At 42.7% G+C, this 70,785-nt stretch overlaps 1 protein-coding gene across 1 annotated transcript; it reads left to right on the forward strand.

The window, feature by feature from the left end:
- The first annotated feature begins 46,052 nt into the window (after window positions 1-46,052).
- LOC138801201 (uromodulin-like) lies at window positions 46,053-59,572 on the forward strand. The gene is made up of 10 exons (XM_069983764.1): window positions 46,053-46,158; window positions 46,266-46,362; window positions 48,663-48,707; window positions 50,483-50,679; window positions 51,592-51,740; window positions 52,458-52,700; window positions 54,286-54,439; window positions 56,474-57,007; window positions 58,792-58,806; window positions 59,398-59,572. Exons 2-8 carry the CDS (start codon window positions 46,290-46,292, stop codon window positions 56,699-56,701), a joined length of 1,089 nt encoding a protein of 362 aa, XP_069839865.1. The 5' UTR covers window positions 46,053-46,158; window positions 46,266-46,289; the 3' UTR covers window positions 56,702-57,007; window positions 58,792-58,806; window positions 59,398-59,572.
- Window positions 59,573-70,785: the final 11,213 nt, after the last annotated feature.

Below are 70,785 nucleotides of genomic sequence, written 5' to 3' on the forward strand. Positions count from 1 at the left end.
GTTCATTCTTTGGACGGACAACGGAATCCGCCCGTGCATAGGATGGAGTCTATGACACAGGCGGAGACGCACGCCTGCATCAGTCCGCCGGCGGGTGCCAGCTGCGGAATGCACAAAGTTATCCTTCGCCATTCCGCAGTGTGTACGTACCCGGGGGCTGGGTTCACACTATGTATATTTGAGGCTGTATTTGTGAGGCTGTATAGCAACCAAAACCAGGAGTGGATTGAAAACACAGAAAGGCTATGTTCACATAATGTTGTAATTGAGTGGATGGCCGTCATTTAATGGCAAATTTTTGCTGTTATTTTAAAACAACGGCTGTTATATTGAAATAATGGCAGTTATTTACCGTTATATGACGGCCATCCACTCAATTTCAACATTGTGTGAACAGAGCCTTTCTGTGTTTTCAATCCACTCCTGGTTTTGGTTGCTATGAGGACCTGACTTGAGGACCAAATACTGCCTGAAGTATACAGTGTGTGAACCCAGCTCAAATCTGTAAAAGTACCCTAAGGTACTGTCACAGAGTTTGTAGAATTTCACGCCATACCGTGATCTCTTATTGGGACGGTACTGCGGAAAAGACGTGTCATGGGGGCAGCGTACGCTAAACTACCCCCAGACATGTCACTGGATGATGATGAGGATGAATAATATCCCTACGCCAAGAAAGGAGCTGCTGATAAATGCCGCACTTATGTGCGGCACTTATCAGCAGACAGTGGCGGTAGGATATAGGGGGGAAAAACGCTCCTACACCAAAAAGGAGGAGTTGCTGATCAGCGGCGCACTTACGTGCGATGCTGATCAGTACTCAGCGGCGTTAGGGCGCAAAAAAAGTAAAAAAAAAAAAAATTGGGGAAAAAACAAACAAAAAATTTAACCCAAAGCAACTGATGAGTGAATGATATTCACTGATCAGCCGCTAGGGGGCAGTAGAGAGAAGATTGCCGGAGATTACGAGGCCCGCAGAACACGAAGACCCGAGTGTTTCTGAAGTTTTCCGACGCTGGACGAACGAACCCGGAAGCGATGCGAAGAAGACGCGAGGATGGCGCGGACCGAAGATCTTCGCTCCGGACGGCCAGATCAGGTGAGTATGGTACACCTGCACCACACACACCTGTTCTGCACCTCTCAGCTACCTAGCTGAGGGGTGCAAAACTCGGCAACACTGTTTTTTACAGTATGATCGCCGTGATGGGCCGACCGGTACTGGCCGGCCTATCACGGCGATCGTGGGGGTGGCATCGGCGCCATCTTTGTTGGGGACACTAATGGCGATTGGTGCTATCTCGGACAGCACCAATCGCCATTGCTTTCCGGGCCACCGGGTCACCGATGACCCGGAATGTTAACTTGATCATAATGACACATTTAACTCAACTTTCTAATTGACTTAACTGAGCTCCCTGACACAATTGTGTCAGGGATCATATTAACCCTGGCTACATCTGTGGTATCCCCTATGTAGGCATCATTCTGTAGGTAATACCCCCTGGTAGCTATTGCCCCCACTTCCCCAGTTAGGCATACCTGTGCAGTTAGGTAATCCCCCCAATTGAAATTACCATCTATGTGCCAGGGATCATATTAACCCTGGCTACATCTGTGATATCCCCTATGTAGGCGTCATTCTGTAGGTAATACCCCCTGGTAGTTATTGCCCCCCCCCCCCCACTTCCCCAGTTGGGCATCACTGTGCAGTAGGTAATCCCCCCCAATCGGAATTACCATCTGTGTAGTAGGCATCCCACTGTAGGTAATAGCCCTGCTAACCCCCTAATAAGTAGTAACCCCCTTGGTGTAGGCATGCCTCTGTAGGTAATCCCCTTGCATGCCCCAATAGGTGGTATCCCCTGAATGTAATGCCACTTGCTATTTTCAATATAACCAGAAAGAGAAGCTGTAATGCACTACCCAGTATGAGTTATAATAAATGCATCTTTTTTTTTTTTTTTTTTTTTTTTCAATTAAAACACAAAAATGAAACACTAATGGAAATGACGGTTCAAAAACAAATGTAAAATATTGCCATAACAATTTAAAAACACTTCAAAAACTGTACAAGGAAATCAATGGGAACCAACCTCACTCACTGGGTAAATGTTATAGTCTCTACAAGCACCAAGTTCAAACCATATCAATAAAGTAAACAGTGAACCTGCCGGGATAGTATCTCAAGTATAGTACCCAGCCAAGGAATGACCACTCCATGCATAGGGTTCTTCTTCTGGAGCTTTGTCCGGATGTCACATGTATCAGAGCTTGTGAGAGAGTGGTCTCTTGTGACTGCAGGCATAGTGCTACCTGCAGTCACAACACTGAGAGTGAAAAGCCAATAGTTTCTTTTTCTGTCAAGCTGACTGCCACATTTGAAGGAGTACTCTGGAGATTAAAAAAAATCATTACACTACTTTAATTTTTTTTTTGTTACATAGCTTTGTAATACATATTTTTAAAAATGTTATTTTTTTTATTTATACCCATATGTTTCCGTTTAGTGGCAGCAGTAAGGGGCGAACTGTGCAGAGACTGCCAGACACCATGATAGTGCAGGGCAGCCTATATATTATATATAGGAATATTCAGTACACAGGGAAACAGGACCTTGGCAGCGCTAGAACAGAGCAGTTCCTGAAACAAACGTATTGTCCCCTATTGCTGCTGTAAAAAAAAAAAAAAAAAGATATAAACAAGATATAAACACCTCCGAAACTTGGTTAAGCTTAGCTACGTCATCTCTGAGGCACATGAAGTGATAATTTTTTTTCTTTTAATAAAGTCTTTGGGGGACATTTATCAAGCCAAAAAGGAGATTTTTTTTTACCGTAAAATGGCTAGATGCAAATACATTTATTCGTAAATGGCCGTTTTGCAAATAATTATTCGCATCTGGCAATTTTCTGCCCAGAGAGGCGGGGAGGGGGTGGAACGGGGGGCGGGGACTTTCTTGACGAAAAATTATCAGGAAACATCTCTGAGCTGGCGTAGGTTTCCTCGGTGCACACACTGATGCGCACAGGATTTATGTAGCAGTAGGTACAATGTTATGTACACAAGGGAGAGCTTCCCCAATCTGTTGGAGTGGTAAGAAACGAGAGGCGTACACAGTCAAGGCTTTCTCAGGCTCTTTTCTTCTCTCCTATACATTGAACATGCTTACTTCTCTTTCTGTAATTTGTTCTGCTATGTCTGTTATTAAAGACAAAATTCTCTGACAACAAGCAGTGAACTTTTTTAAAAATGTTAAAGGAACTCTTCTGGTGAAAGGAATCATTTTTGGTAAAGAAAGTGATATGGTCGGAACAACAATGACTGTCAAATGGAGAAAAATTTTTTAAACAAATGCTGTGCCATCAGGTGGCAGTATATCATGTCATCTTCTCAGGTATGGAGAATCTCACCACACCATTCTTTATAAGGGCCAGTTCACATGGAGTAGAAGCGGCAAAATGCTACCTGCCTCAGTTTGTCTATGGGAGGGCTCGCGTGCCTCCGCTTCCGCTGCTTTCCGCTTAAAGAATTGACATGTGACAGAGTGACTAAGTGGAGGCGGGAAGGCCCTCCCATAGAGACACTATTCAAGTTCAATATCTGGGCTACTAGGAACCATGTCACCTCCCTGCTCTGTCCTTAAAGACTCAAGCACTGAAAAGTACAAGGCTAATCTTATTTTTCTTCTTTTTATAACAGACAGTGCTATCTAAGTAACATATTGAAGTTTCGGTTGTAAGAATAATTCAGACAGGATTTTTTTTTTTCAGCAATAAAATGTTATCTGTTGAAGATTAGTACAGAAGCTTGTAACTGGGCCATATATTAAATTTAGGTGGTGAATGAACCTTTTAACTGTGTGCCAAGTGAAATGAAGGTAATGACGTGAAAGTATACCTCCAGTGTTCTCTTCATAAATTACTTCTGATTTCTGTAATGCATATCTATTTTGAATATGTCACCAGAATGTCTCCATAGCTCCCTTCTCCAGTGAGAGATCCGGCAGAAAGCTGAATGGTGTGGGTTTGCTTCCACTTATACGAATATAACACATTTTTTTACATTTTTGGAACTGTTGAAATAAGCAATTGCTGTAGATATGCAGCATTAGGTACATTGCTATTTACACGAGCGATAGCTTCCCCCGCATCCGTGATGGAATTCCAGGTGAAAATAGGTTCTAGAATTTATTGACCTATTTTCTGGAACTGACACTTTTTAGGAAAAATCTTGAGGGGTGTCTGAGCCTAATACAACTGTATTGGTCAGGAAATCTGTTTGGATATCCTAATAAGAAATGTTTTTCCTGACTAGTCAGGTTTTTTTTTCTCCTAATACTTAGTTACTTTTTGTAACCATTAGACTGGGTTAACACACTTTTTCATAGACTTTAACCCCTTAGTGACCGCCGATACGGCTTTTTACGGCGGTCACTAAGGGTCCTTATTCTGCTGCCATCAGCTTTTTACAACGATGGCAGAGAATAAGGCTGCGGGGCCGGGACGGCCCCCACCCCATCCCCCCAGCTACCCGAGGTAGCTGAGGGGTTGGGGCAGTGTGTGGGGTCCGTCGCGCCCCCCCCCTTACCGAAGATCGCTGCTATTAACGTTATAGCGGTGGCCGTCGGTAAAGGGGATTACCGGTGCCACCGCTGCTTTTCATCTCCCCCCGCCGTGGATTCCCCCCCGCTGCTTTTCATCTCCCCCCGCCGTGGAGATGAAATAAGTGTCCCCTCAGACCCCAGATCAGCCCCCCCTAGTAGGGAATCACTAACCCCCCTCCCCCGGCGGCCATCATTTCCAAGATGGCCGCCGCCATCCCTGCGAACAAACGATGTTTGTTCGCAGGGATGGAAAAGTTTAAATGAATGAAAGCCCCATGCTCTCCGCCACCGGAGAGCATGGGGCAGTCATCAGGGACCCCCCTGTGGGGTCCCGGTACAAGCGATCAGCGGTATATACTATATACCGCTGATCGCTTGTACCATGTGCCGCAGGCACTTTTTATCCCCTGTCACATAAATGATTGGTGACAGGGGATAAAAAGTGATGTCCCCCCACCCCCCAAGTCGCCCCCCACCCCCCCCCTGTCACCCCCGTCCCCCAGTCACCCCCCCCCTTCCCCATATACTCACCTGATCCTGGAGCTCCGTCCTCCTCGACGTCCTGTCTGGTTATGAAGTGCGCATGCGCTTCACAACCAGCCAACTCTGGAAAATTTTAAGTGACAGAGACCAATTTGGTCTCTGTCACTAAACTATGATTACTGTGATAGAAAATATCACAGTAATCATAGTAATACAGTGAAAATGAATGTGTAAAGTACAAAAAGTGACAAACATACAAAAAAATAAAACACACACTTTTTATTATAGTAATAATTGCAGTTTACTCCCAGATTACCCGTAACCACCGCACGTTGCCCATAACCACCGCACGTTGCCCGTAACCACCGCACGTTGCCCGTAACCACCACATGTTGCCCATAACCACCGCACGTTGCCCGAAACCACTGCACATTGCCCGTAACCACCCCAAATTGCCAGTGACCCCCTCCAGATTGCCCGTAACCACCCCAAATTACATTTACCAACCCCAGATTACCTATAGGCACTTCAGTTTAGCAGTAACAATCCCAGATTGTCTGTAACCCTTCCAGGTTGCACATAACCCCCCCAGGTTTCCCGTAATCACGCCAGATTACATGTAACCCCCCAGATTGCACGTTACCACTGTACGTTGCCTCTGACCACGCCATGATGCCTCTGACCACCGCACGTTGCCTCTGACCACCGCACTTTGCCTCTGACCACCGCACGCTGCCTCTGACCACCGCACGTTGCCTCTGACCACGCCACGTTGCCTCTGACCACCCCAAATTGCCAATGACCCCCTCCAGATTGCGGTGCCCATGCCAGATTACAGGTATCCACCCCAGATTGCCTATAAGAACTTCAGTTTATCTGTAACCACCCCATGTTGCCCGTATCCACCCCAGATTGTCTGTAAACACTGCAGGTTGCCCGTAACCACCCCACGTTGCCCGTAACCACCCCAGATTGTCTGTAAGCACAGCAGGTTGCCCGTAACCAGCCCACGTTGCCTGTAACCACCCCACGTTGCCTCTGACCACCTCACGTCGCCTCTGACCACGCCACGTCGCCTCTGACCACGGCAGGTTGCCTCTGACCACGGCAGGTTGCCTCTGACCACCCCAAATTGCCAATGACCCTCTCCAGATTGCGGTAACCATGCCAGATTACAGGTACCCACCCGAGATTACCTATAAGCACTTCAGTTTATCCGTAACCACCCCACATTGCCCGTAACCACCCCACGTTGCCCGTAGCCACCCCAGATTGTCTGTAAGCACTGCAGGTTGCCCGTAACCACCCCAGGTTGCCGTAACCACAGCAGGTTGCCCATGACCACCCCATGTTGTCTGTAACCACTCCAGATTACCTGTAACTACCTCAGGTTGCCCATAACCACCCCAGGTTGCCCGTAACCACCCCACATTACCTGTAATCTCATTTTTTTTTTTTTTTATTTTAGTAACTGCGCTATTCTAATAACCATTACTAGCTGCGGTTTTGCTCCAGCAAATTGACGCTCCTTCCCTTCTGAGCCCTGCTGTGTGCCCATACAGTGGTTTATGCCCACATATGGGGTACCGTTTTACTCAGGAGAACCTTAGTTACAGATTTTGGTGTTCGTTTTCTCTCCTGTTCCTCGACAAATTGAGAAATTTCAAACTAAAGGAACATATTATTGGAAAAATTTGAGTTTTTCATTTTTACTGTCTACTTTTGAGTACTTTCCTCTAATACCTGTGGGGTAAAAATGGTCACCACACCCCAAAATGAATTCTCTGAGGGGTGTACTTTCCAAAATGGAGTGACTTATGGCGAGATTTTACTCCGCTGGCACTACAGGGGCACTGCAAACGGACCTGGCGCTCAGAAACTTCTTCAGCAAAATTGGCTTTGAAAAAGCTAATTGGCGCTCCTTCCCTTCTGAGCCCGGCTGTGTGCCCATGCAGTGGTTTATGCCCACATATGAGGTACCTTTTCACTCAGGAGAACCTGCGTTACAAATTTTGGGGTACTTTTTTTTCTCTTGTTCCTCATAAAATTGAGAAATTTCAAACTAAAAGAACATAATATTGGAAAAAATTGAGTTTTTCATTTTTACTGTCTAATTTTGAATACTTTCCTCTAATACCTATGGGGTCAAAATGCTTACCACACCCCAAAATGAATTCTTTGAGGGGTGCACTTTCCAAAATGGGGTGACTTATGGCGAGATTTTACTTTGATGGCACTACAGGGGCGCTGCAAACGCACCTGGCGCTCGGAAACTTCTGCAGCAAAATCTGCATTGAAAAAGCTAATTGGCGCTCCTTCCCTTCTGAGCCCTCCTGTGTGCCCATACAGTGGTTTACGCCCACATATGGGGTACCATTGTACTCAGGAGAACCTGTGTTACAAATTTTGGGGTACTTTTTTTCTCTAGTTCCTCGTGAAATTGAGAAATTTCAAACTAAACAAACATATTATTGGAAGAATTCGAGTTTTTCATTTTTACTGTCTTCTTTTAAATACTTTCCTGTAATACCTGTGGGGTAAAAATGCTCACCTCACACCAAAATGAATTCTATGAGGGGTGCACTTTCCAAAAGGGGGTGACTTATGGGGGGTTTTCTCTCTGCTGACACTACAGGGGCACTGCAGACGCACCTGGCGCTCAGAAACTTCTTCAGCAAAATCTGCATTGGAAAAGCTAATTGTCGCTCCCTTCCTTCTGAGCCCCGCTGTGTGCCCATACAGTGGTTTACGCCCACATATAGGGTACCGTTGTACTCAAGAGAACCTGCGTTACAAATTTTGGGGTACTTTTTTTCTCTAGTTCCCCGTGAAATTGAGAAATTTCAAACTAAACGAACATATTATTGGAAGAATTCGAGTTTTTCATTTTTATTGTCTTCTTTTGAATACTTTCCTGTAATACCTGTGGGATCAAAATGCTCACCTCACACCAAGATGAATTCTTTGAGGGGTGCACTTTCCAAAATGGGGTGACTTATGGGGGTTTTTCTCTCTGCTGACACTACAGGGGCACTGTAAACGCACCTGGCGCTCAGAAACTTCTTCAGCAAAATCTGCATTGGAAAAGCTAATTGGCGCACCCTTCCTTCTGAGCCCTGCTGTGTGCCCATACAGTGGTTTACGCCCACATATGGGGTACCATTGTACTGAAGAGAACCTGTGATACAAATTTTGCGGTGCTTTTTCTCTCATTTTCCTTTTGAAAATGAGAAACTTTAATCTAAACGTATATATTATTGGAAAATTTTAATTTTCCATTTTTTTACTACCTAATTGTGAATACTTTCCTCCAGCCCCTGTAGGGTTAAAATGCTCATTATACCCCTAGATTAATTCTTTAAGGTATGTAGTTTCCAAAATGGGGTCACTTATGGGGGTTTTCAGGATACCAGACTTCTAAATCCATTTAAAAAAAAAACTGGTCCCTAAAAAAATCAGTTTTGGAAACTTTCACGAAAATGTGATAATTTGCTGATGAATTTCTAAGCCCCGTAACACCCTAAAAATGTAAAATATGTTTACCAAATTATGCCAGAATAAAGAAGACATATTGCTAATGTGACTTTGTAACTAATTTATGTGCTACGACTTTCTTTTTTTAGAAGCAGAGAATTTCAAAGTTCATGAATTGCAAATTTTTTAAATTTTTCATGATATTTTGATGTTTTTCACAAAAAACACACAAAGTAGTGACCAAATTTTGCCACTAACATAAAGTGCCATATGTGACGAAAAAACAATCTCAGAATCGCTAGCCTACGTTAAAGCATCACTGAGCTATAAGAGCATAAAGTGAGACAGGTCAGATTTTGAAAAATTAGCCTGGTCATTAAGGCCCAAACTAGCTGCAGCACGAAGGGGTTAATATTACACATTAATTAAAGATATACAGCCAGTTTTCTACCTACTTTACATGTGTTTTTATGTTAACACTAGAGATGACTGAGTACTAAAATGCTCGCTTGCTCGATACGCGAGACAAATATTTCACGATGCTCGGGTGGTCGTTTCGAGTAACGAACCCCATAGAAGTCATTGGGAGACTCAAGCATTTTTGCAGGGGACCACAGCTCTGCACAGGGAAGGTTGCCTGAAAACCTGGAAACCTCAGAAAATGATGGAAACAACAAGGACATGAATAGGAAACAGCAGGGGCAGCATATATATAGATGCCTCTGGGGCTGGCTAATTGCAACATTACGCCAAATTATAGGCATCAGCTGAGAGGACTTTGGGCAATTTCTTTGGGTTCTATGTGGACCACGTGCTGTCCCCTTTCTGGCACCAGTCGCTCTGCACAGTGTGCAGCCAAGATGGCGGTAGCTGCACTACAGGTCCCAGCCAGCAGCCAAAAGAGTCCAAACAAAATGTAGTTTTAGACCTTAGAAGAACTGTTGGGTTCTTTGTGGATGATTCCTGCCTAACAGACACTATTTTCCCCTCCCTAACACTCTCCCTGACAGACAGCAGCTCTCTCCCTATGCTCATCCAGACTGCATCTGAAGCGAGCATTGTGAGACCTGATTCTTATATGCCGAGGTCATCTGATCTGGCCAGCCAATCGCTGCTATCGACATGTAGGGTTCCCACGTGATGGTACAAGATTCCAAAGACTCTCCTGCATGATGATTGGCTGAGAAAAAACCGCCAAACATGCAGGAAGAGGAAGATGCCCTTGTCCCGAGTATCGTGAGATGCTCGTCCAAGTAACGAGTACCATTGAGTACCCTAATACTCAAACGAGTACCAAGCTCGGACGAGCATGCTTTCTCATCTCTAGTTAACACATGTAGATTGAAACAACCCACTTGAATTGGTCTCTTTCTCTTGCTCACACTAGAGAACTCAATAAATAAAAATTAAAAGTTATTCTTTATGATTTATCTGAGGAACCTGTTTACCAATTTTCTTTTCTTACATGTCGAACGACATTCTTACGAACTGAACCTAAAATGAACCTTGCTATAACGGCTGAATATTGCAGCTACAATAGTGGAAGTCTGATAGGGTAGAGTTTTGTTTAGTTGCAAGTGCTATTACAATGAAAAAAGTGGAAAATTGTGAAAAAAAATTAGCCAAGGTGTAAGTGATTACATGGGACATAGGACACAAAGTTCCTTGGACCTAGTAGGGTGGAAAACTGACATTTTTTGTAATAATTGTGAGAAGGGCACCACCCAATATAAAGTATATAGGGTGCTATAATGCTAAGTAGTCAAGATATACAAAACGAAGAAAAAGAAAAGCACTATAATAGCACACCTGTATTGTGTCAGAAAAATAATTCATTTTATTGAAGCACAGAAAAACATAAAAACATACACTCGTAGTACAGATCAAAATAAACTGAACTATAACCTATCACCGGACAGATGGCATGAACACGCCCAACGCATATTTTTTGTCAGGGACAAAAATACTGTGCTCTATACAGTTTTTTATATGTAAATAATTACTTACAGCACATGCCACCTGTTGCCAGCATCCCGCGCCGCCGCGCCAACCGGAAGTGCCCTCTAACCCGGAAGTGACATATCGCACATGCGCATTGAGATATAGTCCCTCGATAATAGAAATAACTATAAATAACTAATCATAATAAGTTATGCGGCGGCAAATCATGATAACTGCATGCCCTCATTATGTAAAATAGATTTAGAGCTTTACAACAATTCTACGAATCGCGCGCATGCGGCGCCGGTCTCCATGTTTGGGGATGTATTCCATAACAACAGCCGTGCGTGCGCATAGGACATAGTAGCCCCATTTTGATGGAGTGAGTATGTAAAATGCATGATATAACTATCTAGCTCTCAACGCATGCGCAGAATGTAGATGACGGCCATATTAGTGTGGTCTAAATCTATATGTGATATATGATATATGATGTATGCAGATGCCCCTGGAGGACCACACACGCATCTGCATTTTGTATCTCCTTGGTTGATGTACCCCGGCAGGAGCTGCGGTGTCTCCCCTGCTTATAGTGCTGCATAGAGTTGTGCCTATACCTTTGCACAACTCTACTAGGTGAGTGCCACTCATCCCATATATTGCTTTAAGGAACTTGCCTGTATATACTACACCAGGAGGCGCCCCCTTTTCTCTTTTTTCTCTTTGTCTATATTTGATATATGTGATATGGTATTGCTAATACCAATATAGAGCTAGGATCCAATAGCCGAGTTTTACTGGTCTATTTGTTTTATTAATAGCTATAACTGACGAAGTTCCTGGTGGACGTAATGCGTAGGGCATCATGGGTCACACCAGTCTCTCCTCCCTTCCCGTGCACATGGTGAAATGAATTATTTATCTACATTTTTTTTGTATATATATATAAATTTTCAAAACATATCATATTGATTGACCAATCTTTGCACCTTGAGGAGCAGCACTTTATACTTTACATTATTGATTTCTTCCTTTTTTGTATATATAGTTGTTTATTTATTAGGGAAGGCCGGGTTTACATGTAAAATTGGGTTGTGATCCTGGGGGATTTCCTTGTATTGATTGGTTCTCCCATGTTGTTTTTGGTTTTAATTGTTTTTAACCCCTTAAGGACAGAGCCTGAAATGGCCTTAAGGACAGAGACAAATTTTATGAATATGACCAGTGTCACTTTATTCATTAATAACTTCGGGATGCTTTTACCTATCCGGACGATTCTGAGATTGTTTTCTCGTGACATATTGTACTTTACATTTCTGGTAAAATGGAGTCGATACTCATAATGAATCTTTATGAAAAACACCAAAATAACGTGAAAAATTGTGAAAAAATGCATTTTTCAAACTTTGAAACCTTTCTGCTTATACAGAAAATGGTTATGCCACATAAATTATATATTAAATAGCATTAGCAACATGTCTACTTTATGTTGGCGGCATATATTAAACTATATATCATTTTTTTAGACAATAGGAAGCTTAAAACATTAGCAGCAATTTTCCAAATTTTCTGTAAAATTTCAAAAACAGATATTTTTAGGGACCTGTTCAGGTTCACTGACAGTCAAAGTGTATTTGAGGGGACTGTATGTTAGAAAGCCCCACAAAGCACCCCATTTGAGAAACTGCACCCCCCAAACTCTGCAAAAGCACATCCAGAAGGTTTTTTAACCCTTTAGGGGAGTCACAGAAATAAAAGCGAAGTGTGTAAGAAATTTGAAAATTTTTATTTTCTGTGCAGAGATTTTATTGTAATCCAATATCTTTCATAATGATAAACCTATTAGGAGAGAAATGCACCCCAATATTGATTTCCCCGTTTCTGCAGTTTATAGAAATATTCCATATGTGGCCCTATTGCGCTATTTGACACAACCACAAGCCTCAGATACAAAGGAGCGCCTAGTGAATTTCAATGGCTCCGTTATATTTGATAATTTCTGACTGTACCACTTCAGGTTGGCAGAGGCTCTGGGGTGCCAAAACCTAAAAAACACCCCTAAAGGGACACCATTTAGAAAACTGCACCCCTCAAGGAATGTAACAAGGGGTGCAGTGAGCATTTGGACCCCACAGGTGCTTCACAGATTTTCAGAACAATGTGGTGTAAAAAAGGAAAAATTCTATTTTTTTTTTTTTTTTTGCATACCCTTTCACAAAAGGTAGTCTTTAAACATCAAGTTTGTACAACCCTCGAATTGGTCCTCGCCCAGCGGATCTATCCCAACCCAATTACGAATTACCTCTCTTTTCCTCCCCATAACAAAATAACAGACCCAACATAGACCTTAACACATCAAATGAAATAAACACCCCCCCCTCCCAACCCTACCCCAAATGATCCCTATTTCCACAATGTACACCTAGAGAAAGGCAGACCTGGCACAGCCTGGCGCGGCACTCCATATCCTCCTATTTATAAACACTACTGTTATTAATACCATTACCCTTACCCTTCCCCACCCAACCCCCCCTTATCCTCTCTCAACACCTTGGGACGCCAACCCCCCCCTCACCCTACACTCCTCTAAACACCATGGTTAAACTACCATATACACCTCCCCCTCCTTTCCTATTATTCCCCCAACCTCTACGGACCACGTCCAGGGCGCAGAGGACGACGACCGCCCACAGACCAGGCCGATCACAAAACACCAGCTTTCATTCACGGAGCTACCATCACTTTTAAACCCTCTTACTATCGCAAGGAACCCGTAAAGACCATCCCCAACTTGGCTCCCTCCTCTCAGAAGGACCCCCTCGGGAATGTTACCCTCCACAGGTCCCTTTACATGTGCTGGTGACACCTGGGTCGCCCCCGATGGTCAATGACCCCATATAAGGGCCATCCCCCCGTACGGCGACCCCCAGAAGTCATCCCCACACACTACCATATATATATTTATTATTATGCTATTAGCATTTTCCTTTATTTATATATCCCTACTATGCAAAATCAATTATTGCACATTATTCTCTCTATGGTGTCTCCTTTACTCTCAGTCACACCTTTTTTCCGCCAACTCTCGACCACCATCTGCCGCGGCCGTCGCCACCCCACGCCCCAAACCCGACCCATCCCACCTACATCTTCCTATTACTGAGAGGGAAGGCGTCCCCCCCCTTAACACACACCCTTCTCCTTATGCTGTCCTACTGCCCGCCCCGCCAGGTCTGCCCCTCCTTACACCATCTCCAAATTAAACACCTTCTAGATCCACCCCATCTACTAAACGTATCCTAAATTTTACCAAACTATTATCCCCCCCCCCCTACCCCGAAAGCAAAGAGAACAGAAACAGACAACCCTCCCCCCCCCCCCCCCCCCCCCTCTGCCTGGCTATATTACCTCCCTATTCCATTCTAAAATGTTGTTCTAGCCTTCATTTTTCATTTTTACAAGGGGATAAAAGAAAAAAAACAAACAAACATGTAGCGCAGTTTCTCCCGAGTACGGAAATACCCCACATGTGGACATAAAGTGCCAAGCGGGCGCAGGACGAGCCTCCAAAGGAAAGGAGCGCCAATTGGCCTTTGCAAGCTGGATTTTACTCGAATGGATTTCAAGGGCCACGTCGCATTCACAGAGCCCTCGTGCTGCCAAAACACTGGAAACCCCCCACAAGTGACCCCATTCTGGAAACTACACCCACTTCACTGATCAGCCGCTAGGGGGCAGTAGAGCGACGCTGCCGGAGATTGCCGAGTCTCGCCGAACCTGAGCGTTTCCGAAGATTTCCGACGCTGGACGACCGAACCCGGAAGTGAAGCAAAGAAGACGCGAGGACCGCGCGGACCGCAGATCGTCGCTCCGGACGCCCAGATCAGGTGAGTATGGTACACCTGCACCACACACACCTGTTCTGCACCCCTCAGCTACCTAGCTGAGGGGTGCAGAATGCGACAAAACTGTTTTTTTACAGTTAGATCGCCATGATGGGCCGGCTGGTACTGGCCGGCCTATCACGGCGATCGTGGGGGTGGCATCGGCGCCATCTTTGGTGGGGACACTAATGGCGATTGGTGCTGTCTCGGACAGCACCAATCGCTATTGCTTTCCGGGTCACCGGGTCACCGATGACCCGGAAAGCTGTTTTCAGCTGCTATATGCTGATCTGTATAGATCAGCATATAGCAGCGATCGTCGGCACGGGAGGGGTTAATCACCCCCCGTGCCGACGAGCAGAGATGGCCTGCTATACATTATAGCAGGCCATCTTCCCCGACCGCTGTGTGTGAACACACAGCGATCGGGGAAACATCGGGCGTAAGTATACGCCCGTTTGTGTTAAAGCCCACCCTGCGGGGGCGTATACTTACGCCCGATGTCGTTAAGGGGTAATCATATATAGGGACTCTAGTCCAACTGCTGTTTTGTAATACCAATCATGTTTGTTTAATAAAGATATACTTATTTTCTACTTATTTGGGTGTGTGCCTGTTCTGCTTTAGGCATACCCTTTCCCCCTTTTTTTGGTTGTGATTACTTATTTAGTATGCCTTAGGCGGCACCCCGGTTAGTAGTGCAGTCTCCTCCCAGCTAAGTATGTAGGCACTACAGACTACATTAAAAAATTAGTAAATTAATGGAAACAATGATAGAGGGGGGGGGTGCTGCCTTGGATCTAATTTTACATGGGTACTCTTACCTGAACTTTCTGCTGTTGTTTCATTCTCTTCCAAAAGATCCAATAAATCTTGTACAATCTGGCGATCCATAGCTGTAATTGCCTCTGGAGACATTGGTTTCAAATGCAGAAACTTCAGAACTAGCTTCCTACAAAAAAGATAAATATCTTTAGTAACAGTGAATTTATCTAAAGAATGCATGGGCGAGAAGGTTAGGCCTCTCTGCAGAAACGACCTTTCATTATCTGTTAATTGATGAGTGGTGAGATTTATGATTTGTAGCTGCATATTGTCCGAGTTCACTTGGGTTGTCGCTTGTTGTGGGGGTTCATCCAAGGTGGCCAATGTGTTGCCACTCTTTTTGGGGGGTTTACATCTCCCCCTTCGGGTCCTGCGTCTGTGTCGCTGGATAAAAAAACACTCCAGCTCTGTTCTCTATTTTCGGCTTTGCATGTATTCTTCTTGGGTGTCCCGCCCCTTCTGTTGCCTGTGTGTTTCCATTTGTAGACAGTTTGTTTTTCATAATCCTGTTTGTTTCGTGTATACTTCACCCTCTTGCCCTTGATAATTTCACGCTCATATTTGTCAATATAACATATAAAAGACTGTATAGAGCACAGTATTTTTGTCCCTGATGAAGTCGAACTGTGCGACGCAACGCATTGGGCGTGTTCATGCCATCTGTCCGGTGATAGTCCTTGGTGCAGGTTGTACATCCTAGCGCTTTGGCGTTTTTATATTTAATGCACTAAGGCACTTTGTGCAAATAGGAAAAGGGAACAGTCTATCATGCATATCTAATACCAATACATGTATTCTCCTATACCTATATGCACAAGTCTCTTATCTGTTTCCCCCATTTAGGGAAATAGGCACTACACCATTGGCGGTTTTGGACAGAGGTTATAGTTCAGTTTATTTTGATCTGTACTATGAGTGTATGTTTTTAAATGTTTTTATGTTTTTCTGTGCTTCAATAAAATGAATTATTTTTGTGACATAATACAGGTGTGCTATTATAGTGCTTTTCTTTTTCTTCGTTTTGGAAAACAGACATTTGACAGTGGAACCAGCAGCAGTAATAGTACTGTATTGGACCCAGTATGGTTGAGAACAGACAATTGACGAAAGAGGAGGAGGCAGTAGAACTTGATTGCACCCAGCCCAGTATGGTTGAAAAGAGACTATTGGAGGAGGCGGCACCACTTGATTGCACCCAGCCCAGTATGGTTGAGAACAGACTATTTGAGGAGGAGGAGGCAGTACCTGATTGTACTCAGGCCAGTATGGTTGAGAACAGACAATTGACGAAGGAGAATGTTCAGCCTTGGAGTGGTGGCCTGGGTATCCTTGCTGAAGATGTTGTTCATTGCACTTTGCAGAACACGGATGCGTCCTCAAAAGGGATCAACAATTGGCAGAAAATGTTCGCAGAAACCTGTGCACTATGAGGTTTATCACATGTGCCATTCAAGGTGTATGACTCAGCCCTCCCTGCTGCACTGCAGAGAAAAGGTTCCTCCCTTTGTGGGCTATAACACTTCCCACCGTTAGTTGACCTTGGGTCAGCCATTCATATATCTCCTACCTGATGGTCCGGAGGAGGTCCTGCCCACTGTGGCTTCGTTCACTCAGGCTCACCAAATGGAAGACAGCCTGAGAGAGCCGGGCCTGACATCGTTGGTAAGACACTGAGGCAGGTTGGACTGCAGTCAAAGCGGCGGATGGTTGCAAGGTTGTGGAGACAGAACTGGCTCCCTAAAGCACCGGGGAGGTGACAGTGGCAAGAATGGGCTAACTTTCTGATGGTCTTCTGGGGGAATGTTGACCAAATGAGCAGTAACAGACATGTAGTGCCCTTGCCCATAATTAAAGGACCAGACATCAGCACTGGGGTGAACGGTCTTGGACACCAAGAATCCCAATGAGTCGCCAACATTTTTCTACAAAACTGTGCAGTGATGAGACAGTCGATGGGACATTTATGAGAATTTTTTGGGACTTTTTTTTTTTTTTTTACTTTTTTGGTTGCAGCTAGTGATGAGAGAGTACTAAAATGCTCAGGTGCTCGTTACTCCAGACGAGTATTTCCCGATACTCGAGTGCTTGTTTTGAGTAACGAACCCCATTGTCAATGGGAGACTGGAGCTTTTTTGCAGGAGACTCGGTAGACTCGAGAGTTCGGTAGAGAGAAGGTCGTGTGAAAACCTGTCAACCTCAGAAATTGATGGAAACACAACGGAAATGGACAGGAAACAGCAGGGGCAGCATGTATGCATGCCTCTGGGGCTGCCTAATGGCACCATTATTAGTGATGAGTGAATACTGTTCGATCGAATAGATATCCGATCGAATAGTCAGATATTCGAATATTCGATGTTCATACGAATATCCCGCGAATATTCGATAAATTTTCGATAAGCGTTCAAATCCCCCAGCTTACGGTTTTACCCTCCAAATGGTCAAATAGATGTTTTTCACTAATCGAATACTTGTTCCCATAGACTTTAATGGGATCAAATATTCGATCGAATATTCAAATATTGCGGGATATTCGTACGAATATTGAATATTCGAATATCTCACTATTTGCTCATCACTAACCATTATGCCTAATTCTGTGCAACGGCCTGGTTAAAACAGGGGTAGGCATAGGGACCACCCAAAAACTAAGCCCGACACAGCATGGCAGTGAGAACACAGGGAACCATTAAAAATGAGGTAGCATATGATGAAACACCCCAAAATTTAGCCTGACACAGCATGGCAGTAAGGACAGAGTGAACAAGGTAGAAGCAGTAGCCAGTGAGCCTTTCAAAAATTGTACCAGACACAGCATGGCATTGAGCACACAGAGAACCATTAAAAGTGAGTGAGGAAGCAAGTGAGCCTCCCAAAAATTAGGCCAGACACAGCATGGCATTGAGCACACAGAGAACCATTACAAGTGAGTGAGGAAGCAAGTGAGCCTCCCCAAAATTAGGCTAGACACTGCATGGCATTGAGCACACAGAGAACTTCTGGGAGCAGCAGTAGCCAACATGGAGGCAAGGGCAGGCACAGTAGTAGTCAACATTGATGCCAGTAAAGGCCCAGCAGTAGTCAATATGGATGCTAGTTAAGGCCCAGCAGTAGCCAACATGGAGGCAAGGGCAGGCACAGCAGTAGTCAGCAGTAGTCAATATGGATGCCAGTTAAGGCCCAGCAGTACCCAACATGGAGGCAAGGTCAGGCACAGCAGTAGTCAACACGGATGCCAGTTAAGGCCCAGCAGTAGCCTACATTGAGGCAAGGGCAGGCATAGCAGTAGTCAACATGGATGGCAGTAAAGGCCCAGCAGTAGTTAACATGGATGCCAATAAAGGCCCAGCAGTAGTCAACATCCATGTCCATTACTGCGCTGGTCAATCCTGCCTTAAAACGCCTACAATATAAAAAAAAGGTAGAAAGTACTGGTGAAAGAATGGCAGAGGACACCCGTAAGATAAGATGACATCCACAGATAATATGGTTCGAAATGGAGAAGACAAGGAAGGTAAATTGAACGTGACTATGAATTTGACTGTAGCAGTTGGGGTAACATTCCCTGCATCATGTGACTCCCCACTTCTCCTTCCCACTGTTGTTTTGAGTTTGAATTTGACTTTGAATGTGACTGTAGCAGTTGGGGTTAGTTTAACTGGTTGACTTGCGGAAATGCGCACCGATGCGGTGCACCTTGGGGTAAGTTTTAAGGAAGCGCAGCAACACTAGGTTGAAGACGTGGGCCAGGCATGGTACATGTGTGAGGCTGCCGAGTTGAAGAGCCGCCACCAGGTTCCGCCCCTTGTCACACGCAACCAAGCACACTGCTAATTACACACGAACCCGGGTGCTGACAGCTAACTGGCTAGGCCAGCTGTCAGTCACTATCAAGGGTACACCTGATGCCTCTCGACTGGGAGTGGTGAGGCCCCAGCCACGGGTAGACAAAAAAAAAATAAAACAGCTGACTGGTTGGCGGGGGTGCGATCAGCGGGCCCCCGGCAACCAGTCCTGCTTCTCCGCAGACATAGTGTGAAGTCAGAGCATGGCAGTGAGAACACAGAGAACAATTAAAAGTGAGTGAGGAAGCAAGTGAGCCTTCAAAAAATTATACCAGACATAGCATGGCATTGAGCACACAGAGAACCATCAAAAGTGAGTGAGGAATCAAGTGAGCCTCCCAAAAATTAGGACAGACACTGCATGGCATTGAGCACACATAAAACCATTAACAGTGAGTGAGGAAGCTAGTGAGCCTCCCAAAAATTAGATCAGACACTGCATGGCATTGAGCACACAGAGAACCATTAAAAGTGAGGGAGGAAGCAAGTGAGCCTTCAAAAAATTATACCAGACATAGCATGGCATTGAGCACACAGAGAACCATTAAAAGTGAGTGAGAAAGCAATTGAGCCTCCTAAAAATTAGGCCAGACACTGCATGGCGGAAGAAGACTTGGCAGTTGGCTGAGAATTGAAGGAAGAGGAGGAACCGGAGGAGGAGAGGAGATACCAAGAATCTTCACGTTGAGCTGCTTTCCCAGGGTGGACAGTTGAATTTAGGTGAAATCCAGGCTTTGTTCATTTTTATAAACGTCAGCCTGTCAGCGCTGTCAATTAACAGGCGGGTGAGCTTATCAGTGATGATGGCACCAGCTGCACTGAAGACCCGCTCTGACAACACGCTAGCGGCAGGGCAGGCCAGCACCTCCAAGGCGTAAAGCGCCAGTTCGGGCCACGTATTCAGCTTTGAAACCCAGTAGTTGTAGGTAGCAGAGTGATCGGGAAGGGCGCTGGTATGGTCAGCAAGGTACTCCCTCACCATCTTCCTGAAGGCTTCCCCCCTACTCTGTCTAGACTGGGGACGATTGACATAGTCTTGCTGGGGTGCCATGAAACTGTCAAAGGCCTTGGAGAGTGTTCCCCTGCCCCTTGACAAGCTGCCTGCTCTACCGCTCATCTCCCACGCTCTTTGGCCCACAGAACTACGTCCTCTGTCGCTAGTGGTGTCAGATGGGAAGTACATTTTCAGCTTCTGCACCAGGGCCTGTTGATATTGATTCACTCTCATACTGCGTTCCTCGGCAGGAATGAGAGTGGACAAGTTCTGTTTGTACCGAGGGTCCAGGAGGGTGAACACCCAGTAATCTGTGTTGTCAAAAAATTTTAACCCGAGGGTCACAGGAAAAACAGCCTAACTGTCAGGACCAGTCACACCAAACACACAGAGACAGTGAGCCCTGAGCTCAGCCCCCCCCCCCCCACTGTCCCTACCTAATTGCCGCAATCTGCCCTAAAATGGCAGCGGACAACTTGACGGCGATCCCTGGCCTGGATACGTGATACAATAGACAAGACAAAACGAACAAACACAATAAAGAATGGTCAGCAATCCGGGTCACAACAGTCTGGCAGCAAAGGTACAAAATCAGGATCCAAAAGAGTAGTCAAATAACAGGCAATATGGTCGGGGGCAGGCAGCAAGCAAGCAAGGTCAAAAGATACAAGGCAGAAATCAGGAGAAGCAAAGAAACAGAACCACAAGCAGACAGAGACTAAGTTAATAACCGGCCAGGCACAGGCAGAAACAGCTAACTAAAATAGGAGACCAGCAACCAAGTACAGATGATTGGAGTTACCAGCTGTTAATCACTGAGGCAAGGCAGGTAACTGTTACATGACCAGAGGAAACTAGCAGCACAGACACGGGTGGGGTAGGGAAAACAATTAGCAGACCAGAAGAAATAAGACACAGTTCAGACAGGGCAAAAACAAGGCAAACAAAACACAGAATAAATGGAAGATTATGGCCAAAATCGCAGTCTTTGGCGCAGAGGTCGAATCTTCGCAGCAGAGGGTGGCACTGATGCCTTTTCAGGCGCGATCATGACATTACTCCCCCTTTTATGAGGGGCCTCCGGACCCTCACCAGACCTAGGAGGGAAAGGACCTCTTAAAATGCATGTCTCAATGTCACTGGAAATGTCATCGTCCGTCTCCCACTCATCAAAATCAGACTCCAAGAGATAGGTAACCGGTCTGACAGATCTCCCATAACTGCTCAAATCAATACCAGACACAGATCCAAATTCTGCCTTACATAAGGACACAGACCTAGTACCATCACCATGATATACAGAGCCAATTTCCACCTTACACAAATTAGCAGACATGGTATCCTCGGCGGGACACACAGAGCCAACTTCCACATTGCCCGAACTTACTGACATGTTATCAGCGGGACAATGCACAACAACTACACCCACCTGGGCGCCCAGATGACCCTCCTGGTAGTCATCTGGATGCTGATGATCTGGCCTTGAAGGACGCTTGGCACAAAAACTGATGAAGTGTCCACTTTCACTGCACTAAAAACATAGTCCATTCAGTCTTCTGTGTTCTTTACGGGCCAGGGATCTTTTAATTTTGCCCAGTTCTGAAGGTTCCTCTATGGTGACCAAAGGACGAGACATAGTATGCAGAGGTTTGGAGGGGACAGAAGAAGGAACATTATCGACACAGGAGTGGTCTGGGCGTGGTCTTAGCATGCGATCAATGGTAATCGCCAGGGAAATGGCTTCTTCAAGGGAGCTAGGGGTGGGGTGACTGACCCAAGCATCTCTGAACGTCACATATGTGTTCAGGTCCCCAGAACACTTGTCAGGCTCCTTAAATGTTACCACTGGGGTGGCAGGAGTGGTAGCTGGTAGCTAATGGGCCAATAGCTGGACCTGTTTGGCCAGCTCAAAAACGAGGTTAGCAAGACCCTCAAAATGGACAGATAACTCCTGTGCTGAGTCCATTACTGGCCACAGGTAAGGAGTTAAAAAAAATATTGTATGGCCGGTTATTATGTCAGGACCAGTCACACCAAACACACAGAGACAGTGAGCCCTGAGCTCAGCCCTTCTCCCCCACTGTCCCTACCTAATTGCCGCAATCTGCCCTAAAATGGCAGCGGACAACTTGACGGCGATCCCTGGCCTGGATACGTGATACAATAGACAAGACAAAACGAACAAACACAATAAAGAATGGTCAGCAATCCGGGTCACAACAGTCTGGCAGCAAAGGTACAAAATCAGGATCCAAAAGAGTAGTCAAATAACAGGCAATATGGTCGGGGGCAAGCAGCAAGCAAGCGAGGTCAAAAGATACAAGGCAGAAATCAGGAGAAGCAAAGAAACAGAACCACAAGCAGGCAGAGACTAAGTCAATAACCGGCCAGGCACAGGCAGAAACAGCTAACTAAAATAGGAGACCAGGAACCAAGTACAGAAGATGATTGGAGGGACCAGCTGTCAATCACTGAGGCAAGGCAGGTAACTGTTACATGACCAGAGAAAACTAGCAGCACAGACACGGGTGGGGCAGGGAAAACAATTAGCAGACCAGAAGAAATAAGACACAGTTCAGACATGGCAAAAACAAGGCAAACAAAACACAGAATAAATGGAAGATTATGGCCAAAATCGCAGTCTTTGGCGCAGAGGTCGAATCTTCGCAGCAGAGGGTGGCACTGATGCCTTTTCAGGCGCGATCATGACACTAACATAAAGTTAGCCATGTGCGCCAGGGTCCCAATACACAAGAACTCTCTCTCCCTACTAGCCTCAATTTCCTCCTCCTCCACCAATTCATCCTCTTCAGGCCATACACACTCAACAACTAAGGATTGAGCATGGGTACCCTCTTCAGTGGCGGCACCAGTCTGCTCCTCTTCCTATTCTTCTTCATCCTTCTCATTCTCTACTCCATGGTGAGAAACTGACATCAGGGTGGTCTGGCTATCTAGCGGCGGCTGTTCTACGCCCATCTCCTAAATCGAAGGCAAAGTGGCAGACTTCAGGCTGAGCAGGGAGGTTAGAAGCAGACACAGCAGCGCGATGGTGATGCTGATGATGGCGGCATCTCCGCTGACCATCTGTTTTGACTCCTCAAAGGGGCCTAGTACCTAACAGATAGCAGACATCCACGTTCACTCCTCATTGTAGATTTGAAGTAGCTGGCTGACCTGACTACCGGTTCGCACCGAGGTTGACATCTGGCATTCCACAGTGGCTCTGTGTTGCTGGTAAACCCTGGCTATCATTTGGAAGGGGGAATTCCACCTTGTGGGCACATCACACAGCAGTCTTTAAGCCGGCAGTTGCAAGCGCCTTTGCACTGCCCTAAGGGTGGCAGCATCTGTGGTTGACTTGCGGAAATGCGATCAGATGCGCCGAACCTTGGTGAGCAAGTCAGCCCAATTGGGGTAGGTCTTAAGAAACCGCTGCACCACTAAGTTGAACACGTGGGCCAGGCATGGTACATGTGTGAGGCGGCCGAGTTGCAGAGCCGCCACCAGGTTTCGCCCGTTTTCACACACAACCTTGCCTGGTTTGAGGCTCCGTGGCGCAAGCCAAAAATCCGACTGCGCAGTGATGCCCTGCAACAGCTTCTAGGCCGTGTGCCTCTTGTCGCCTAAGCTCAGCAGTTTCAACACCGCCTGTTGGCGCTTAGCCATCGCACTGCTGATGCTACGAGATGGAGGCGACGTGCTCGTGGAGGGTAATAGAGAGAAGGAGGAAGAAGAGGAGGAGGAAGAAGAGGAGGAGAAAGAGGTGTACAACTCATAGGAGACCGCAACCAAGGTAGGCCCCGCAATCCTCGGGGTGGGCAGCACATGAGCGGAACCAGGGTCAGACTTTGTCCCAGCCTCAACCAAGTTGACCCAATGTGCTGTCAGGGAGATATAGTGTCCCTGCCCACCAGCACTTGTCCACGTGTCCGTGGTTAAGTGGACTTTGTCTCTGACCGCGTTGTTCAGGGCACGGATGATGTTATCCGACATGAGACGGCACACCGAGAAAAGTAGTGGCGGCTGGGGACAGAGTACCGAGGGACAGCCACCGCCATGAGGTTCCTAAAAGCCTCTGTCTCTACCAGCTGATAGGGCAACATCTCCAATCTCCAAGGGCTTGGCTGTGTATTTGCGCTTCTGTTCAAAGGTTTGCTGCAGGGACAGTTGAACTGCTTGGACACCTTGCTGGAGGGTGTGGAGCAGAGTGGAGGTGAAGGGTTGCTTGTAGGGCGGGAGGCCCTCGTGCCTGGGGCCTGGGCAGGGGGACTGACAGAGCCAGCACGTGACACAGGGGAAGGAGCAGGTGTACGACTTGCACTCGCTGATTGGCCTTGGTTCCACTGAGTGGGGTGTTTAGCACTCATATGCCTGCGCATGCTGGTAGTGGTTAAGCTGGTAGTGGTGGCTCCCCTGCTAATCCTGGCATGGCACACGTTGCACACTACTGTCTGTCGGTCATCCGCACTTTCTTTAAAAAACCTCCAGACTTTGGAACATTTAGCCCTGGCCACGGGAGTTTGACTCCGTGAAACAGTTGCTGATCTACTCGCTCTGCCCCTGCTTCTCCCTCTGCCCACCCCTCTTCCTCTTCCAACCGGTCCTGCGGGTGAACTTGCCTCCCTCTCAGAAGCACGGTCTTCACTAGGCTTATCCACCCAGTTTGGGTCAGTCACCTCGTCCTCATCCACCAGCTCCTCACTCTCCTCCTCACTTTGAGTTACATCCATGACAACAACCTCACTGTCTGACAACCGGATCTCATCGTCATCATCAGACACCTCTTCCAACCCTGCTTGCAAGTCCCCAATCTCATCAGCCACTGACTGCGTGAGCTGAATAGTTTGGGCATTAGGACAGATCGACTGCTCCGGTTGCTCTGACTCAGGGTAGGATCCAGAAAAGAGTTCCTGGGAGCATGGTGGTGGATCTGAATCCCTTATTTCCCTGGAGGGGCCATGCTGTGTGGAAGGAGGCTGAGCTAATGGAGCAAGGGTTCCACTCCCTTGGGACTGCGTTGAAGACTGGGTGGTGGATAAGTTAATGGATGCATTATCTGCTATCTACGTGATCACCTGTTCACACTGCTGCGGTTTCAATAACGGTCTACCTTGAGACTCCGCAAGTTGGGCAAAGAAGCTAGGGAGTGGACGTCTGCGGTGTGCCACTGCTACCTCCTCAACAGGTGCTGCTGTGTCACCCTGCCCTGAACCATGGCCTCCGGCAACCACATGACTTGGAAACCCACGTCCACGCCCTCGATCCTTACCCCTGGGGTTCACCATTTTATGGACACTGCACAGTATGGAACTTAGATAGGCCTTGCATATGAAATACAGAAATCTGGAAAAATACTTGTAGTACCCACTGGTTTGGTGGGGCTGTATGGTACAATCTGGTACTGGATGGACCTAGATACACGCTGTGATACCCCCTTACAATGAGCAGTGAAGTTCTATGCAGGATGTACTACAAATCCCAGCAATACAGTATAGTCCCCACGAGTTTAGGGGGGCTGTACGGTACAATCTGGTACTGGCTGGAGCTAGATACATGCAGTGATACCCCCTTACAATGAGCAGTGAAGTTCTATGCAGGATGTACTACAAATCCCAGCAATACAGTGTAGTCCCTATGAGTTTAGGGGGGTGGTACGGTACAATCTGGTACTGGATGGACCTAGATACACGCTGTGATACCCCCTTACAATGAGCAGTGAAGTTCTATGCAGGATGTACTACAAATCCCAGCAATACAGTGTAGTACAGCAGGACCAACAGCCCCCAAATCAAAAAAGAGTACACTGAGCACTTCTTAGGAGTCTGTATGCAACACCTAATGTCCCCTTTCTGCTAGCAGCCGATCACCACAGTGTGCTGGTGAAATCACGGTAGCAGCACTGCAAGTCCCAGCCAGCAGTCTGTAGTAATACTATTAAAAAACGCTTTTAAGCCCTGAAAAGGGTTGTTTGTATTGGTAGTATTCCCTGCCTACTGGAACGCTAAATCCTACACTGACGCTCTCCTTGACCAGCAGCAGCTCTGTCCCTGATCTCTTCCAGCACACGTCTGAAGCGAGTACTGCCGGCACAGAGTTTTATATGGCAGGGTCATCTGATCTGGCCAACCAATCGCTGCTATCGACATGTATGGGTCCCACGTGATCTCAGGATGCACCAAAGAGTCTCCTGCATGTTTATTGGCTGAGAAATAGCACCCAAACTTACAGGAAACAGATAATGAGATTTACTCGTATCACGAGTATCACGAGATGCTCGTCCGAGTAACGAGTACCATCGAGTACCCTAATACTCGATCGAGTAACAAGCTCATCACTAGTTGCAGCTAAACAGGGTTCTCTTATTATTTTTTTCTAAACTTTCTTGTAAAAAGATAAACTGAGATTTTAACTTAATAAAGTAGTTCAGCTTGAACACTGAAGTTGCTTTCATGTGTCTTTGTTGATACTCACAGACAGCTGTCACATTACATTTTTGATTAGGCAGCACCCAGATATATCTGAGGAGACGTCACACATCTTGATATTCACAGAAAACCAGGATACAAGGGATTATAGGAGTAATAATCCCTTGTATCCTGGACTATTCTGTGATTATATTTGTAATTGTTATTTTAACCAGATTCGTTACGAACTTTCGTCAAAGTTCGGTTTGGTGGTGAACCGAACTTTTTGCAAAGTTTGTAATGAATCTGGTTCGTTACGGTTCAGTTTGTTCATCCCTAGAAACTATGCTGTCATAAGCAAACACACACAAAATAAGCTGGCGGCATAAAGAATTTTGAAAAACTTTCACATCTCTAATCCTGAGAATGAATTGATTATGACCCCTGTATCATCTGAATGAAATGCCCTGTATCTGTTCAGATGCACACACAGTTTTAGAAGCCCTTAAGACAACTGAATCATCACTTAACCATCTGATTTTCTGACACATTTGGTGTCCGCTTTTGTGGACCGCTGTCATTTTGAGGCCAGATAACATTTATCTTTTGATGACAGGCGTGATTATACAATTAAAAGGCATCATTATAAAGTAACAACTGTTATTTGGCCTCAAAATGACAGCCGTCCTAAACACAACCACCAAACGACCAGGAAAAGATGGTGTGTGAACATAGCCATATACTATATGATCCTCTTTTCCAATTATACTGCCCTATATTGAATAAAAATTAAATATAATATATTATATAAAATATTTAATATTTAAAAATATAACATCAGAACTTGCAATAAAAATATTCAATTATATAAAAGTATTTAGAAAATTGAAGAAAAACAAAGATGAACCAGGTGGACTTGTTTTTTTTTTTTTTTTATCAGTTGGACTATTTAACCTACAGTATGTAAAAAACAAAGCGGGAATGTGTACACACTGTGTATATTTTTGCTTTTATTGCGCAAAATTTACAATTAGGCATACATGTATTGATATTTCTTGCACCATTTTTGCCTAAAATAGCTTGGCTAAAAAACTACACTAGGATAGCAGTGGAGTACTGTCACATAGGGATGGTCCAAACCTGCTTCGGTTCGGGTTCGTATGAACCCAAACGCTAGGCATCAGATTACTGCTGTCTGCCCGCTCCGTGCAGCGGGTGCATACAGCGGGAGGACCGCCTGTAAAACTGGGATACAGCCTATGGCTATATCCCAGTTTTCCAGGCGGATCTCCCGCTGTATCCACCCTCTCCATGGAGCGGGCAGACAGCGGGAATCATTGCCGAGAGTTTGGGTTCGTACAAACCCGAACTGAAGCAGGTTTGAACCATCCCTACTGTCACACATTTTTGGGCAAAAATTCAAAAATCGTACATGACAAATCAGCAGAAAAAGGGAACTTATCGGAAGTCACATCGCCTCCTGCGACAAAAATTGAGTGTGTGGCATACACTGGAGAAATCTAACTAATTTGCCTTGATAACAGTTGCGCTAAAAATTACACTGTACGGAGTAAACTCAGTATTAGCGAAAAGAGTACCAACACATTATTACATACTTTATGCCCCATTAAAGGAGAAGTCCAGCCAAAAATAATTTTTTATATGTTATTACTTATGAAAAGTTATACAATTTTCTAATGTACATTAATTATGGGAAATGCTCATATACTGCTATTTCCCTTAATTTACTGTATCAGGAAGTGTTAGAATTCTCTCAAAAGCAGTGACGTCATGACGAATGGTGTAATTCCTATGGAGTGTCCAGCAGGGGGCGCTCTATATATAGAAGTCAATGAGTACCATTGACTTCTATATAAAGTGCGCCCCTGCTGGACACTCCATTGGAATTACAATGGATATGTGTATGTAATGTAATGTTATGCACTGTACTTTGCGATTGAATACATTTATGGAATACTTTTGGGAGCAAGTGTCCTTGCTTCCCAAAGTATCCCATAAATGTATTCAATAAATACATTTGTAGGTCACCGAGCAGGGAGGGAGAGAAGTGCCATCTACCTCCCCCCTTCCTGCTCGGTGCTGGGAACATATACAAAGTACTACTCCCCCATTATCTGCAGATAATACCTGTGCTATCTATCGCCGGCCGCGCCGCCGCTCATAGCAGTGCCACTCCGCCGCCGCTCACACAGGGGCCGCTCTTCATGCCCCCTCCTCCTCCGCTCCCCCTTCTCCTCCCGGCTTCAAACACTATGGCCCCGCTGACTCCCCACCGCCCTTGCCGCTCCTTACACTATCCGGCCTGCAGGAGCAGAGCGCGGCGGCGGCCGGCCAAATAGTGGGAGGAGCAGTGTGAGGAACAGGGCGTGCGGGAGTCAGCGGCCGGCCAGATAGTGAGGAGCGGCGCGGGCGGGTGGGAGTCAGCGGCAGTCAGAGGCATCCCCTGTGTGAGCGGCGGCGATGTGATAGGCATAGCACAGGTACTACTCCCCTATTATCTGCAGATAATGGGGGAGTAGTACTTTGTATATGTGTCCAGCACCGAGCAGGGAGGGAGGGGGGAGGTAGATGGCACCTCTCTCCCTCCCTGCTCAGTGCCCCTGCAAATGTTTTCATTGAATACATTTATGGGATACTTTGGGGAGCAAGGACACTTGCTCCCCAAAGTATTCCATAAATGTATTCATGAAGTCACAAAAGTACATTACATAGCATTACATTCACATACACTATTCTCTCAGATCCAGTGACGTCACAAGGAATGGTGTAATTTCTATGGAGTGTCCAGCAGGGACGCACTATATATAGAAGTCAATGGTACTCATTGACTTCTATATAGAGAGCGCCCCCTGCTGGACACTCCATAGGAATTACACCATTCCTTGTGACGTCACTGGATCTGAGAGAATTCTAACACTTCCTGATACACTAAATTAAGGGAAATAGCAGTATATGAGCATTTCCCATAATTAATGTACATTAGAAAATTGTATAACTTTCCATAAGTAATAACATATAAAAAAATTATTTTGGCCGAACTTCTCCTTTAACTATCAAGGCTGTGTTCACAAATAATATTCCCGTCCATCTTTTTTTTCAACCAAAACCAGGAGTGGGTTGAAAATATAGAAATGCCATGACCACACAACGTCTTTTTTTGTCAGTTTAACAGACTTTTTTTTTTTGGACGTCTGTGGGAAATTGGCCGACAATGCACACACTGTATAGAATAATAGCATTAATTGATAACAACCATCAGAATAATGAATATGCTCATTATTTACCACCTGATCAGGTCATTTTTTTTATCTGTTCACATATTTTATTTTCACTCAAAATTATAGTCAGATTTAGCCTAAATTTTACTATGTGAACATAGCCTAAAAAGATATAGCCTAAAAAGACCTACAGACTGCTGTCAATTCAGATAATAATAATAATAATTATTATTATTATTATTATTATTATTATTATTATTATTATTATTATTTTTATATATATATATATATATATATATATATATATATATATATATATATATCTTAAAATAGTCCATGTAATTGGCAGCTCTGAATTATAGCACTGGACATCTTGACTCATGGATGAAGCTTATGCATTACCAATGTTATTACGAGGGCGAAAAAAGAACTCTTACCAGGGGTATCCCATACTTTAAAGTTAAGTGGGTACAGGAATGTTTGAGGATATTTATATATAAAATAGGACATTTTGTATGAAGAATGAGTAAACAAGTCAAAGGGTGAAGGATTTGCTTTCCATGCAATAGAAAGTATAAAGCTAGAAGGTTATTGCATACAATAGGCGCCATAATAGAAATAAAATGTCATGGGATGCAGAAAAACAAACACAGAGGGCATGAAGGACATAAAATGTTCTAGGAGAAAAAGCATAAAACAATTTGGCACAAACCAGAAAAGAGATTATAAAGTACAGTAAGAACAATTAAGTTTTTAAGCCCTTAAATGGGTAATCTGGCCAAAGCTTATTATATATTGCTGCACTTCATAGAAAATAATAAAGATGCTATTCTTACCTCTCTACGCTCCTGGAGATTGGGGAACTTTATTTTGTGGACCAGGGTATTTATATTTTTTTTTAGTAGTATACGGGTTTATCTTTTGCAGGGTGAGCTGTTGATTGATTGGTAAAATTTGGATATATACATTAAAACATATATTAATTTACTAACATATTAATTTAATTTTGTTTTTGTTAAATTTTTCAGAGGAAAAAACAACAGTTTAGGCATTGCACATAAACTTAGTTTTAATAATTAGAGTTAATATCAAGTGTTAGGGTATAAACCCACAAACCGTATACACAGCGTATTTACTGCTGCGGTACGCAGCAAATACGCAGCAAATATGCAGCAAATATGCAGCAGATTAGATCTAAATAACTGAACACAGCATCAAATCTTCACCATCAAACTGCTGCGTATACTGTGTGTGGGTTTGTACCCTTAGGTAGGATTATACCAACATGGGGTCTGAATATTTTACATTGAGGGGCATGTATGCCTAATATATACCCCCTGGCTGTAAAATCACATCCTTAGGCTATGTTCACACAACGTCTTTTCATCTCCTTTTAAAATGACGTCCATCATTTTGAGTCTAAAATAACGGACCTCCCCTTGCTGCACTGACGGCTGTTTGTACATTATTCTAGTTTTAGTTACTAATAGGCCTTTGTGTGCGGCTTAATTAAAAAGTCCATTGAATTTAATAGTAAAAACGGAGACAGAATGGTGACAAAAGGAAAACTGTGTGTGAACTACAAATAAAAACCGTCCGCCATTTGCAAAAGACGCCGTTTGCAAAAAATGTCCGTTATTCAATACGCTGTGTGCTTTGGACGCAGGGGCGTAGCTAATGTCCCTTGGGCCCTGGTGCAAGAGTTCAACTTGGGCCCCCCCCCCTTCCTTGACCAAGCTATGCGATAGATAGATAGATAGATAGATAGATAGATAGATAGATAGATAGATAGATAAAGACTGATATTACCAATAATACCAGTATATAGGATGGAAATATAATCACCATACATATTACCGCCATGCTGTTACTGACCAAATCCTGTATACTGAGACCAATATTACCAAGGCGCAAATATTACCGCCACACCACAACCACTACCATCACCACCATATTGTTACTGACCAAATCCAGTATACTAAGACCAATACTGACTAATACCACCACATACTACCGCCACTGCTGCTACTGACTAACACCACCACATACTGACTAATACCACCGCTGGTACTGAATAACATCCACTGTACACAGATCACTATCACCTCATCCAGAAGAGGCAGACCCAGCTCTACACATGTTCTGTACACCATATACATTACAGTGCACTTACATCAGGTGACTCACAGGGGACGTCTTCTTTGATCAGAGTTCTTCCCTTTTCATCATCTTCTCCATCTGGGCCATTATGAGAACGTCTCCGAGCCACGAATCCACATAATCTGCCAGACAGAGATATTAGGCTCCTCACTCTGTCACCATCCTCATCTCTATACAAACTGCACATCTGTATTGGCCCCTTTACACCCTCAGTTAGTGGGTAGGCTGACTCTGTTACCCCCCCCTTATAGTATATGTCCCCCTCTGTGTAGAGATGGCCCCTTGTTCAGTCTTCCATATATATGGCCCCATGTGCATCTACTTGACAGCCCCTCTCAGTGTAGTCCCCCCTTTTAGATGGTCCCCTCTGTGTTGTCCCCCTTATCTTTTCCCCCATATAGATGCCTTCCTTATGTTTCCCCCCCTTGTAGATGCCCCCACTGTGTTGTCTTCCTATACTTTCCCCCTCATGTATTTGCCCCCACTGTGTTGTCTTCTTATACATACCCCCCTATGTTGTCTTCTTATACATCCCCCCATGTATATGCCCCCACTGTGTTGTCTTCTTATACATACCCCCCATGTATATGCCCCCACTGTGTTGTCTTCTTATACATACCCCCCATGTATATGCCCCCACTGTGTTGTCTTCTTATAAATACCCCCCCTGTATATGCCCCCACTGTGTTGTCTTCTTATAAATACCCCCCCATGTTACCCCCATGTATATGCCCCCACTGTGTTGTCTTCTTATACATCCCCCCCCCATGTATATGCCCCCACTATGTTGCCCCCCATGCATATGCCCACACTGTGTTGTCTTCTTATACATCCCCCCCCATGTAGATGCTCCCACCATGTTGCCCCCATGCATATGCCCCCACTGTGTTGTCTTCTTATACATCTCCCCCCATGTAGATGCTCCCACTATGTTGCCCCCATGCATATGCCCCCACTGTGTTGTCTTCTTATAAATACCCCCCCTATGTTACCCCCATGTATATGCCCCCACTGTGTTGTCTTCTTATACATCCCCCCCCATGTTACCCCCCCATGTATATGCCCCCACTATGTTGCCCCCCATGCATATGCCCCCACTGTGTTGTCTTCGTATACATCTCCCCCATGTAGATGCTCCCACCATGTTGCCCCCATGTATATGCCCCCACTGTGTTGCCCCCACTGTATATGCCCCCTTGTCAAGTAGATAAAAACAAAAGGGGGGGGGGAAACAACAACAACAACTCACCTTTAACCTTTTTCCCCTTTGCAGCTCTCTTATCATCTGCGGTGTTGGACGGCCCCCGGCTGACGCTGGCTCCCTCCTTTCATCCCCTGTGCCCGCCGCTCCGCACTCCCGAACTCCCGGCCGATGCTCCACTACCTGGCGGTGTCCCCGGGATTCCCCTGCAGCACACGCATCAGGGAGCTGTGTATGCCGGGGCTGTTACTTCCGGGTCAGGGAGCGCTCCCTGACCCGGAAGTAAAAGCCCCCGCGCACACTGACCTTCCTGGTGCATGTGCTGCAGGGGAATCCCGGGGACACCGCCAGGTAGTGGAGCATCGGCCGGGAGTTCGGGAGTGCGGAGCGGCGGGCACAGGGGATGAAAGGAGGGAGCCAGCATCAGCCGGGGGCCGTCCTGGAGAGCGGAGCGGCGGGCGCAGAGGATACAGGGAGAGGGGCCGCGGGCCCCTCTCCGTGGCGGGCCGGGTCGCAGCAGCGACCGCTGCGACCACGGTCGCTACGCCACTGTTTGGACGTCTGTCTTCCCATTGACTTCAATGCATTGCAGTCAGTTACATCTCGGTAAAAACGGACGTTATTTTAACCCCTTAGCGACCCATGACGTATATGATACGTCATGGTGCCACGGGGGGTGTTCAGAGCGGGGTCCCGCCGGGACCCCGCTCTGAACGGCGCTGATCCCGGCTGACATGTGCAGCCGGGCAGTGCCTCTATTAGCCGGCGCGGGTCCCGTTGCCGCGCCGGCTAATTAAGCCTCTAAGTGCAGCTGTCAAACCTGACATCTGCACTTAGAGGCTTTGTACACAGCATCCCTGGTGTCTAGTGGGACGGATCTCCTCCCCGCGATGCGATCGTGGGGGGGGGGGGAGATCCGTTCTTCTGCCCGTGCCGGGCCTCAGCGTCAGAATGACGCTGATCCCGGCTCGGCAATAGATTGCTATGGCCTGCAGCAGGCCAAAGCAATCTATGACCGATCTGATCGATCTTTGCTGTGTACATACACAGCATTGATCTCTATGAGAGATCAGTGCTGTTTATATACAAGTCCCCCAGGGGGACTTCTAGTTAAAGTAAAAATAAAAGTAAAAATGTTTTTTTATTAATAAAAAAACCCCTCCCCTATTAAAAGTCCAAATCACCCCCCTTTTCCAATTTTATAAATATAAATAAATAAACAAATAAATAAATAAACATATTTAGTATTGCCGGGCGCGTAATCATCTGAATTTTTAATTAATCACATTGCTGATCTCACACGGTAAATGGCGTCAGCGCCCAAAAATCCCAAAGTGCAAAATTGCGCATTTTTGGTTGCATCAAATCCAGAAAAAATGTAATAAAAAGTGATCAAAAGTTGTTTATGCGCAATCAAGGTACCGATAGAAAGTACACATCATGGCGCAAAACTGACACCTGACACAGCCCCATAGAACAAAGGATAAAAACACTATAAGCCTGGGAATAGAGCGATTTTAAGGAACGTATATTTGTTAACAATGGTTTGAATTTTTTACAAGCCATCAGATAATAAAAAAGTTATACATGTTACATATCGTTGTAATCATAACGACTTGAGGAACATGCATGATAAGTCAGTTTTACCAAAGGGCGAACACCGTAAATGCAAAACTCCCCGAAATCAAAACAAATTCCTTTTTTTTTTCAATTTGACAGCGCAAATGATTTTTTTACGGTTTCGCAGCATATATTATGGAAAAATAATGCCTGTTTTTGCAAAGTACAATTGGTTTTGCAAAAAATAAGTGCTCATATAAGTCTCTAGGTGAAAAATTGCAAGCGCTATGGCCTTTTAAACATAAAGTTGAAAAAGCAAAAGTGCAAAAGCGAAAATTGGCTTTGACCTTAAGGAGTTAAATATGAAAATCGGCCGCCTTTTTAGTATTTTTGACGTTTTGTGAACATAGCCACACCCTGATAATTACCACTGTTATAAAAATTAAGTCCATAACTAAATTGTCAGACAAAATTTAAACTCTTATATCTCTGGAACAGATCGGCGTATCATGACCCAGCTGTAATCAGGTCACCAAAAGCTATTACATGATAGTAACATCTTATTTTTAAGGGAGAACTGTTAACATAAGAACAATGCTTATATACAGATAATTCTTGTGTTTATTTACGTGTTTAATTTTGCCTCAAAGGTCACTTTTACTAAAGGCTGGTTAAAGGAGAGGTCTGGCAAAAAAGTATTGTATTGCCCCCCCAAAGTTATACAAATCCCCAATATACACTTATTACAGGAAATGCTTACAAAGTGCTTGTTTCCCTGCACTTACTACTGCATGAAGGCTCACTTCCTGGATAACATGGTGATGTCACTTCCTGGATAAAATGGTGATTTCACGCCCTGACTCCCAGAGCTGTGCGGGCTGTGGCTTATTGAGAGGATGATGGCAGAGGGATGCTCAGTGTCCCTCCAGTGCCCTGTGTCCCTCAGTGTCCCCCTGCCATCATCCTCTCCAGCAGCCACAGCCCGCACAGCTCTGGGAGTCGGGGCGTGACATCACCATTTTATCCAGGAAGTGAAGCCTTGATACAGGAATAAGTGCAGGGAAAAAAGCACTTTGTGTGCATTTCCCACATTATGCAAAATAAAAATATATAGGTATAGGTAATTTGTATAACTTTTGGGGGGGCAATACAATACTTTAATAAAAATGTTCGCCGGACTTCTCCTTTTACCCTAAGGAAATTTATACGACTTGCTGAATAGATTATATGCAATTCCTAGTTCTCTTGTTCTCTTACGATCTTTTAGCACAGTAAGGGAAATTTCAATATATATACATATTTTTTATTATTATTATTATTTTTTTTTGCCAAAACTTAGTCACTGTCATTATTATTATTATTATTTATTTATTTTTATTTTTTTGCAGAATTCAATAGTCCAGGTGATTTTAGGAAACTTTGTAATTGGGTTTATAAGGCAAATATGCCATTATCTGCATTTAAAAGGCCTTTTCCCAGGTCCCCCCTCCTCTCCTTTCTGTCATCCACTGCTCAGAATCAGGAAATCTTGACTGTTTTTCATCAGTCGGATCCTGTCTGAGCTATGGAGAGGGGAGGGGGGAGGAGGAAGGAGCCAGAGCAGCTGAGAGCCAACAAAGGATAACACAGCGGGGGAGCTATTCAGAGTGCTATCCAGAGGTCAGAGAGGTCAGTGGTGACTGTCAGAGGAGAGAGCCCTGATGTGAACATAAATTAACTCTTTGTTGTCCTGTTTTGGTGCCTCTACTTTCTCTCTCCATAGGAGAACAATGAAGACTGGGGGGGGGGGGGGGGGGGGCTTCAAACAGCTTTTTCATGATAAAAATTCATTTTTCGGCTAATAAACCCAATTACAAAGTTTCTTAAAATCACATGTACTATTAATTTCTGCAAAAAAATAAATAAATAAAGTAACGACAGTAACAGTTTAAGTTCCCCTGTAGAGGGATTTTTGCACAGTTATGAATTATTTCATCAGTAGTGTAGAAAAAAGGAGACGAGGGGAACTTCACAGAGTAATATGTCAAGTGTTCTGTGAGTATCTTTCGTATGAAAAAAACACACTTACATTCTATTGTAGTAAGAGATAGGCACGTACTAAGAGATAGGCACAACACTATGGCACACTTGGTAGCAGAATCACCGCAGCCCTTGGAGGATCACCACCAGAGACTTCCAACACGTAGAGGCAGGAGAGTGGGGTTAACTTAGACCAGATTAGAAGACACAGAGAAAATAGCTCCTTTTATCGAGCACAAGTAAACTTTACAACTGACTTAGTGGAGGAAAGCATCTACGTAGTTCACATTGGATGAACCACACTAGCAGTATTATGTAAAAAGCAATATGTTTTGTCTCAGGGATAATATTGAGCCTTCCTCAGGAATGTACTCAGTACAAACAATTGTTTTATATATAATAACTATGGTAGTTAGGGAAAACGCAATGCTTTTTAAAAAATAAAGTTTTTATTAGTGATACTGCTAATGTGGTTCATCCAATGTGTACTCCGTGGAAGCCAGTTGTAAAGTTCACCTGCGCTTGATATAAGAAGGAATCTTCTCTGTGTCTTCTAATTTGGTCTGGGTTAAATAGTAACCATCGTTTAAATTTATTTATTTATTTATTTATTTATTTTTGCAGATATCAATAGTACAGGTGATTATAAGAAACGTTGTTGTAATTGGATTTATTAGCTGAAAAATGCATTTTTATCATGAAAAAGCAGTTTGAAGCTCTCCCCTCTGTCTTCATGGTTGTCTATGGAGAGGGGAGGGGTGGAGGGAGATGAGGCACCAAAACAGGACAGCAAAGGGTTAATTTACAGCTATATCACTGGGCTATCTCCTCTGAAGTCAGCACTGACCTCTGATCTCTGAATACCTGCTTTCACACAACTCCCACTGTGTAAACCCTTGTTCTCTGCTCTCTGCTGGTGACTTATCTCCCTCCCTCTCTCCTCAGGTTACACAGGGCACTTCTGATGTAAAAGGGTTGTGATTTCCTGATAATGAGCAGTGAATGAGAGAGAGAAGGGAGGGGGCGACCTGGGGAAAGTCTTTTTGAATGCAGATAATGGCATATTTGCCTGATAAACCCAATTACAAAGTTTCTTACAATTGCCTGTACAATTGATTTCTGAAAAAAAAAAAAAAAAGACAGTGACTCTTTAACTCTGCTCTCCCGTCATATCAGTAGGAAATGCTACCACAGATGGACCAGGTGGTCTTCTTCTACTGTTTCTATATTTCAACAATGCTAACAGATTGGTGAAGGACTTACTATCAAAACTCCACTTCCTAGAATCAAAGATCCTCACTGCTATTTTGCATTTCCTTGAACACCAGGTTGATAGGAATGTTGCTGGCTAAGAAAAAATCTTTAAAGAGTTTTCAAGGCTAAGAAAACTTGGCCACTTTCTTCCAGAAACAGCACAGCTCTTGTCCTTATTTTGGGTGCGGCTTTGTAGCTCAATTCCATTGAACTGTTATACCACACACAACCTCAGAACAGATGGGGAGCTGTTTTTGCAAAAAAGTATCTGTGCCGTTCAAATTCTGTATAACCGCTTTAAATTAGTTCTATAGGATAAAAAGAAAACAGAAGTCTTTTTTCCAAAAACAGCACACCACCTGTTCTAAAGTTGTATGAGTAATAAAGCTCAACTCACGTTACCGAAACTGAGCTACAATACCACACCCAAACTGGGGACAAAGCAAGGACAATATTTTTTAAGAGACTTTATTTTACTAATCAGATGGGGGGACATTTATTTACTGAGCTGTATCTATCTGCCTGTGTACATCAACAACACAAATTGTACTAAATTGCCCTTGGGTTGTCAACAACTGTTGTTCTTCATAAACTATGACTTATTTAATATGTGTATATAGATGAAACAACAAAGGGTATTACAGATTTTGAAAATATTGGACAGCTTAACACAGGAGAGTACATTTTTATTTATTTTTTTAACACCAACACCGGGGCAGGGCAGATTCTAACTTATATGCTGCCTTAGACAAAAACGGTAGTGGTGCTTACCACATACAAATTGAAAATTATACTGTAAGTAAAAAAGGTTTGAGTGCAGAAAATCCGCAGTGTATATAAGTATAAACAAAGGGAGACAATTATGAATAACTTGGTCGGCCCTGCACCTGACACAGGCTCTGCAAGCAGGCATAAATCATAATAAGTCTGGTGTGGGTAAAGGCCACGCCTCCTCCCCACATTGCCATGTTCCTTCCCCACTAGGCAGTCGGGGGATGTGGCAGGCATATGCCAGAGAAAAGGGGCATATCTGCATACCCCAGGGGCTCAATCATAGTCCCCCAAAGTGAATGTATACTCTAATATTATATTCATACAGTTACCAAATAATTAGGGATAAGCAAACTTTTGAAAAGTTTGTTTCGGTTCGATACGGCGAATTTTGCTATAACGGCTGAATAATTGCAGCTACAATAGTGGGAGTCTCATAGGGTATAGTTTCGTTTAGTTGCAGTTGCTATCCAATGAAAAAAGTGGAAAAAAATCAAAGTGCAAAAATAGTAAAAAAAAAAAATTAGCCAAGGTGTAAGTGATTACACGGGACATAGGACACAAAGTTCCTTGGACCCATTAGGGTGGAAAACAGACATTTGACAGTGGAAGCAGCAGGAATAATAGTACTGTATTGGACCTACTGTATTGGACCCAGTATGGTTGAGAATAGACAATTGACGGAGGAGGAGGAGGCAGCAGCACTTGATTGCACCCAGCCCAGTATGGTTGAGAAGAGACTATTGGAGGAGGCGGCACCACATGACCACAGACATGTACTGCCCTTGCCCATAATTAAAGGACCAGACATCTGGGGTGCACGGTCTTGGACACCAAGAATCCCAATGAGTCGCCAACATTTTTCTGCAGTGATGGGAATTTCTTTTTTTTCTGGGACAGTGATGGGACTTTTTTTGGACTGTTTTTTTTTTTCTTTTTTCGGCTAATTGGGGGTTCTCCTATTTTTTTTAACCTTTATTGTAAAGATATGAACTTATATTTTCACTTAATAAAGTATATCAGCTTGAACACTAAAGATGCTTTCATGTGTCTTGGTTGATACTCACAGACAGCTGTCACATTACATTTTTGATTAGGCAGCACCCAGGTATATCTGAGGAGACTAATTTAAGGTATCACCCTAACAGGGGTGACGACACACATCTTTATATTTACAGAAAACCAGGATACAAGGGATTATAGAAGTAATAATCCCTTGTATCCTGGTCTATTCTGTGTCTATTTTATTTGTTATTGTTATTTTAACCAGATTCGTTATGAACTTTTTGCAAAGTTCGTAACGAATCTGGCTCATTACGGTTCGGTTCGCTCATCCCTACAAATAATTACTGCATTCCCAGTCCTGAGTGCTTTGTATTCCACATCTGTGTCTAGCTGTCATTTGTAAGTCATATGGTCTGTGGAGCCAGCAGTGTTTAGTGGATGATACTAGAAAGTATAATTTATAGACGTTAGAATATGGTATTACTCAAGACTCTGCAATCTATCACCTGAAGGGACATACTCATCTCTCATGGGAGATATAGTGCTGGATCATATATTTAATTCATTGTCCAATTTCATTGTCAATGGCTCAGGTTCACACAATTTCACATAGAACAGTGGGAAACTAACAGTAGGTTAGAAACATCTAACCTGCTTTTATATCCCCATAGTGCACAGGACACCGAGAATGAAGGGAACTTTGTACTTTATTTGATATGCACATTAGGCAGCTTTGTCCACTTGTGGGGGAATTACCACTATCAGTGCACCCATCCACCCCAGAAATCCCGCTCCTTTTAATGAATACTGGTGTTATAATGTGAGCTGCGCACTGGCTTCCAGTGCTTCCGAGGCGCGCAACTCTGCTGATGGAGAAACCGACGGTGTCCTTAGTGATAAGCAGGGACGGTGGCTAGGGGCACACCGAAGTAGTCTCTAGCAGCCGGCCTGCTGCAGTAGTGCTGCAGCGTTTTCTTTCTATATAGCCGCGGCTGGGGTTTCACCGCCCCCGGCCGATCGGCATAAGGTGTCCGTCATTAAAATTAAGCTGTCAATACTGATACTCCTTCCCCTTTAAGTTTCCTCCCCTGACATCATTCCCTCGCCTGTGATAGTTCCTAGTTCCTAGTGCCTTGACCTAGCTTTACCAGACCTTTTATATTCTGTGGATTCTGACCTTTGGCTTTTTTTTTACCTCTTCCGGATTCTGATTTTGTACCTTAGCTATTTATTGTGTTTGTATTGTCTTATTTTGTGTTCCCACCTACTGTAGCATAGGGAACGCCGTCCAGTTGCCCGCTGCCACCTAGGGCAGAGTGCGGCAAGTAAGTAGGGACAGCTAGGGTGGGCTCAGTTTCAGGGACTGCACTGTCTGTGTCTTATTATACCAGTTCTTTATAGTACTGCACTGACTGTGTCCCTCCATGCTGGTTCCTTACAACTGGGTTGTGCATTGGACAACAGTACCAAACTACCTGACTAACATATAATAATGCTTTTATAATAATGCTTTTATTTGTATAGCGCACACAGATTCCGCAGCACTTTACATATCAAATAAAGTACAAATTTCCTGAAAATGTCGAAGGCTCAAGATAGCAAAATTACCTTCATCTTCAGCGCCCTATGACCTGTGAGGACATAAAAGCAGGTTATTGCTTCTAACCTGATGTTAGTTTCCCTTTAGGAATTAGCTTATTTGGTTTCCAAAGTAAAGTAGATTCATATTTACCGACATGACCAATCCTTTGAAAAGGGCATGTGTCGTAATGAAAGTCAGCGTCCATATAACGCTATAGAGCATACAGATGTAGCCAGGGTTAACATGATCCCTGACACAACAATTGTGTCAGGGAGCTGTGTTAAGTCAATTAGAGTGTCGAGTTAAATTCGTCATTGTGATCATGTTAACCCTGGCTACATCTGTATGTATGTCATTGAGAAATATTCTATGCTAGATATGCTGAAGTAAAAATGGAAAGCTACTCTGTCAGAGCATCTCCAACTCAAATTTTAACTTTCCATATATTTTATAAACAGCCACTCATCTGAGTCGCCTCCAAGTATTGCTGCATGACCCAAGCAGCATTTAGCTAAAGCTTCTACTGAGCTGGGATGCCAGGAACTGACTAGGTTGGCATTCTTAAAAGGATACCCCCATCTAAACTTGATGTTCCTCAGTTCATTTAATAATAAATAATAACAAATAATAAAGAATGAATGGAATATTGGTAGCCCGAGACCCTCCGACCATAATGTTCCCACCAAAATATAAATTTGGATATAGTAAGAGGTCCTTGACATGTTCTGTGGACAGTCCGTAATTACGAATGATATGCTATGTGCCGGACTTTGGAACTACCGGCATCATCCTTCAATATAATGATGCCAAAATGTGTTTAAATCTACTATACTGACATGGAACACATCTACTGTACCGACAAGCTGACACAGAATGTGTCAATGACCCCTTAACCCCTTCAGGACAGAGCCCTTTGATGCAAAAAAGTCCGGGTCAAATTAATGCAATGTTCCTCCCTCCTTCTAAGAGCCATAGCGCTTTTATTTTTCTACCTACAGGGCTGGTCGGGGTGTCATTTTTTGCCATGATCTCTAGTTTTTATTTATATCAAATTGGTGTAACAGAAAAGTTTTGATTGCTTTTTATTAATTTTTTTTTGTGATATATAATTTAATAAAATCAGCAATCCTGGTGTGTTTTTTTTTTCTTTCCGTTTACTCTGCTCACCCTGCGGGATCAATAATAATAGATCGGACAATTCTGCACTCTACAATATGTAATATGTTTATTTATTTATATTTTTATTTTTATAATGGGCAAGGGGTTATTTTAAACTTTTAAGGGGGGGGGGGGTTATAAGGTTTTTTTAATTACACTTTTTTTACACTTTTATTTACTGTAAAAGGTGCAATCATTAGATTGCATATACTGATCTATGCTATGGCATAGCATAGCTTAGATCAGTGTTATCGATGATCTATGTATAGAGCCTTCCTGAGAGGAGACTCTATACATGGATCGCCAAACCGACAGGACGGAGGTAAAGAGCTTACCCCCCCCCTGTCGGCACAGTTCGCTCAGTGACAGATCACAGCATTTAAGGGGTTATGAGACGCAGCGGCGGGATCGCAGCTGCCTCTAATCAACTCTGGCCCCGGACACTGATGTGAGTGGGATTGCTCACAACAGCGCTCCCGCTCACATTAGTAACTCTGTCAGTACAGGAACGTATGTATACATTCCTACTGCACGGGGTATGTGCATTAGGAACGTACATATACATATTACTGAAGGGAAGGGGTTAATCAATAGTTTAATAATTATGTTTTAATCATTTGGATGTAATTTTTGTTGTTCTGCTGGTCATGTTCATAATATTATCAATAGTTTCTTTGAAACTGACAATAAACTTGTTACATCTTGATTGAATATTCCAACCAAATTAGATGCAAATTCAGTGATAACAGCCAATACAGCTGCACTTTGTACAGCAAACTTTTTTCTAGAACAAAATGGAAATTGTGCGCAAAGGAAGGCAGGGCAAAGTACTCATTTAAAAATACTTTCTTTTTACTTAGCTACATCCTGGGGAATCTCCCAGCTGTTCTAACCCCAAATGGTTAGTCATTCTAACATCACTTTTACTATGTTTATTTTATTTTACTAAATGCTATAGAATAACTGTTGTAAAGCAAAAATGGAAGTGTCTACGTGCAACACATCAGTGCAGGACTTTATTATCTGAGAACTGGTTATCTCAAGCTGTGATGGCTGACTTCTACTGGAAATTACACCCAGTTTATCACCCACTATTATAAGTGTCTATGAGTTGAGATATGGGAGTTTTGTCTATAAGGGTCTTCACTTTGGAAATAAAAGGCAAAGGCTTAAAGGGGTTATCCAGTGCTACAAAAACATGGCCGCTTTCTTCCAGAGACAGCCCCACTCTTGTCTCCAGCTTGGGCAGGGTTTTGCTGCTATGTTTTATTGAAGTGAATAGAGCTTAATTGCAAACTGCACCTGAACTGGAGACAAGAGTCGTGTTGTCTCTGAAAGAAACTGGCCATGTTTTTGTAGCACTGGATAACCCCTTTAAGGCTGTATCAGATGACTCAGCATGTGGGGTAAGCGAGCACTGATCTGCAAGATCAATGCTCGCTTATCAAGCCTAGTACAACTTGATATTCATGTGGGCAAGGCTTTACTGATATCACTAGCAATGTCCATGTACCCATTGCTTTAATCAACCTATTTACTGATTTCACAGAAAGATGTGCAGCCGTTGGCAGATAAGTTTTTGACCTGTAGAAAGACACCAATCATCCTACCAGTGAGCAAAACTATTTCTGTTAAAAACTATATTAAATGGGGAGATTTGTGCCTGTTTCGACAGATCATTGTTCTACATAATAGGGCCTTTACCTGGGGGCACAAATTCAGTTGTTGCCCTAGTGCTGTATCCAAATTCCTTGATCAGGTAGAGTAGAATGACTGGCAGCCAGTAGCCATAATTATGCCCCTGCTTGGTAGCTACCAGTTGTCTCAAAAATGAGTTTTTATAACGAGGTTTTATAATCCTGTGGGTACAATGAAGTTTATCAACACTTGTTTGCAATAATTTTCATTCTGTTGAATCATCTTGGGAAAAAAAATAAAGAAAAAAATTATTCAGCAAGTGAATGCAATCTAAGAGAATGCTCTCACATTGCAGCTAGCACATCCGCTGAGACCATACACATATGGAATGGCCAACAGCTGTAGAATTTTACTCATAAAACTATGGTACAAACAATATTGTGCAACCATTAAAGAGACTCTGTACTTCGGATAGCTGCTTTTAATCCAAGATCTGTCCATGGGTCCGTTCGGCAGGGGATGCAGTTATTGTCCTAAAAACAACTTTTAATCCGGCAGCGCTGTGTCTAATGGCCCGGGGCTTACATTTGTATATGCATTAGGCTGGCACCACCTCTCCACCCTTCCTCCCCACCCTCCTCATCATTAGGAATGATCCAGGAATATTTACTGCTGTTTGAGCTTTGCACAGGTGTATTAACGATCCAGCCCATGTTCATTATACACACAGCTGGGAAATAGGAAGCAATTTGCCTGGAGCATTCCTAATAATGAGAAGGGTGGGGAGGAAGGACAGAGAGGTTGTGGCAGTTTAATGCATATACAAATGTAAGCCCCGGCCGTTAGACACAGAGCTGCCGGTTTAAAAGTTTTTTTTATGACAATAACTGCATCCGCTGCCGAACGGACCCCAGGACAGATCTTGGATTAAAAGCAGCTATCCGAAGGTAAAAGCGGTTTGGGGGGGACAGATTGTGGGTACAGAGTCGCTTTAACCACCGTGTGTGGTTGCAATTTTTATTATCTTTTTGACTATAAAAAACACTTACTAAGTAAAATGGTTGTTTTAATATTTCCATCAGTGTAGGTCAATGAAGGCTTTTTTTATAAGTTTAAGGCTATGTTCATACACTGTTTAAACAACGGTCGCTGTTTGACATGTTTACCCGACCAATACTTCAGTATCGGCCAGATGGACATCATTTGAACTAGCCAACATACATGTATTTTATTTTGGGTTAAGTAGTTGTTAATATAGAACTGATAAATTGTTCTCATTTCATTTGTGTCTTTAAAAGTTCCTGTCATTTGAAGAAACTTAGGACATATCTTACAGACATGAAAACTTTGGAACGGTTGGGGTCAGATCACCACCTGTCACCAGAGTGAATGGAGATAATCAATCCACTAAGTGCTTCTCTCTGTGTCTCATGGCAGGAGACGGCTTTTAGAGAAAGTCAAGGAGAATAGCTGGCAAAATAATTGTCGGGTGGTGCCAGAGAGAAAGTGGTCAATTTAATTTGATGTTGAAGTTTTGTTCACACCATTTGTTATCTTGAATAATATTCACATATAATCTATCTGTAAGATATCCCCTTTGCTAATGTCTCATGCATAGACACGTGCCTCCAAAAATAGCCTCAAGTCACGCCAATGTACTGTACCACACCAAACATTCAGCTAGGGTTATTTCCTTACCAGTAAATCTTTATGGCTATATGGCACTCAAACAATTTAGATGAAGATGTCCTCATCACATGAACTATTTATAATGGGGGGTGCTGTTTCGAAGTATGGTCAAAGTGATATACTTTTAGCTCACCAGTAGAGACTTAATCTACCTTAAAAGTTAAATATTTGCCAGTGGGGTCAATTTGTGTAAGAAGTATAGCTTAAATTGCCATTCTTCAATTGCCATTTGTTGTCATTGTTTTCGTTACTATTTTTTTTCTAGGATTGTGTCACACCTCAAATTAAGATATTTAATAGCAGGTGCTATAGAGATATGATTGTAAAAAAGGTTGATATTATTTACTCCCTTCTCTATAAAAAGGAAAAGTCATCACTAGTGCAAGTCAGTCCTGCAGAGACCTTCACAAGCCACCATACCAGGTGAACATATTAAGAAAATATGGTCAGGGAGATTTACGATTAGGTTACAGCCAGGGTTTCATGTGTGTACCATTGTACCTAATGTATGGCTTATTTTGTATTTTTAGACAACAAAACAAAACTACAGAACAATGCATTCTGTTCTGCTGACTCTGGTGTTGCTTCTGAACATCAGCCTGAATATTTCATTACGCATTGATGGGGGTAAGTTTATTTTTTTGTGTAATAAATATTAAAACATCTATCAATTCTATATTGATGTTTTATAACATTCTACTTTGTATATCTTTCACTGATTAAATCAATCAATCAAGGAAATAATTCTGGGGGCCCATCCTCCATCTCCTCAAAGCATGTGCATATTCAATACTAAATGAGACATAGGATTGACATAATGACATAAGATTTCATGCCAATGTGTCTGTTTGGTTCTGCTTAGTGACTGAATGGACTTATATTAGCATTCATTCCACCAGCACTGACTTAGATGCCATGCGATAAATACTGTTTAATTGAGTTCTCTAGTTTTAAAGGGGTATTGCATAGACACAAGATGATGACCTGCTCAGCCAATCACTGACTTGAGCCATGTGTCTTCCCAGTCAATGATAAGATGAGCAGGCTGCATAACAGAGATGGGTTGGTCTTGGAATTAACAAACAGAGGGTGTAGCTGGAAAATGTCTCTGTGGTAGCCCTGACGGTCCAAGATAGGTGAGTCTGTTTACTTTATGCACTGAAGACAGGCCAGGTCCAGTATACCAATATCTCCTCCCCAGCCTGACATAGCCAGACTTGATTCTGAATGAAGCATGTCACCAAGGGGAGGGGATATTGGTTCACTTGGAGTGCCAGGCTGGTCTGCAGTGCATAGAGTGTCCCTATTTGTATTTTACAAAAAAAATAGACTGTGCAACCCAGGAGCTACACGTCGACTCTGACAATGTGTAAAAAGATTCTCATAGTTATAATGATTTTGAATAAAAGACTACTGGGCACTCACTGAATCTGCAGGTTTGAGGCTTTTTTTATTCAGCACATGAGAGAGTGAGGACAGGTGGACTTGCGGGCCCGTACACCATCGGGAAAGCTGTTTAACGCCCACTGGAGCTTCTTCCTTTCTCCTCGTCAGGAAGAAGCGCCAGTTGGAGTGAAGCGGCTGTTCCGAGGGTGTATGGGCCTGCGAGTCCACATGTTTTCCCTCTCCCTCTCTCATGTTTATCACTGAATAAAAAAGCCCCAAGCCTGCAGATTTAGTCAGTGCCCTGTGGTCTTTGTTCTACATCATTATTGTTTGATTTCTTCACTATTTCCGGGAGCACCGCCAGTACAGGCATTCTGGCTGCATAGTCCATCACGCCTGAAGTGCTTTATTATGATAGTGCCGACTACACGATCTCTAGACAAATTGTCATAGTTATACTTGTAGGGCTCGGCAAGTTAAATATCCTTTCAGATACATTTATTTACCAAACTTGTCTCCTTCCCCTGATAGACAGCTCATTGTTTAGATTACCAACCATCACTCGGCTTTAAAAGCAGTGGTTGGCTTCAAATTCATGCAAATGTAGGCCCCTGCAGATAGGACTGCTGTGACCACTATATCTATGCAACTGATTACAAAATTGTCCTAAGGTCTATACTAAATTTCCCACTGGAATGAAGATGTGCCAGTGGAATTTGTTGCAGACATGAGATTTGACCTGACAGATTACTAAGCCAATGTGTTGCCCATTTAATTGATCTAAAAATCTTTTCATTCTAGGCATTAGAAGTCCTACTCAGTGATTGACAATTCACTTTGTATACACACTAATACAGGGAAGGCAGTCAATCACAAATTAGGACCACCCATTGGACTTCTAGGCTTTGTTCACACATAGTATTTCTGTCTTTTGGTCAGTCTTTTTTACACCAAAACCAGGAGTGGGTTGAAAACACAGAAACTGGGCAAATCTATCCAGTGGCATAACTACTGCTGTAGCAGACATAGCGGCTGCTACGGGGCCTGCTGCATCAGGAGGCCCTGTGGCCAACTCCTCCAATACAATTGGCCTCCTGAGAAAGCATCATTTGCAGCACCCAGGGTCCTGAGGCAAACCTGAAATGGCGCTCCCCCCCCCCCCCAAGTGCACACGCTACCCCATCACACTCCAAACCTCACCCACCCTGCCGATCTTCCAATTACTATACGCCTGTCCCATCAACCCCCCACCCCAGCTACAAGCTAACAGGTAACTGCCCACTTGATCACCATTGGAGAGTATGTTTAATGTGAAAGGTTCCCTTTGAATCCCTACTTCGGGTATGTGAAAAAATTTTTAATACAGTAGCTGACCCCGTTGGTTTGGCGAGAAATCTCATACAGAGGATTAAAACATTTTTTATTTCTTAAAGGTTTAGTAACTGGTATTTACTGAAGTTACAGTATATGAATATTGTATATATTAAGAACGTGAACTAAAGCTTCTAAAAGTTATTAACAATGTTGCTTTTTCCACACAGTGCGTTCAGATGATACAGAAGTCACATCAATCTGCAGTGATACATGTACGGTAATCATTTGGCATAGATCACGTAATATTGTGTGTGCTAACTACAGGATAAGGATAATACACATGACTGTATGACAGCTTTGTACCAGTTCTGTGTATATTAGATATTGTGTAGCTTTCAGTTCTGAAAATCACATCAATGAATATGGAGCAGTGAAAGATCTCATAATCCCCCCCCCCACACACACACACAAATTACTGGTTTGGAATAGGAAGTATATCATTACATATACAAGGCTGATATGGTACTGGTATGGAGCAGCGAGGATTTCATACAGAAGTAAATGGAACTATACAAGAAGATAGTACAATGCACAGTTAATCTATGGTACCTTATGGAATCTGACAAGTACAGATGTCAATTGGTACATTTTCCATGTAGTTTTGTGCATTAAGTTTCATATTGTAAGCCTGGTACACATGGCTTAGCATGGTGCCACATGGAGTATGGCAACACCTTCAACTGATATTGCCCATGAAGCTACTAGATTACATCGAAATTTTGATTGTACACCAAGTTTAAAACCTTTACCTGACACTATACATGCAATTTGTCCAATGTACTTTCCTAATTGAAAAAAACAAACAAAACAACATTATATATATATATATATATATATATATATATATATATATATATATATATATACTGTATATCACTTGGGGGCTATGTTCACACTACGTATATCTCAGTCAGTATTGTGGTCCTCATATTGCAACCAAAACCAGGAGTGGATTAAAAACACAGAAAGGATCTGTTCATACAATGTTGTAATTGAGTGGATGGCCGCCATTTAATGGGAAATATTTGCTGTTATTTTAAAACAACAGCCGTTTTATTGAAATAATCGCAGTTATTTACTGTTATATGGCGGCCATCCACTCAATTTCACCATTGTGTGAACAGAGCCTTTCTGTGTTTTTAATCCACTCCTGGTTTTGGTTGCAATATGAGGGCCATAATACTGACTGAAATATGCATAGTGTGAACCCAGCCTAAGGGTACAAACAAACAGCGTATCTGCTGCAGATTACTTGCCTGTTAGTTTCTATGAGAATACATGATCGCAGCGGGATTGACATCCTGCTCCCAGTATGTAAATGACAGCCCCCTTAATTCCCCTGCCAACTGGGGCATACATTACTTGCTCTATGTTCCGGCTTGCTTCAGAGGCCCCCGGCATCTGAACGTCCCGCTCAGCCAATTAGTGCGCTGCACCACCGCAGCCACTGATTGGCTGAGCAGGATGTCCAGATGCCGGGGGCCTCTGAAGCAAGCGGGGCATAGAGCAAGTAATGTATGCGCCGGCCGGCTTGGGGTCAAGGGGGCGGTCACTTACATACTTGCAGCAGGATGTCAATCCTGCTGCGATCATGTATTCTCACAGAAACTAACAGGCAAGGAATCTGCATCAAAATTTCTATGTAATGTAGGAGCTTCATGGGCAATATAAGTTAAAGGTGTTGCCATACTCCATGTGGCATCATGCTAAGCCATGTGTACCAGATTCACAATATAAAACTTCATGCAAAAAACTACATGGAAAATGTCCCAATTGACCGCTGCACTTGCTTGTCAGATTCCATATGGTACCATAGATTGACTGTGTATTGTAATATCTTCTTCTTGAGAAATCCACTGCAGATCCGCTACGTGTGTTTGTACCCAGAGAGAGTTTTTCATCGAAATCATCTGTATAAACATAATGAAGAAAAGTAAGTTTTAGAAAGTGTAATAATTTTCTGTACTTCTTTTCTTTTTTCTTTAAGATGGCTTTTGCTCCAGCCTGGTGTGCTCATCTACTAACTTTACTGTGACACTCAACGTGAAGACATTAACGACTAATAGTATTGATTATAAAAACCTTCATCTCCGAGACAGAAGATGCACTGGATTCCATTATGATAATGACAAAGTCACCGTGACATGGCCTCTGGGCAAAGATGTTTGTGGAAATACACTCCTTGTAAGTACATTACACCAGTGTTACTAGCAGAATAAAATTCTATTTAAATAGAAGTTCACTTGTTCTGCATAACTCTGTGCTCTAGGTGCAACCTGTTTTCTTAGATACACAGTTACTTAGGTTGAAAAGATAAGTTTGCCAGTTAATATTGAATAGGGGCCTAGCAATAGGGTTAGAGAAGTTCAGACTATTATATCTTTTTTATCCATCTATGGAGCTATATTGAGGTAAATTTTTCCATTATAATCTGTTCCTTTTATTGATATCATGTTTGCATAAATTTGACCTTTTAATAATTTTCTATTCCATTTTTGTGGGATATGATGGACCAAATAACTGCAAATCTGGTATTTTGTATTTTCTTTAGATTTACCCCACTCACTGTGCGGTTTTGATAATATTGTTTTGTAGGTTTGTTGGATTGTTTTTATTCCATGAAGACCTTTTTTTTTTTTTAAAGATAATTTAAAGCATTAGTTAGAATAAAAAGTTTAGTTAAAGTTTAGTTAGAATAAAAAACAAAACAAAAAAAAAAACCTTGAAATGCAACAGAAATGTAAAAAGTTTTAATCATATGGGTGCTCAGACCGCAATTGATTAGGGAAATGAAGCAGAGAAAGTCTGCATTTACGTGCGTTTCTCCCTTGCTCGAGTTCGTCCTACCTGAATGGTCCCATAGACTTCTAATATGCAGCCATCCAAGTCCCATAGCACAGAGCCGAGAGAGAAAGAGCTAAAACAGTCTTTTCCCTGCTCTTTATCCAGATGGTTGATGGTTGTGGTTGATACTACGTTAAGTACATACTAAAAGCCACCGAGTTAAATAATTTCAAAGTAGGTTGCCATATAATGAACAATAGCAGGTAATGAGATTTGTGAGTTTTTATCATCAATCTACTTCTAACTTTACAGGTCACCGAAAAATATGCAACATATGACAATCAGATTTTTCTTCCGCCAACTGGAATTATCTACAGGGAGCTATATGTTCTTAATGTCAGCTGTACATATCCACGTGACTATAACGTGTCCCTTCCAGATGTTGTGTGGCCTGTTGTGGGGTAAATGTTCCTTAATACATCATGCTAAGCTGTTTCATGTGCTGAGGAAGTTCAGATATTATGGTAGTCTAGAAACTCCTTGATCACAGATTTACTACATATAGTTACAAATTCTGAAGAGGAAAATCTACAATATAATAAACTACTCAATTCTACAAAGACTTAAGATGTATGAAAAAAAATGGATCATCATAATAAAGTTGGAATAACAGTGCACATTTTTAACTAAGAAAAATATTTTGCGAAGCATGCACCTGTAATTCCAAATACAGTTTCAGATCCCTGCCAAATATTTTGTGTTTAGCGGATTTGCCAAACTGTTCGGGTTCGGCAACCTTCTCCGATCCTGAACAATTGGCATTTGACTCCTTATGGCTGGAGAAGTTGGATGCAGACCTAGGGCTGCCAGGAAAACATAGATAAAGCTTATGAATATATCCATGTTTTCCTGGACTCCCTAGGGCTGTATCTAACTTCTTCAGCCATAAGAAGTCAAATGCCTATTGTTCAGGTTCGGAGAAGGTTGCCAATCCCGAACAGTTGGGCAAGTCCGCTAAACACTACTGGTGATCTTTTTTGGAGAAATATCACACCCATTCAGTGGGGGCTAATCTGCGCTCAGATGTAGAACATTGGTGTGGTACATGGTGACAAAGATGTATGCTCTATTACTACTATTATCATTGACAAATGACATTTTCTCTTTTATCCTTTTAGCATAACATACATAGATGTTAAAGGCGTTGGCCAATTTGTGGTGAAAATGGCTCTCTACACAGATATTGACTACAAAAATCAAAATACTCAGCACGTTGTTGAAATCTCGACTAGAGATTATTTATATTTGAAAGTCTACATGGAAGACCCTATCCCGGACTTCAGTCTTTTAATGGTAAATTGTTTCAGCACGCCTTATGCCAATCCAGATTACTCGCCAAAATATGATCTCATTATAAACAGGTAAGATCATAATCTGAGTATATATAGATAGATATTAATCCTTTTAATAGCTTAACTCATTTCGAGTCGATCCGAACCCAAACGTTCGGTATTTGATTAGCGGGGACTGCTGAACTTGGATAAAGCTCTAAGGTTGTCTGGAAAACATGGATACAGCCAATGACTATATCCATGATTTCCACATAGCCTTAGGGCTTTATCCAACTTCAGCATCCACCGCTAATCAAATGCCGAAAGGTTCGGATCGACTCGAGCATGCTCCAGGTTCACTCATTTCTAATAATGATCGTTATTTGTGGCCATCATTTACAAAAGTTGGCCGTCTTTTTTTACAGCCGCCTGGACAGACGGACGCAAAATCCCAACATAGCCTCACATTGCTTTACGTTTACAAGAACCTGACTGATAGTGGATTTTGAGCTTCACTATGTATTGTATTAGAATAAAAAGCTCAATTTCTTTATTATCAAGTACTAGTAGGAAAGTTGCTAGCATCTTAAAAATTCAGGGGCAGAAAGACATATATTTACCTCCCTCAAATGTATAAACATTTCTATTTTTAGAACAGAGCAGTCTTAGATATGTGTCTGATTGTAGTCATCTGCTTTCCCTTTTCTTTTCTATCTGGATCCACGCTACAATGAAGACTTTTTTTAAACCAAGATTTATCTTGCTATACATCGCCTATCTTGTTGTTTCTTTTAACTCTGTGTTCCCGAAACACAGTTTCCCCCTATGCAACATGTGTACTTATGCCCTTTTTCTCCGCAAAGTAATAGTAATAAGTCCTGCCTTGTGCCCACCACAGAGTAATAATCCCCTTTGGACCTCACTGTAATATTACCATACTTTGTGCCACCACACAGTGGTGACTGCACATTGCAAAGTACGGTATGAATTCCAATTTGTATCCAAGTATACTGCTTTGTTACCTTACATTATAAAATGTCTTCCCAAGTAGTAACAGTCACTTTGTACACTACAGTGACCTACATAATAGCAACCCCTTACTTTTATTCCCCTCACATCTAATATTGTCACGGCTGTGGTGGAATCCCATGGTCTGGGCCTCTACCCCACCTGCTTCCTGGGCTTCTTGACTCTTCGATTGTCTTTGGCGGCGGAGCTCACATGCCTGGATCCTACCCTGTTTCTCCTTCCGCCCTGCAAGGCACCTTATCTCCCTTGGTTCGCTTTTCACCAACGTATGTGTCCCTGCCTCCGAGCGCACGCACACACCGGCTCTGATAAATTGAAAGGGTCAGCAAGCCCTTAATTGGCTGCAGGCTGCGAGCTTGCACATATAAAAAGGGACTTGCACTAGGCCTCCTTGTTGGAGCCTTTGCATGCTACCTTTGCGTGTGGTCTCAGCTTTCCCATGATTCCTGCCTGTGGTTTTTCCCTTCCTTGACTGTTGCCCTGGTTCTAAATATGCCATACGCTATTGGTGTTATTGTACATAAAGCTTCTGTTACAATTGTATTGCATGAGTTTAGTATGTACACATTGTTTGCCTAAAAAAAAAATATTTTATCAAAAAAATATATACAGTAGAGAAACCTAATATATTAATGTCATCTTACAGCTGCCCCAATCCAGCAGAAAGCACTGTCAAGATTCTGCAAAATGGTATTTCCACTGAAGGGAAGTTCTATGTTAAGGCCTTCAAATTTGTGGGTGATTACTCCTATGTATTCATCCACTGTCAAGTGAACCTCTGTGAAAAGTCATGTGAACCTGTAAGTATTGCTTTGCAATTGGCAATTCTTTAGTCTGCTATGAAATAATTCTAGATAGTCAGAAATATATTTTTACAGTTTTACATGTATGTGGTAAAGAAACTGCATTGCTTACAGCAAACAGGGAGAGAAGAGTGTAAACCCATACATATTTTATTATTACAACAATCCATTATACACTTTTTACAATCTCTAAAAATTGAGAATTTACATACAAACAATAACCCTAAAGGAGAGAGGAGATCAAATAATTTCAAACAGCCCTCCCGTTCTGGTCTCTTACCACTGAATATCCAGGTGGAGTTGACTGTAGTGGTAGATAATGTTACGTCTCTGTGTTACCTGCCCATTTACTCCAAAGATTCTTGTACTTTTCCATCCTGTTTTCTTTTATTTTAAAAATTAATCCTTTCATACCTCTTTACTTTTAAGCAAGATTTTCCAAATGGGATAACAATGGTGGGGTAGCATTAATCCAGTTCTGGAGAATCACCAGTCTTGCCATAAATAGTGATTTCAGAATTATATTCCTATATTTACTCATCTGATTAGAACAACCAAAAATCACACATAGAGCATTATACGGGACACAATTCCCAGTTTATTCTACCATTTCTCTTTAAAAAGGTTGACATTGATTGCAACTCTAAAGCATATGCATATACAGTAATTTGCTTCTTCTTCCCCACATTTAGGGAACCTATCATTAATCTTATACGCCATCCAATAAAGTATATTTGGCATATAATCTGATTATGCTAAACTGGGTCACTTGATGATTTTTGTTGATGGAGACTTTAACCATGTTTGATAAAATAAAATAAAATAAAATAACCCGTTCCTCTTCTTCCACTGGGCCAAGTTCTTTTCCCACAATAAACTATATTCTTACTTATGATGATGACCTCCATAACATTGTATGTGGTCAGAGATAAGCCAATTTGTATGGGACCTCCCTGAGGGCAGATGTTGGAGAAAAGAAGGACTGGGCATGTTGGATTTCAACATGCCTGATTTTTTTTGTGCCTACAGCAGTGGGGCAGATTTACTAATATTTTCAAATACGTAAAAAGTATAAGCTTTGCAGCCTAAAATGTGCCAGATTAATCACAGTAGTTTGTGCTGTATAACTTGGTACATCTTGAGGCTGTCTAGTCTGTGTTTAGACAACTTATCTGTAAGCTGACTTAAAATTTTGGAACAATTCTTGGTGGTACAGAGGAGCCCCTCTTCCACGCTATTCCATGCTATTCCTGTAAGCCCTATCCATTGTCAAGCAAGGTGCAAAAGCACCTACAAAATGTCATAATAACTAGTGTTGAGCGAACATGTTTGTAAATGTTCGTATGAATAGTTTCCATGATCAGAATGGTTATAACGATCATTTACACTTTGCACCTGATAATCTGTACGCGCGTGCGTAACTCTAGACCAAGACGTATGCAAATGCATAATTTACGCTTTGGACCTGATATTCTGTACGCGTGTCTCAGCAGCTTGTCTCAGTTGCCGGGAAAATTATGGGAGACTGACAGAGGCGCTGGAAGTTCCCAAAGCCTAATGTCTCCAATTTTCTCCGATGAGATGCTTGGCTGCCCAAGAGATCTTCGGGGATCTCTGGCGCAGGCAGTGTACGTCACACTGCCGGCGTCGGGAACGGGACAGGAGACGCGTGGATGCCGAGAATGGGCCCCAGGTGAGTTAACTGTTTGTTTTTTTATAGTGATTGCCCCATACAGTGGGGATGCGGCCATTTTTGAGCTCCCCCATCGCATGGGACGACTATACCTGGCGTAAAAGGCGACCCCCTACTTCTAAGAAGATTTCTTATATCCCGGAAAATATGGTAACAATAAAAAAAATATAGATATACATATATATTCTGATATAGCTAATTCTGACATAATGACATATTACAGTATATGTCAACACAATATTTAACACTTTTCTGCAAGGAAGATTACCAATTCTTTTGGGCGTAGGATAGTAGTACACAACCTACTCATACTAATATCTGATTGTTTTCTCTTGTAGACTTGTAGTTCTAGCAATAGAGCAGCTGCTAGTGTTCCCGAGGTTCAAGGAACCTTAACCATTGGACCCTTTAGAATGTCAGGTATGCTATTATATATTATGCTATCTTCTTCGTGCAATGAAATGTTTGTAGCCTGTCGATATCTGTTTATTAAGGTAGATGTAGTTAAAACATATATTAAAAAAGCAAATAATAAGAAAAAGATACTGATTCATATAACCCATTGAAATCAATGGGCTGTCCATGCAATGTTTATAATATATGAATTTATTTTGCATGTATGTTTACGTTTGCTGGTGTATATACTAAACAAATGGAATAGATTATACATCATAGCATATATTCCTTATACAAAATATCTCCCTATATAAAAATATATTTAAGGACCTATCCTTCGATTACCCTAATGCCTCCTGTCATCCTCAAACATTTACTTTGACATCAGAATTGTCAATGGAACGTAAAATCAAACTTTATATTTTATTTATCTTAATAATTTCTAATTTGTTTATTTCTTACAGACACTGCTGATGGTAAGTTTATAAATGTACATTTTACTAGTCGGGGGGGGGGGGGGGGGGGGGGGCATGGGAACCAGGTTATGGTGATGACCAGGCTCGACCAAGATATTTGAAGAGTACCTGCCTTGAAAAAAAGTAAAAATAAAATAAAAAACTTTTGAAAAGTCAGGGAGACCTGTCAAAAGCTTTAATTGGTTGGGGTCTGAATGCTTAGACCACAACCTAAAAGGAAAACGAGTTGGGAGAGGCACATTCTTTACCAGCTCTGTGTTATGTGATCTGGACAGCTGCATAACTTAAGTCTAGGGTGCCAAGCAGATTAAAAAATGACACAGTGCTGGTATTGTACTTAGACTTCTCCTGGCTTGTTCTCCTTAATGGTTGTAGTCTGAACACTCAGACCCCAACTGATTTAACATTTTTGAAATTTCTCTCTGACATGCCAAAAGTTTTTTTTTTTTTTTTTTTATGACAGTGTCCATTTAATTATAAGGCTATGGCACCCAAAGTTTGCTCAGCCTAAAGGTAATCATAGCTAGCTCTCTGTATTATCAATGGAGTGGGTGGGCTAGATGATGCTGTGGGGGCGGGACAATGCTCCTAACAGTGTTCCCAGCAAAAGATTGCGTCAACACCTTCCTCCTGAGAGTCCCAGGCACTATCAGCAGGTTAGATTCATCTAACCAGCTGACAGTTCCCCTTTAAGAACAGATGGTAAATTTATCAATGTACCTTTTACTATTTTGTATATTGTAGCCTATACTACGTAAGGCTAGGTTCACACTACGTATATTTGAGGCTGTATATTTGAGGCTGTATAGCAACCAAAACAAGGAGTGGATTGAAAACACAGAAAGGCTCTGTTCACATAATGTTGTAATTGAGTGGATGGCCGTCATTTAATGGCAAATATGTGCTGTTATTTTAAAACAACAGCTGTTGTATTGAAATAATGGAAGTTATTTACCGTTATATGGCGGCCATCCACTCAATTACAACATTATGTGAACAGATCCTTTCTGTGTTTTCAATCCACTCCTTGTTTTGGTTGCTATGAGAACCTGACATGGGGACAAAATACAGCCTCAAATATACATAGTGTGAACCCAGAAAGGGGTAATGCGGCGGTAAAGAATTATTCACAGAATAACACACATTACAAAGTTATACAACTTTGTAATGTATGTTATGTCTGTGAATGGCTCCCTTCCCCGTGTCCCACCACCCCCACCCGTGTACCCGGAAGTGTGGTGCGCTATACTCACCTGTCACATGCCGACACCCGTCTCCGATCTTCAGCGAGTGACGTCTTCTTCGGGCGGCCGGCGAACAGCTCCGACTGTCCCGAATGCCGGCCGCCCTCTGCAGCGTCATTCGATGCTCAGCGGCGATTGGCTGAGCATAACTGTGCTCAGCCAATCGCGGCTGAGCACAGTTGTGACGCGGCGGAGGGGGGAGGGGCGGCAGTGACTCGGCCGTCCGTCCGAAGATGACGTTTGGCACAAGATGGCGGACGGCCCTCGACACGGATCAAGTAATGTATAAAGCACCAACACTCTCGGGTACACGGGTGGGGGTGGTGGGACACGGGGAACGGGGCGATTCACAGACATAACATACATTACAAAGTTGTATAACTTTGTAATGTGTGTTATTCTGTAAATAATTAATGAGCACCACACTACCCCTTTAACTTGAGAGTGTTCTATAGTATACTAATAAAGATCAGTGTTTTGAAAGTTTTTTTGTTATTTTATACAAAAATAATATTTGTATTTTTTTTTCTTTCTTTTTAGCGGACTCTAGTGTCGGTAAGTTATTTGATTTATATTATTTTAAATGCTAATCCTAGAAATGAAGGGATAAAGCGAATAGGAGATGAAATCGGCAATAGTTTAGGCCTAATATAGAGAAAAAAGTGACAGGGAATGATGTAAAATCTCTCTACAGTGCTAGATAATATGTTTGCACTACATAGGTAAAGATAGTGTTGTTAAAGCAAATCTGTATATACCCAACTCCCCCCAACCCTACTTCCGCCCCCAAAACTGCTTGTACCATTAAATAGCTATCTTGATTCTATGTCCTGTGTCCTGTCTTGCGGTATGTTAGGCTGCTGATGCTGCTATTTTCTTTGAAAATATCTTTTAATGTGTCAGCACGGTGTCAAAAGGGTGGGACCTAAAGCATCCATACCCTAGGCCCGCAGCATCTCTTCAGTCTTCCTCTACACCCCCTTCCTCTAAAGTGACACCTCCAGGACAGGAATATCTTCTTCATTGGTGTGACGTAAAGCGGGGGTGGGGGCGGGGGGGGGATAGTAGTTGGGGGATGTGTTTGGATACAGATTTGTATAAGCAGAACAATAGCAGGACTAATATTTATCTACTATTTATTTGCAGACAAAACTTCTGGATTCAGCTTGATCACAATGATGGCATTTGTTTTAGTTAATAGGATATTTCTGTAAAAACATGAACTTAAATTCTTAAAGATATTTAACAACAAAAATCTGAAACAACAAATAAACACATTTTAAATCAAAAATTTTATGTAATAAATTTGGATGTTGCTGCACTTGTTTCAGTTTTTTATTTTGTCCATCATATTGCCGCCTTATAGTAATGATCTATAGAATAGGATCTCAAAATTCAAAATCAACTGTAGACTGTATTGGAGGTGATTTACACTCTATGGTTCTATGTTATACTCTATGTTCCCATAACACCTTTTTTTTTTACGGGAAGAACACGCATCTCTTGATTAAGACATGTCATTATTAGGGATGAGCGAACCGAACCGTTACGAACCAGATTTGTCATGAACTTTGCAAAAGGTTTGGTTCGGTACGAACCGAACTTTCAAAAATTCATGACGAAGTTCGTTAAAACCGCAACGGCGTCGCAAAACTGTATTGTTTTTACAGAATGGAAGAGGATATAAGGAATTATTACTCCCATAATCCCTTTTATCCTTTTATTATGTGAATATCAAGGTGTGTGACGTCACTACAGGAACAGGAAGTGCCTGAGCGTCCATGCTCTTTCTCATTGTGTGTCTAGACTGCAGAGAGAGAGGAGCTCCGTGCTAGTTATGGAGGGAAAGCACATAGATAGATAGGCAAACAAGTAGATATTTACAGGGAGGTAGAGAGAGGGAGAGAGAGATAGGCAGAGATAGGAAGTAAAAAACTTGTGATATCCAGAAAATAGTCAAACACTGATATATCACAAAATATCTTTATTATATGCTTGAAATAGTATAAAGCACAGGATAGTGGTTGAGGGGGGGGGGGGGCAGAGGCTGTGTGACCACTAATCACAATCATTTATGCCAACAACAACCTTAGTATAAGAGGGGGTGCAGGCAGGACGCCCACAGTTTATTCTTTAACGTCAAGCCAGATGTTCGTCTCCCTGCCCAGGCTCAACAGGGCCCTCTTGGTCTCTTGGTGGTGGAGTCATGGTGCGTGCCTCCATCAGATGAGGTTCTTTATTCTCTTCATCCGATGAGGCCTCTGCTGTTTGTTGAGCTTCTTCATCTCTGCTGACAAATGAACATTGGACAAAATCTGTTATTACAAACATGTTAGCAACATTGTAACAATTCTTGAGAACCAATATGCATCCAATGCAGGATTTTACTTAGGCTTTTTGTGGCCTTTTTTATCCAGTATGTCCAATGTGTTAGCCAGGGGCGTTACTACCTCTATAGCAGCCATAGCGGCTGCTATGGGGCCCGCCGCATCAGGGGGCCCCATGGCCTGCTCCTGCAATACACTGGGCCCCCTGAACCGTCATCATTTGCAGCACCGGGTGGCCCTGCTGGTCTCCTGGGTTTTGCAAATGTCCCTTTAACTGCAAGCACTCCTGACCAGAGCTAGCAGTTATGTAGTTATGACTTCACTTGACCGTTTAGTGGTCAGTCGGGGGGGGGGGGCAATCAAAAGTTTGCTATGGGGCCCAGCCATTTCTAGGTACGCCCCTAGTGTTAGCCTTACCTTTGCGCATAATCTAGACTATTGATCAACATTCTCACAATGCTCCCCAAAAATGATGCTCAGGGAAAATAATATGTCTGTTAAGAAATAGTAATTTATTCTCACATCTTGCGCTAATTAGCCCTTGGCTCCCTAAAAATCTCACTTGAGAAATGAGTGGGACATTGTTAGGTCATATGTAATCATTGGGGCACATTTGTCGCCATTTATCCTGTCCGTGCTTTGTAGCTAAATCGAACTCCAATTAGGTCTTACATCATCGACTTATTAAACAATTTTTAGTATCCAGTTAGGGCACGCTGCATTTATAAAGAATATTGAGTGTACAGCAGGGGGAGCATTATTGTTAGTAACTGTATTATTATCCAGTTCCAGAAATAGGAAGCTCGATGTATATAATCTCTGTCTACGTAACACATGTCTATATGTCTGCACACATAACAGACTGAACTAATACTGACATCATCTGATCCTAGCATGGACAGATGCAATTAAGACACACACTTACTGGCGCCGTCTGCTGGCAAAATGAAACGCAGCATTGGGGCAAAACGCAAAGAGCCGAGTTCTTCTTGTGAGGCCCCACGCCTCATCAGCTGCCGTCGCTCCCTGATGAATCTGTCCCTCACACTGAACCACCTGGTCTCCACATGTTTGGCTGAAAGCAAAAAACGTACAGACATTAGTAATATATGAGCGTCAGGTGACCATAACAGTAGAGTTTCTTGTTTGACATAGTGGGTAAATAACTTACCAATGATCAACTTCTGTAATCTACTATGCTTGTCCCAATCTGGGTACACAATCCGGGCAACCTCCCTCCATGCGGCACTCCGCCTTAGTTGGCTTGTGTACCCAGGCGCAGGGCCATCCCATAGCAGTGGCCGAGCATGGACCTTAATAAAAAGATAAATAAATAATATAAACCTCTTGCAAACAATGCTCGCTTGGTAAGGTAATAGCTAGTCGAGGCTTTTTCCTTGTTAGGGTACAAACACACACACACCGTATACGCAGCAGATACGCAGCAAATACGCAGCAGATCTGCAGCAGATTTGATGGTGCAGATTTGAATCTGTGTTCAGTTATTTAGATCTAATCTGCTGCGTATTTGTTGCGTATTTGCTGCATATCGCAGCAGTAAATAGGCTGCGTATACGGTGTGTGTGTTTGTACCCTTAGAGGCAATGTTGCTGACTAAATATGACGTCACTTATGTGGGTGGGTTATGGAGCTTCCCGTGCTGCTAACTCCCTCCCTCCTCCCTCTCCCTCCATGATGTCTGCTGCCGGCCCATATCATATACACAGTACACAACTACTCCCATCATGTGGTCATAGTGTAAGCCTCAAATATTTCAAACATAACGTAATAGTGAATTCGACACCACAATCCGGAGGGGGGATGGGGGAGGGGGGAGTGAGTTAGCAGCACGGGCAGCTCGCTAACACAAACCATAAGTCACACCCTTGTTTCTCAGCAACATGTGATCAAACAAAGAAAATTCCTGGAAGAGATATTACACAAACATAGCGAATCAAACATAATTAGCGGCACATTGGATACAATTGGAAATACATTGCATTATGTTTCACACAGACACATAGCCTAAGGGTACAAACACACACACCGTATACGCAGCCTATTTACTGCTGCGATACGCAGCAAATACGCAACAAATACGCAGCAGATTAGATCTAAATAACTGAACACAGCATCAAATCTGCACCACCAAATCTGCTGCAGATCTGCTGCGTATTTGCTGCGTATCTGCTGCGTATACGGTGTGTGTGTTTGTACCCTAACAAATATAAATGTATAGTGCGATTTAGAGCTAACCCTTATGGGCAAGCCATAGGAATTACACACATTCGTAGGGACGTGAACTACTATCAGCAATGTATGGTGACCAATGTACTCACACAGGGCAATGGGTGGGGGCAAAAATCCATAATAAACATTTAGCTTCATCATAAATAAAGATCATTCATGACTAACTTGTAATTGAGAAATTAGGAAGGAAAAAGCCTTTAACAACACATATATAAAATGAAGCAATGTAAAGTACCGGGACAGAATGTAAGCATTATTGAGAACAGATATCTGATATATTCGAAGACCAGATCTGTACATTTAATTTTGACACTAACTCTAAAAAATACATCAAGTGACTGTCACACACATCGCTTCTCAGACTCACAATGATAAGCCAAAAAGCGGTAAGCTGTTAGAACTCCACCTATGTCAACATTTATTAACTCATTAATGGCAAGGCGTTATCAAATACTTACTTGTAAGATTAGTCCATAAACGTCGATGAGTGATTTATCGATAACCATATCTGCCTCCATCGATTTGCCTTCACAGTTCTAAATAAGCTAATTTAGTGAATTGCTTTCACTCTTTAGATGTGAACATACAGAAAATGCAGAAATAACCTTGGCATATACACACAGGAACAAAAGAATGATAGATTTGTTATTTTGTTTCTCAAAACAATCATGTGACCCCCTAGATGCAATTGTATCATGGCCAGTGAACCTGCTTCGTAGGAGTAAGTAGATTTAGTTTGTCAGAACTTTGTAAGCCGAGGAACAAAAATAGAAATATAATCATCACTAGCAGTAGTGGATTATAATAGGGACATTTTGGGCGGCAGCCCGTGGCCCTGAGCTCCTGGGAGGCCCATGACCACCCAAAAAGACATACTTTCAATGGTGTACTGTCTCCTGGCTACACTTCTGCCATGATTTGCAAAAAATCACTGTTTTTTTATGGCAATTTTGCACAAATCAGGACATCATGACATTATCTATCCTGTACTATGAACGCCAGGCTAGTGCTTCCATAGTTACAGTGGGGTGGGGGGGCCCAGGCTTGGTGAACAGCCCGGGGCCTATGGTAAAGTTAATCCGCCCCTGATCACTAGTAGTCTGTTTTTAATTATACTGGCCTGGAATCAATCAACTGCTGCCTCCTCCTCAAGTAGCCTCTCCTCAATAATACTGGCCTGGAATCGATCAACTGCTGCCTTCTCCTCATATAGCCTCTACTTGATAATCCTGGCCTGGAATTGATCAACTGCTGCCTCCTGCTCTTAAAGTAGTCTGGTTTTAATAATACTGGCCTGGAATCAATCAACTGCTGTCTCATCTTCCTCAAGTAGCCTCTCCTCCATAATACTGGCCTGGAATCAATAAACTGCTGCCTCATCTTCCTCAAGTAGCCTCTCCTCCATAATACTGGCCTGGAATCGATCAACTGCTGCCTCATCCTCCTCAAGTAGCCTCTCCTCGATAAGACTGGCCTGGATTCAATCAACTGCTGCCTCCTCCTCCTCAATTAGCCCTCCTCCATAATACTGGCCTGGAATCAATCAACTGCTGCCTCATCTTCCTCAAGTAGCCTCTCCTCCATAATACTGGCCTCGAATCAATCAACTGCTGTCTCATCTTCCTTGAGTAGCCTCTCCTCCATAATTCTGGCCTGGAATCGATCAACTGCTGCCTCATCCTCCTCAAGTAGCCTCTCCTCAATAATACTGGCCTGGAATCGATCAACTGCTGCCTCATCCTCCTCAAGTAGCCTCTCCTCGATAAGACTGGCCTGGACTCAATCAACTGCTGCCTCCTCCTCCTCAATTAGCCTCTCCTCCATAATACTGGCCTGGAATCAATCAACTGCTGCCTTATCTTCCTCAAGTAGCCTCTCCTCCGTAATACTGGCCTGGAATCGATCAACTGCTGCCTCCTTCTCAAGTAGCCTCTCCTCAATAATACTGGACTGGAATCAATCAACTGCTGCCTCCTCCTGCTGCTCAACTTGTCTCTTCTCAACAATACTGGACTGAGAGGCGAGCAATCTACTGCTGCCTCCTCCTGGTTCTTGACTTGTCTCTTCTCAACAATACTGGCCTGGGTGCAATCAAGTGCTGCCGCATTCTCCTTGTAAACTTTTTTTTCCAATATTTTTTTTCACTATTTAGGCACTTTTATTCACTATATTTTATTAATTTTATTCCTATTATTATTATTTTTTTTATTAATTTTTTTTAAAATTATTTATGGAATTTTTTTTTACCACTTTTTTTCATTGTAATATCAATTGAAACTAAACGAAACTATGCCCTATCACACTCCCACTATTGTAGCTGCAATTATTCAGCCGTTAGAGCAAGGTTCGTTTTCGGTTCGGTTCGGACCGATCTGAAATTCACGAAAGTTCGCCGGATCGAACCGAACCGAACTTTTCAAAAGTTCGCTCATCCCTAGTCATTATGATCATGATTAGAGATGAGCAAACATGCTCATCCAAGCTTGATACTTGCTCGAGTATTAGGGTACTCAATGGTACTCATTACTCGGACTCGAGACAATGGCATCTTCCTCTTTCTGTATGTTTGCCGGCTTTTTCTCAGCCAATTATCACGCAGGAGAGGCTTTGGGAGCTCGTAAAATCACATGGTAACCCTACATGTCAATAGCAGCGATTGGCTAGCCAGATCCCACTGTGCTCATGTCAGACGCAGGCTGGATGAGCATAGGGAGAGAGAGATGCTGTCTGTCAGGGAGAGTGTTAGGCAGGGAATTAGTGTGCGGTTAGGCAGGAATACGACACCAAGAACCCAACAGTCCCTTTAAGGGCTTAAAATTTTAAAACATATATTTTTTTCTACTCTTGGCTGCCGTCTTGGACTTATAGTGCCTGTAGTGTAGCTGTCAATAGTCAATTTGTCCTGTTGCTGACATTTTCTTGGCTGGCTGGGATCTGTAGTTCAGCTATACCTATCCTCACTGTGCAGTGTCCTGTGCAACGGGTGCCTTTAAAAAAAAAAATTACAGCACAGTACATATCTGTACAGTTGCCCCGCTCCCAGCATCTTATTACCCAGCTGTTGCCCATAATTTGCGTAATGGTGAGATAAGCCAGCCACCAAAGGCATCCACACATGCTGCCCCTGCTGTTTCTTGTCCATTTCCGTGGTGTTTCCATTATTTTCTGAGGTTTACATGTTTTCACGCAACCTTCTCTGTGCAGAGCTTTGGTCCCCTGCAAAAATGCTCGAGTTTCCCATTGACTTCAATGGGGTTCGTTACTCGAAAACGAGCACTCGAACATCTGGAAATACTCATCTTGATTATCAAGCACCTGATCATTTTAGTACTCTCTTATCTCTAATCATGATCATTAATGATGTCTGTTTAACAACAGCCATTGTATTACAGCCAAGGGACTGGCAAGCATGTAGCATATTCCTATGGACGATATTGCAATATCGGCCGTAGGAACAATATATTTTTACTATTTGAATTGCGGGCACCTTCTTGTGTGCCCACAAGCAATTCAATTAACCATTGACCACAGTGTAAAGTATGACCAGGTGACTATTTTCACCGAAGTACAGCTGTAGAAAATAGACATGTCAATTATTTTCTGCGGCCATAGTGACCAGCGGCCATAGTGTATACAGTGTGTATACACTACGGTCCTTGTGCCATTGAAATCAAAGGGATTGTATAAATTTCATTAATGGTGCGTTCACACCTACAGGATCTGCAGCTGATTTTCTGCAGCAGATTTCATTTAAATAACAGAACACAGCATCAAATCTGCTGCAGATCTGCTGCAGATCCTGTAGGTGTGAACGCACCCTAACAATGGTTTTATAAAGAATGTCCATTGTTAATGAAATTAGAACATTGTGTGAACAAAGCCTCATATTGCTCCAATGTGTGTAAAAAAATAAATTATAAATAAATGAGAAAAATGTATATGTAGTATTTCTGCATCCATATTATTTTGATATATTAGATGTAATTTTGAGTCAAAATGATGGCCCTCCAAAAAATGACGTTGTGTGAACATAGCCTAAAGCTAACACATATGCTTTAGACAAAAAAAAAATGACTGATGGATCAAATTAAACAATAGCAGGCACAAAACAAATTTTCTTTAAAGTGTCACTGTTGTTATAACTTTAAAAATCTAAATCAACAGTAGATGTGATATAAAGCAAGTTTGCAATATAAATTCATTATTTTTTGTTGTTTACATGCTGTAAAACAAAGCTAAACTTACCAGAAATCCAGGTCCAGTCTTCTGAAGGCAGATTTTCTGACTTGTGCTGGTTGGAAAAAAACAGACTAAACACAGGAATTCCAGCCAATACAGAGAGTCACGGCTCAATGTGTCCATCAGTCACATGACTGCCTTCTCTCTGTGAGCGCTCAGATGGCCTGGGATACACAGAACTTCCTGTTTTCTGACTGTTTTCTGTTTTTTGAGAAAAAAAGAGAAAACAGAAAGTGCCGTGTTTTCCATAATATCTAAAAATAAAAAATAATGAATGTAAATTGCTAACTAGCTTTATATCACAACTACTGTGGATTAAGATTTTGAAAGTTATAATGACAGTGACATTTTAATTAAGTCTATTTGCAAAGTTGCTTTTTTTTTTAAGTGAACCTGTCAGCTGGAAAATAGGGGTGCACATGGGCCTATGGCTTGCTAGGACTTCTCATCAGGAGGCTAGAATTCTGGACATAATTTTTTTTCTCCACAGTCCTATTTCAGTGAACAGGTAAAATCTGTTTTGTTAAAGGTTTCATTCAAGATTACAAAAATATACCTGAGTTATTCCAGAAACAGTGGCAAATAGCAAAAATTAATAGTTTCTATAACAACCATGCTTAGTTCGCATAGCAACCACAGCTGTTATAGCAACTGGTCACAGTTCCTATAATAACAAATCACAATTCCTATAGCAACCAATAACAACTGCTATAGAAATAGGTCACAGTTCCTACAGCAATCACAGCTGCAAAAGCAACCAATCACAGCCCCTATAGAAACCAATCACAGTTCCTATAGCAACCAACTACAGCTCATATAGCAACCAGTTATGGTTTCTATAGCAACCTATCACAGTTCCTATAGCAACCAAATACAACTGCAATAGGAACCAATCACAGCTCCTATAGCATTCAGTCACAGTTCCTATAACAACCAGGCACAATTCCTATAGCAACCACAGTTCCTATAGCAACCAGTCACAGTTACTATAGCCACCAGTTACAGTTCCTATAGCAACCAATCACAGTTCCCATTGCAATTAACCACAATTCATATAACAACCAATTACAACTGATACAGCAATAATTCACAGTTCCTATAGCAATCCTGCACAGTTCCTATAGCAAGCACAGCTGCTATAGCAACCAATAGCAGTTCCTATAGCAACCAATCTTAGTTAGTATAGCAACAGCTGCTATAGCAAGTTGTAGTTCCCATAGCAACCAATCATAGATCCAAAAGCAACCAATCACAGCTGCTTTAGTAACCAATCACAGTTCCTATAGCAACCACAGTTCCTATAGCAATTAGTCACGATTCTAGCTCATATAGCAGCCAACTATTACTCATATAGCAACCTATAGGCAAACTTTCAGTGGCATTGCAGCTCGGTTCCATTTAAGTAAATGGAGCCAAATTGCAATATCACACACAACAACTGTTCTAAGAGTAAGGTTGCGAATACTGTCCAATTCCCTTTTAAGTAGGCACACACCTACCCGATTTGACTGAATGTACTGGGCACTTGCACCTTGTTTGTATATTAACAAAAAAGCTTACATATGTCTAATAGAAAAGAGTATAGAGATTAAAGAACAAAGATAGGTATATCCGTATTGCTGAGGACAGGAGAGGTGCTGCTTCTGGAAGAAAGTTTATTCTAAACCTGGTTAACCCCTTTTAAGTTATCCCCTATCCAAAGAATGGAGGGTAACTAGGAGGTTGTCGAAGGTCTGACTGCTGGGATCCCTGCCAATCACCAGAGTAGAGGTAAAATGTCAGCAGTTTAGTAAGGGAAATACTGCTGAGGCCAATTCATACTTGTTGGAAGCAAATTTTTTTGTATTTTACTAATGAAGTGTGATTAGACGTTAGGCTGTAAGGGTGGTCCATGGGCAGGCAGCAGTTGGCCCTGAGTTGTCCATCCTTCCGTAGGAAATTTTTTTAATAAATAAACTGATCTTTCCAGAACTACTCAGAGAAAGATTCCATAATACACCAAATCTGCATGTCTGTGTTTCTTTCCCCAGCTGGCTTCATCACCAAGGGGGAATTCACGTTAACTATATTTTTGTTCCCCCAGGCAATTGAGTCAGGCTTCAGTACATGGGAGCCCACCTAACGCTCTGCAGCGACACATCAGATGCAAAAGCCAATGTTACCTAGTTAAATACACAGTACAGTTGAAAAAATACATATGCCCATTAAATTCAACCAAGGAAGGGGTTTACATAGTTGCCCAAATTAGGAAACGTAAAATAAAAAGGATATGATCCCTAATACAGTGGTACCTTGGTTTAAGAGTAACTTGGTTTAAGAGCTCACAGTTTTTCAAAATTGTGACTTGGTTTAAGAGCATTGCTTTGGTTTAAGAGCTTCCTGTACTGGGTGGGAAGGCGAGTGGGGGAGGGGTATGGTCTGTATAGGGTGGTCTACAGCACTTTACACTGAACCAGGAAGTCTCCCTCACCTTTCAAATCATAGCAGATCCACTTCAGGCTGGGGCTTGCATCAGGGGACAGGACTGTGGAGGTAATCTCTTCTTAGCTGTAACCCCTCTCTCCCCAGACAGAAAGTGCTGCTATACTGTGCCCACATCTGCCTGATCATTCCTTCCTGCTTCCTGCAGTCTCTGTCCGCCCTTGTGTTTCCTATCCTCTCTATTACTGTACAGCAACTTATAATATCACATATACTGCTGTTTCTAAAAGTTAGTTTCATTTGTTTTACATGTTATTCAGAATTAAAAAAAAAAAATCATTCTTTTTGGGGTGTGGAACCAATTGTCTGCATTTCTATGATTCCTTATGGAAAAATTTGCTTTGGTTTAAGAGTGGATTTGGATTACAAGCGCGGTCCGGGAATGAATTATGCTCGTAATCCAAGGCACCACTGTGTTGTTGATATTTATAGTTTCTTATTTGTTGCTATAAATAAAGTCTATAATACGTTGTAGAAATTAAGATTCTGTGCAGAGGAAATGAAACTAGGCCAGGAGCAGATTCAAAACACGTTCAATGCCAGTGAATTTCAATACTTTCGCTTCTCCATTGTGTGTTCTCCCATATGTCTAATTAGCCTAGGAGCATCTTTCCCAGTACATAAAGAATTACAGTGCAACGTGTACTAAGCTGCTGAATAGTTTTGGGACACTTGTGGATTACTCTAGGAAGATTTTACAGACATTTCTATACTTTTCAATTCAAAGATACACACATAGAGGGTGTGCTGCAGATTTATGCATTTAGTTGCATTGATATCTTCAAATCTATAGAGGATCCTGTATGTGGGAATGCATCATTAGGTCTCATTCACACATCAGTAACCCTGTAACTGTCCAAATTTGCAAGGAACTACTGATTCAAATAGGTGACAAGGATGCAAAATGGCTTAATAATTTTTTTGTGTCGCATGGATCATGTCCCCAAAACGGATCCGTAACACCTGATGTGTGTATGGAGCCATATGGAGAGTCTGTGTGGTATCCTGCCACGGGTGTTTCTATAGCTTACACCCTTTGAAAAAGCCTGTACTTGTTGTGCAAAAGTGGTGATGAAGGTAGTGATAAAGTTTCGCCACTAGATGTTGCTTTTATAGGGGTGCGTTTTCAGATCCTTCACGGCTGAAGAATGTAAAGGGTTATTGTTTATTTGTGTGTCACATGGATCTTTGAACCTATGGGAATCTGTTCTTCTTCTCTCCTATCATCTCTCTCTTT

The sequence above is a fragment of the Dendropsophus ebraccatus genome, chromosome 9 (genome assembly GCF_027789765.1).
Source record: "Dendropsophus ebraccatus isolate aDenEbr1 chromosome 9, aDenEbr1.pat, whole genome shotgun sequence".
Taxonomy (NCBI): domain Eukaryota; kingdom Metazoa; phylum Chordata; class Amphibia; order Anura; family Hylidae; genus Dendropsophus; species Dendropsophus ebraccatus.

Excerpts from the sequence above, each read along its gene's own strand:
- LOC138801201 (XM_069983764.1), top strand. The coding sequence starts at position 46,290 with ATGCATTCTGTTCTGCTGACTCTGGTGTTGCTTCTGAACATCAGCCTG. Across the intron at positions 50,680-51,591 it reads TTTGTGGAAATACACTCCTT|GTCACCGAAAAATATGCAAC; the intron begins GTAAGTACATTA and ends CTAACTTTACAG. Across the intron at positions 51,741-52,457 it reads GTTGTGTGGCCTGTTGTGGG|CATAACATACATAGATGTTA; the intron begins GTAAATGTTCCT and ends TTATCCTTTTAG.